Here is a 72,089-nt window from a genome sequence, read left to right as displayed (position 1 = left end):
TCAGACAGACTTAAGCATCCCTACTAGTGAGAAAATCTCATCGTAGTCAACACTTTGAACTTTTCAAAAACCTTTTGCGACAAGTCAAGCTTTGTAGATAGTAACACTACCATCAGCGCCCGCCTTCCTCTTGAAGATCCATTTATTCTCTATGGCTCGCCGATCATCGGGCAAGTTAATCAAAGTCCACACTTTGTTCTCATACATGGATCCTATCTCAGATTCATGGCCTCAAGCCATTTATCAGAATCTGGGCTCATCATAGCTTCTTCATAGTTCGTAGGTTCGTCATGGTAAAGTAACATGACTTCCAGAACAGGATTACCGTACCACTCTGGTGCGGATCGTGCTCTGGTTGACCTACGAGGCTCAGTAGTAACTTGATCAGAAGCTTCATGATCATCATCATTAGCTTCCTCTCTTATTGGTGTAGGCATCACTGGAACGGTTTTCTATAATGAGCCACTTTCCAATTCGAGAGAAGGTACAATTACCTCATGCAGTTCTACTTTCCTCCCACTCACTTCTTTCCAGAGAAACTCCTTCTCTAGAAAGTTTCCATTCTTGGCAACAAAGATCTTGCTTTTGGATCTATGGTAGCAGGCGTACCCAATTGTTTTCTTAGGGTATCCTATGAAGACGTACTTCTCCAATTTCGGTTTGATCTTATCAGGCTGAAGCCTTTTGACATAAGTGTTGCCACCCCAAACTTTAAGAAACGACAACTTAGGTCTCTTGCCAAACCATAGTTCATACGGTGTCGTCTCAATGGATTTGGATGGTGCCCTATTTAACGTGACTGCAGCTGTCTCTAATGCATAACCCCAAAACGATAGTGGTAAATCGGTAAGAGACATCATAGATTGCACCATATCTAATAAAGTACAGTTACGATGTTTGGACACACCATTACGCTATGGTGTTCTAGGTGCCGTGAGTTGTGAAACTATTCCACATTGTTTTAAATGAAGGCCAAACTTGTAACTCAAATATTCACCTCCGCGATCAGATCATAGAAACTTTATTTTCTTGTTATGATGATTCTCCACTTCACTCTAAAATTCCTTGAACTTTTCAAATGTTTCAGACTTATGTTTCATTAAGTATATATACCCATATCTGCTCAGATCATCTGTGAAGGTCAGAAAATAACGATAACCGCCACGTGCCTCAACACTCATCGGACCTCATACATCGGTATGTATTATTTCCAATAAGTCATTGGCTCGCTCCATTGTTTCGGAGAACGGAGTTTTAGTCATCTTGCCCACGAGGCATGGTTCACAAGTATCAAATGATTCCAAAAATCCATCTGTATGGAGTTTCTTCATGCGCTTTACAACAATATGACCTAAACGATAGTGCCACAAATATCTTGCACTATCATTATCAACTTTGCATCTTTTGGTATCAATATTTATGAATATGTGTATCTCTACGACCGAGATTCAATAAAACCATTTACATTGGGTGTATGACCATAGAAGGTTTTATTCATGTAAACAGAACAACAATTATTCTCTGACTTCAATGAATAGCCATATCGCAATAAACATGATCCAATCATATTCATGCTAAATGCAAACACCAAATAACATTTATTTTGGTTCAACACTAATCCCGAAGGTAGAGGGAGTGTGCGATGGTGATCTTATCAACCTTGGAATCACTTCCAACACACATCGTCACCTCGCCCTTAACTAGTCTCTGTTCATTTTGCAACTCCTGTTTTGAGTTACTAATCTTAACAACTGAACCGGTATCAAATACCCTGGGGTTACTATGAACACTAGTAAAGTACACATCAATAACATGTATATCAAATATACCTTTGTTCACTTTGCCATCCTTCTTATCCGCCAAGTATTTGGGGTAGTTCCGCTTCCAGTGACCATTCCCTTTGCAGTAGAAGCACTCAGTTTCAGGCTTAGGTCTAGCTTTGGGCTTGTTCACGGGAGTGGCAACTTGCTTGTCATTCTTCTTGAAGTTACCTTTATTTTCCTTTGCCCTTTTTCTTGAATCTAGTGGTCTTGTTAACCATCAACACTTGATGCTCTTTCTTGATTTCTACCTTTGCCAATTTCAGCATCGCGAAGAGCTCGGGAATCTTTTCCGTTATCCCTTGCACATTATCATCACAAAGTTCTAGTAGATTGGTGATAGTGACTAGAGAACTCTGTCAATCACTATCTTATCTGGAAGATTAACTCCCACTTGATTCAAGCGATTGTAGTGCTCAGACATTCTGAGCACATGCTCACTAGATGAGCTATTCTCCTCCATCTTTTAGGCAAAGTACTTGTCAGAGGTCTCATACCTCTCGACACGGGCATGAGTCTGAAATACCAAATTCAGCGCTTGGAACATCTCATATGCTCTGTGGCGTTCAAAACATTTTTGAAGTCCCGGTTCTAAGCCGTAAAGCATGGAGCACTAAACTATTAAGTAGCCATCATATCGAGCTTGCCAAACATTCATAACGTCTGCATCTGCTCCTAAAATAGGTCTGTCGCCACGCGGTGCATCAAGGACATAATTCTTCTGTGCAACAATGAGGATAATCCTCAGATCACGAACCCAGTCCGCATCATTGCTACTATCATCTTTCAACTTAGTTTTCTCTAGGAACATATCAAAAAATAGGGGAGCTACAACGCGAGCTATTGATCTACAACATAATTTGCAAATACTATCAGGACTAAGTTAATGATAAATTAAGTTCAATTAATCATATTACTTAAGAACTCCCACTTAGATAGACATCCCTCAAGTCATCTAAATGATACTTGATCCAAATCAACTAAACCATGTCCGGTCATCACGTGAGATGGAGTAGTCATCAATGGTGAACATCTCTATGTTGATCATATCTACTATTGAAGGAAATATGCCCTAGAGGCAATAATAAAGTTGTTATTTATATTTCCTTATATCATGATAAATGTTTATTATTCATGCTAGAATTGTATTAACTGGAAACTTAGTACATGTGTGAATACATAGACAAATCATAGTGTCCCTAGTATGCCTCTACTTGACTAGCTCGTTTATCAAAGATGGTTATGTTTCCTAACCATAGACATGTGTTGTCATTTGATGAATGGCATCACATCATTAGGAGAATGATGTGATGGACAAGACCCATCCGTTAGCTTAGCATTATGATCGTTACAGTTTCATTGCTACTGCTTTCTTCATGACTTATACATGTTCCTCAGACTATGAGATTATGTAACTCCCGAATACCGGAGGAACACCTTGTGTGCTATCAAACTTCACAATGTAACTAGGTGATTATAAACATGCTCTACAAGTGTCTCCGAAGGTGTTTGTTGGGTTGGCATAGATCGAGATTAGGATTTGTCACTCCGTGTTTCGGAGAGGTATCTTTGGGCCCTCTCGGTAATGCTCATCACTATAAGCCTTGCAAGCAATGTGACTAATGAGTTAGTTGCGGGATGAAGTATTATGGAACAAGTAAAGAGACTTGCCGGTAACGAGATTGAACTAGGTATGATGGTACCGACGATCGAATCTCGGGCAAGTAACATACCGATGACAAAGGGAACAACGTATGTTGTTATGCGGTTTGACCGATAAAGATCTTCGTAGAATATATATAGGAGCCAATATGAGCATCCAGGTTCCGCTATTGGTTATTGATCAGAGATGTGTCTCGATCATGTCTACATAGTTCTCGAACCCGTAGGGTCCGCATGCTTAACGTTCGATGACGATTTGTATTATTAGTTATGTGTTTTTGATGACCGAAGTTTGTTCAGAGTCCCGGATGAGATCACGGACATAATGAGGAGTCTCGAAATGGTTAAGACATAAAGATTGATATATTGGACCATGTTATTCGGACACCGGAAGAGTTCCGAGTGGTACCGGGTAAAAACGGAGTGCCGGAGGGGTTACTGGAATCCCCCCCCCCCCCGAGGGGGAAGCAATGGGCCATCATGGGCCATAGGGGAGAGAGAGGACACCCCACGTAGGGGAGGCCCCCCCATGGGGAGTCCAAATAGGACTAGGGGAAGGGGTGCGCCCCCCTTTCCCTCTCTCTCTCCCTCTCCCTTCCTTCCTTCCCCCTTCCACCAAGTGGAATCCTACTAGGACTTGGAGTCCTAGTAGGACACCCTCCTCTTGGCGCGCCCTACAGGGTCGGCCGGCCTCCCCCTCTCCTCCTTTATATACGGGGGCAGGGGCACACCAAAGCAAACAGTTATTCTCTTAGCCATCTGCGATGCCCCCCTCCACAGTTTAACACCTCGGTCATATCGTCATAGTGCTTAGGTGAAGCCCTGCGCCGGTAACACCGTCGCCACGCCGTCGTGCTGGCGGAACTCTCCCTCATCCTCAAATGGATCAAGAGGTCGAGGAATGTCATCATGCTGAACATGTGCTGAACACGGAGGTGTCGTACGTTCGGTACTTGGATCGGTTGGATCGTGAAGACGTTCGACTACATCAACCGCGTTACTAAACACTTCCGCTTTCGGTCTACGAGGGTACGTGGACAAACTCTCCCGTCTTGTTGCTATGCATCTTCTAGATAGATCTTGCGTGATCGTAGGATTTTTTTTGAATTACTCCATTCCCCAACAGTGGCATCCGAGCCAGGTCTATGCGTAGATGTTTTATGCATGAGTAGAACACAATGAGTTGTGGGAGATAGTAGTCATACTGCTTACCACCAAGTCTTACTTTGATTTGGCAGTATTGTTGGATGAAGCGGCCCGGACCGACATTACATGACCGCGTTCATGAGACTAGTTCTACCGACGTGCTTTTACACATAGGTGGCTGGCGGGTGTATGTTTCTCCAACTTTAGTTGAATCGAGTTTGACTACGGTCGGTCCTTGTTGAAGGTTAAAACAGCACACTTGACGAAAAATCGTTGTGGTTTTGATGCGTAGGTAAGAACGGTTCTTGCTAGAAGCTCGTAGCAGCCACGTAAAACTTGTAACAACAAAGTAGAGGATGTCTAACTTGTTGTTGCAGGGCTTGTTGTGATGTGATATGGTCAAGACATGATGTGATATAAATTGTTGTATGAGATGATCATGTTTTGTAACAGAGTTATCGACAACTGGCAGGAGCCATATGGTTGTCGCTTTATTGTATGAAATGCAATCGCCATGTAATTGCTTTACTTTATCACTAAGCGTTAGCGATAGTCGTAGAAGCAATAGTTGGCGAGACGAGAATGATGCTATGATGGAGATCAAGGTGTCAAGCCGGTGACGATGGAGATCATGACGATGCTTCTGTGATGGAGATCATGAGCACAAGATGATGATGGCCATATCATGTCACATATTTTGATTGCATGTGATGTTTATCTTTTTATGCATCTTATTTTGCTTAGTTCGGCGGTAGCATTATAAGATGATCTCTTACTAAATTTCAAGGCATAAGTGTTCTCCCTGAGTATGCACCGTTGCTACAGTTCGTCGTGCCGAGACACCACATGATGATCAGGTGTGATAAGCTCTACGTTCACATACAACGGGTGCAAGCCAGTTTTGCACGTGCAGAATACTCGGGTTAAACTTGACGAGCCTAGCATATGGAGATATGGCCTCGGAAGACTGAGACCGGAAGGTCGAATGTGAATCATATAGTAGATATGATCAATATAGTGATGTTCACCATTGAAAACTACTCCATCTCACGTGATAATCAGACATGGTTTAGTTGATTTGGATCACGTGATCATTTAGATGACTAGAGGTATGTCTATCTAAGTGGGAGTTCTTAAGTAATATGATTAAATTAAACTTCAATTTATCATGAACTTAGTCCTCATAGTTTTTGCATGTTTATGTTGTTGTAGATCAATGGCCCGTGCTACCGTTCCCTTGAATTTTAATGCATTCCTAGAGAAAGCTAAGTTGAAAGATGATGGTAGCAATTACACGGACTGGGTCCGTAACTTGAGGATTTTCCTCATTGCTGCACAGAAGAATTACGTCCTGGAAGCACCGCTAGGTGTACCACCTGCGCCAGCAACTGTAGACATTGTGAATGCCTGGCAGACGCGTGTTGATGACTAGTCGATAGTTCAGTGTGCCATGCTTTACGGCTTAGAATCGGGACTTCAAAGACGTTTTGAACGTCATAGAGCATATGAGATGTTCCAAGAGTTGAAGTTAATATTTCAAGCAAATGCCCGAGTTGAGAGATATGAAGTCTCCAACAAGTTCTATAGCTGCAAAATGGAGGAGAATAGTTTTGTCAGTGAACACATACTCAGAATGTCTGGGTACCATAACCACTTGACTCATCTGGGAGTTAATCTTCCTGATGATAGTGTCATTGACAGAGTTCTTCAATCACTGCCACCAAGCTATAAAGGCTTCGTGATGAACTATAATATGCAAGGGATTACGAAAACGATACCCGAGCTCTTCGCAATGCTAAAGGCTGCGGAGGTAGAAATCAAGAAGGAGCATCAAGTGTTGATGGTCAACAAGACCACTAGTTTCAAGAAAAAGGGCAAATGGAAGAAGGGGAAATTCAAGAAGAATAACAAGCAAGTTTCTACTCCCGGGAAGAAGCCCAAGTCTGGACCTAAGCCTGAAACTGAGTGCTTCTACTCAAAAGGGACTGGTCACTAGAAGCGGAACTGCCCCAAGTATTTGGCGGATAAGAAGGATGGAGAAGCGAAAGGTATATTTGATATACATGTTGTTGATGTGTACCTTACTAATGCTCATAGTAGCGCCTGGGTATTTGATACTGGTTTTGTTGCTGATATTTGGAACTTGAAACAGGGGCTACGGATTAAACGAAGATTGGCTAAGGACGAGGTGACGATGCGCGTCGGAAATGGTTCCAAGGTCGATGTGATTGCCGTCGGCACGCTACCTCTACATCTACCTTCAAGATTAGTTTTAGACCTGAATAATTGTTATTTGGTGCCAGCGTTGAGCATGAACATTACATCTGGATCTTGTTTAATGCGAGATGGTTATTCATTTAAATCAGAGAATAATGGTTGTTCTATTTATATAAGTAATATCTTTTATGGTCATGCACCCTTGTTGAGTGGTCTATTTTTGTTGAATCTCGATCGTGGTGATACACATATTCATAATATTGAAGCCAAAAGATGCAAAGTTGATAATGATAGTGCAACTTATTTGTGGCACTGCCATTTAGGTCATATTGGTGTAAAGCGCATGAAGAAACTCCATGCTGATGGGCTTTTGGAATCACCTGATTATGAATCACTTGGTGCTTGCCAACCATGCCTCATGGGAAAGATGACTAAAACTCCGTTCTCCGGAACAATGGAACGAGCTACTGACTTATTGGAAATAATACATACTGATGTATGCGGTCCAATGAATGTTGAGGCTCGTGTCGGGTATCGTTATTTTCTTACCTTCACAGATGATTTGAGCAGATATGGGTATATCTACTTAATGAAGCATAAGTCTGAAACGTTTGAAAAGTTCAAAGAATTTCAGAGTGAAGTGGAAAATCATCGTAACAAGAAAATAAAGTTTCTACCATCTGATCATGGAGGCGAATATTTGAGTTACGAGTTTGGTCTTCATTTGAAACAATGTGGAATAGTTTCGCAACTCACGCCACCTGGAACACCATAGCGTAATGGTGTGTCTGAAAATCATAACCGTACTTTATTGTATATGGTGCGATCTATGATGTCTCTTACTGATTTACCGCTATCGTTTTGGGGTTATGCTTTAGAGACGGCTGCATTCACTTTAAATAGGGCACCATCGAAATCCGTTGAGACGGCGCCTTATGAACTGTGGTTTGGCAAGAAACCAAAGTTGTCGTTTCTTAAAGTTTGGGGCTGCGATGCTTATGTGAAAAAACTTCAACCTGATAAGCTCGAACCCAAATCGGAGAAATGTGTCTTCATAGGATACCCAAAGGAAACTGTCGGGTACACCTTCTATCATAGATCCGAAGGCAAGATATTTGTTGCTAAGAATGGATCCTTTCTAGAGAAGGAGTTTCTCTCGAAAGAAGTGAGTGGGAGGAAAGTAGAACTTGATGAGGTAATTGTACCTTCTCCCGAGTTGGAAAGTAGTCCATCACATAAATCAGTTCCAGTGATTCCTACACCAATTAGTGAGGAAGCTAATGATGATGATCATGAAACTTCGGATCAAGTTACTACCAAACCTCGTAGGTCTTCCAGAGTACGGTCCGCACCAGAGTGGCACGGTAATCCTGTTCTGGAAGTCATGTTACTAGACCGTGATGAACCTACGAACCATGAGGAAGCAATGATGAGCCTAGATTCCGCGAAATGGCTTGAGACATGAAATCTGAGATGGGATCCATGTACGAGAACAAAGTGTGGACTTTGGTGGACTTGCCCGATGACCAGCAAGCCATAGAAAATAAATGGATCTTCAAGAAGAAGACCGACACTGACGGTAATGTTACTGTCTACAAAGCTCGACTTGTTGTGAAAGGTTTTCGACAAGTTCAAGGAGTTGACTACGATGAGACCTTCTCACCCGCAGCGATGCTTAAGTCTGTCCGAATAATATTAGCAATTGCCGCATTTTATGATTATGAAATTTGGCAGATGGATGTCAAATTGCATTCCTTAATGGATTTCTTGAAGAAGAATTGTATATGATACAACCAGAAGGTTTTGTCCATCCAAAGGGTGCTAACAAAGTGTGCAAGCTCCGGCGATCCATTTATGGACTGGTACAAGCCTCTCGGAGTTGGAATAAACGCTTTGATAGTGTGATCAAAGCATATGGTTTTATACAGACTTTTGGAGAAGCCTGTATTTACAAGAAAGTCAGTGGGAGCTCTGTAGCATTTCTAATATTATATGTGGATGACATATTGTTGATTGGAAATGATATAGAATTTCTTGATAGCATAGAAGGATACTTGAATAAGAGTTTTTAAATGAAAGACCTCGGTGAAGCTGCTTACATATTGGGCATCAAGATCTATAGAGATAGATCAAGACGCTTAATTAGACTTTCACAAAGCACATACCCTGATAAAGTTTTGAAGAAGTTTAAAATGGATCAATCAAAGAAAGGGTTATTTCCTGTGTTACAACGTGTGAAGTTGAGTCAGACTCAATGCCCGACCACTACAGAAGATAGAGAGAAAATGGAAGTCATTCCCTATGCTTCAGCCATAGGCTCTATCATGTATGCAATGCTGTGTACCAGACCTGATGTGTGCCTTGCTATAAGTATAGCAGGGAGGTACCAAAGTAATCCAGGAGTGGAGCACTGGACAGCGGTCAAGAACATCCTGAAATACCTGAAAAGAACTAAGGATATGTTTCTCGCTTATGGAGGTGACAAAGAGCTCGTCGTAAATGGTTACGTCGATGCAAGATTGACACTGATCCGGATGACTCTAAGTCACAATCCGGATACGTTTTTACATTGAATGGTGGAGCTGTCAGTTGGTGCAGTTCCAAGCAAAGCGTCGTGGCGGGATCTACGTGTGAAGCGGAGTACATAGCTGCTTCGGAAGCAGCAAATGAAGGAGTCTGGATGAAGGAGTTCATATCCGATCTATGTGTCATACCTAGTGCATCGGGTCCAATGAAAATCTTTTGTGACAATACTAGTGCAATTGCCTTGGCAAAGGAATCCAGATTTCACAAGAGAACCAAGCACATCAAGAGACGCTTCAATTCCATTTGTCATCAAGTGTCGGTGTAACATCCCAATTTTCAATTTGAATGTTATACATAGATCATCATATGCATATCATATTTATTTTTGCATTTTGTTGTGATCCTAGAAATCTTAAGCAACTCAAGGACCCAAGGAGAGAGTTGGAGGTTTCACAAAATTCATATTTGAATTTATTTCAAATTTGAAAAAAAAGGATCAATTTGATTTTAATATTTTTCTCTCCAATTATTTCCAATAATAAAAATAAATGAGAGAATATAATATGACTTCTTCAACAGAAGAGAAATTTTGGAGAAGAAATTTTAAAATCAAATTATTATTTTATCTGTATTTTATTTGCGATTTTATTTGAATTAGAGAAAACTTGCATTTTTGAAAATTGCATTTTAGTCCAGAAAAATGTTCATCTTGTCCTAAATATTAGGTTTGGATGGTGAAAATTGTTTCCGGAATTTTTAGAATTTTTTTATATTTTATTAGGATTTTCCTTTCACGGCAAATTATTTAAAAAAAAGGTTCCGGGCCGACTGGGCCGAAACCCAGCCGGCCCATCCGCCCCGCGCCGCCTCCCTCTCCGTGCGGACGCGAACTCCAGCAGGAGGAGTCCGGGTCGGCCACCGCTGTCGCCCCCTGCCCAAGGCACCCCCCGGGGCCCTTTATAACCCGACACACCCGCCGCCTCCTCCTCCACCTCGCCCGCACCCCGCCGCCGCCACTGAGCACCGCCGCCGCCGCAGCTCGCCTCCGCCGCCGCGCCGCCGCCTAGCGCCGCCACCGCAACTCGCCTCCGCCTAGCGCCGCCGCCTAGCGCCGCCACCGCAACTCGCCTCCGCCGCCGCGCCGCCGCCTAGAGCTGCCGCCCCACGCTGCTGCTGTTGCCGCCGCCGCCACTAACAGCGCCGCCGTCGCAGCCCCGCGTCGTCGCCCGACGCTGCCACACCCCACCGCCCGCCACCGCCGCCACCGATCCGATCCACACCGCCGCCGACCGGTGAACCGGTAAAACCGCCTGGTCCAACCGGTTTAATCTCGGGTTTTTTCGGTTTTAAGTTAGATTGGTTTTTTGTTTTAGTTTTCGTTTATTTAGTAAACGTTCACTCGTTCCTTCAGTTTAACAAACGGTTTTCGTTCGTTTAGTTCCGTTAACGAACGTTCGCGCGGTAGATTTTTCTTTTTAGTTTTATTTTCGATCAGGGATCTATCCGCGAATAGTTTTATCGCGATTTAGCTCCTTATCTTAAAACTAGCGTAACTTTTTGCTCATTTTTCCAAATTAGATGAAACTAGCGCCTAAATCTTCGTAACGATCTCTTCTTTCCGGTTAACCAACTTGAACATGATTTTGACACTTTAAAATTTGAGTTTAGTTCAGATAAGTAAACAATCTTGTTTCGTTCGTATCTTGAGTTTCGTTTCTCTATTTGAGTTGTTTCTTTTTGCAAATCGTACCTAATCACATGTACCTACTGTTAAGATCTAATCCACATGATAATAATGTTGTTAGGTTTTGTTTTCTGTTTAGTTTAGCCATTTGCTTGTTTCGTGTTTGATTTGGATCTTTTCCCGTTTTCTCGTTGTTTCGTTTGAGTAATTGCTTATGTATGCTACTGTTTGTCTACGCTAGATTACCCGGAGTGCGAAGCTTGTTACTACGAATCTCTAGAGTTTGCAGATTGTCAGCAAGGCAAGTTACACTTTGATCATACTCTTCTATACCCAGTTTTTACTATGCATTAGTATTGCTCCTCAAATATTTGCATGAGTAGGATTGGGAACATGTAGTTTGGTTGTAGTACTTGAGGTAGGAACCTAATACCTTTTGATCACCCCAGGAATATACGTTATGCTTTATTATTGCTTAGCCATGCTCGTAGACGGGGATTGGATCGTGAATCATATGGAAGTTATGAGAGTTGTTAATCTTGGATAACATTAAGGTGGCAACTTTAATACACATCTGGGTGGATTTGTTGGGGCACCTGGGGAATCCAGTGTTGTCCATTAAGGGAAATCCCAGGGTACCCGTGTAATTTTTCCTCGGTTCGCCACCCAGGCTCAAAGGGATTATATGATATTTCATGACTAGAAACTTCCGTGTGCAGCCACAAGCCATTATGGGCTCTGGCATAGTTGAGTAAGTTGTATGAGCTCTCGAAGAGGTGGACTAGCAGATGTAGAGGGAAAGTAGGTGTACCGGTCTACCCGGAGTAGAGAGTTAATGCTTCAGAAAGACTATGTCTCGATCTTCCGATCATGGATGCGGTCGAGTCTTGTGCGCAACCTCTGCAGAGTGTATAAACTAATCATGGTTAGTCGTGTCCCCGGTTATGGACATCTTAAGTATCTGGAATTGGATATTATTGTTGATATCATCACTCTTTAATTAATTGTATTGGGTTAAATGATGATACTTGTTTAATTGGGATTTTGAGTTGGGGAAACCTTCTCAAATATTGGAACAACTTGGGAGTAGTTAAATAAATGTATTCCTTTGTTGTAGGAAAAAATAGCTTTATGAAAAATCATAAACTTAGAGCCTCCACCAGTCAAATTTTGCATGTAGATATAGTTATTGCATTTCTTTGCTTTACAGTGTAACTCTGCCAGCATATTCAATGTGCTGACCTACACGGCTGCAACATCTCATGCTGCAGACTACTCAGACAACGAATAAGGTGCGATAGGTCGTTGTCTTGCACTCAGCTATGCCGTTGGAGTTGATGGACTCATTTACCTTCGAAGCTTCCGTAGTTATTTAGTTTAGATGGCCTTCAGCCATGATATTTTGTGTAATCATACTCTTCATGAAGACTCGATGTAATAAGTGTGTGATTGAACTCTGTTATAATTCCTCGAGTACTGTGTGTGTCAGCATTACCGATCCAGGGATGACACTTAAGCACAGAGACTTCGGCCCATTGGGATCATGGTCGCTACAAGATGGTATCAGAGCACACGCTTACTGTAGGACGCGACCACTAGAATAAGCCAGAGGAATTCTCTTCTTTGCTCATTTCTAATTCTCCGCTATTTCTACTGTATAGATGGCGGACCCTAGGAACAAGTTCACTCAGCCGGATGAGGACACCCCTTTTAGACGACACTTGAAGGAAGTCACTAAGTACCTGGACATTGGACTACCAAGCTTCACTGGGCCTTTCTCTGCAACTGTACCGGAAGAGGAGCGCTGGAAGATCAAAGTTTGGGTACCTGGGAGGACATTTGCGCCAACAACGGAGCCTATTGATTTCTACCTGGATGCACCAAGCTGGAGTTTGGGAAAGAGCATGGCCGCCCACATCACTTTTGCATGCATATGTGAGGTGTATCACAAGGAGCTGGAAAACACTATCTACCAAATATGTGGCCGCCGAGACGAAGAATGGGAGATGATTCGTACCAGGAAGGATGGATCAATTGCAGCTTACATTCAGGAGATGGGTGATCATATTCGCCGGCAAGAGAATCAACTATGTTTCAAAATGAAGAAGATCAAGAAGCTAATGAATAAGAATAACGAGCTAGAAGAGGAACTCAAGTTTACACGCGATGGATATGAGGAAGAAATTGTCGTACTACTAGAGAAGCATGAAGATCTGAAGAGGAAGCTAGGACTACTAGTGGAGAATCACAAGCGAGAAACAGCAAAGGAGATCCGTTCGGAGGACTACATCATCTTGGACGACACTGACACGGACAGTGATACAAATGACGACAGTGATGACGACTACGTTGACAAAGCTGGAGCAGATATCATGGAGTCTTCCTCTGATCAAAATTTCTAGACGACCACCATGTTACTAGTAGTATTCTTCCAAGTAGTTAGCATCGATCGAGTTTGTAACCATAGTTTAGATCATTTGTGTGAACCTTGTGTGTTATTGAATGAAGTGAATTGATTGTGTTTGTCTCATGAGCATATGGGTAGTGAATCTCTGTTAGACCTTATTCTATTCTGTTTTCTCACCCCTTCTAACCCATCAGATGCCTCCGAGACATGACCATGGATTCGTGTTCCCACCGGAGCTCACCCAATTGATCCAGCATCAGAATGCCTTGATGCAGATGCTAGTTCAGAACCAGAACCAAGTCAACAACAACAACAACAACAACCCACCGCCACCACCCCCTGTTGACAACCTAGCCCAGTTTCTGAGGTTGAATCCGCCGGTGTTCTCTAGTAGCATCGAGACGATTGTTGCAGATGATTGGCTCCGCAAGATTGGAAGAGAGCTGACCACTACAGGATGCACCGATGCGGAGAGTGCGCTTTGCCGCACATCAGCTTGAGGGACCCGCAACATCTTAGTGGGAGAACTTCACCACCACTTACCCCATTGATACTGTTACATGGGATCAGTTTCAATAGGCTTTCCGCACCGCCCATGTTTCAGCGGGAGCTATGAGCATGAAGAAGTGTGAGTTTTGCAACTTGCGCCAAGGAGGTCATCCAGTGGGATAGTATGTGGATGAGTTTAGCAAGTTAGCACGCTATGCCCCAGATGACGTGGCCACAGATGTCGCAAAGCAGGAGAAGTTTCTTGAGGGACTCAATGATGAGATGAGCATGTAGTTGATGGTGGCAACATTCAACAACTACCAGGAGTTGGTAGACAGGGCCCTCATGATAGAAGGCAAGCAACAGCAGATTGACAATCGCAAGAGGAAGTATGGATAGGGGAGGCATACTTCTGGAGCTCAGCAGAAGCCCCGCTATTCCCCGTACTCGGGAGGACATACCCATAACCATGGAGGTCATAACCATGGAGGACACACGCACAACGGAGCAAGTTCGCACAACCACAGTGGCCCCAGGAATGGCAATGGGGATGGAGGAAACAGCAGTCAGAACTATTCCAACCCTGCAACACCAGCCAAGAGGGATCTGAGCCACATTACTTGTTTCAAGTGCCAGAAGACCAGACATTATGCCAATGATTGTCCTAAAGCCAATAATGGAAATGGCAATGGAGGTTCTGCAAAGAAGCCCAACCCCTTCACCAAAGGTCAGGTGAACCACGTCAGTGTGTAGGAGATTGAGGATCAACCCGACGCAGTTGTCGGTAAGTTTTTGATTAATGCATTTACAACACTTGTTCTTTTCGATACTGGTGCATCACATTCATTCATATCAATCGGATTTGTGGATAAGTATAAATTGCGAACAGTAGCCCTTAAGTCACCTGTGTTAGTAAGTTCCCCGGGAGCAGAGTATATGGCTATTAGGGGATGCTATCAGTTGCCAGTAACCATAGGTAGACATGTTTTCCCTACCGACCTGATTGTTCTGGAGTCACAAGGATTGGATGCGATACTAGGCATGGATTGGCTATCCAAGTATGAGGGAAACATCGATTGCGCCAGTAAATCAATTCTTCTCACTACCCCGGAAGGAAAGAGGATCAAGTATGTATCCAGGCATGCGCCAAGGAGGACTCGGGTTAATTCCTTATCAGGAGTTGTTCAGGAGGAAGTACCAGTGGTGAAGGATTATCCCGACATATTTCCGGAAGAGTTACCAGGCATGCCACCATATCGAGACATTGAATTTTTTATTGAGATATTGCGAGGTACCGGACCAATATCCAAGAGACCGTATCGGATGCCCGCAAAGGACCTAGAGGAAATTAAGAAGCAGATAAAGGAGTTGCTTGAGAAATGTTATATCCGACCAAGTTCATCACCTTGGGGAGCCCCAGTGCTTCTTGTGGAGAAGAAGGATGGATCTTTGAGGATGGTTGTTGATTATAGTGCGCTGAATGAGGTGACGATCAAGAACAAATACCCTCTTCGATGATCAATGACTTGTTTGACCAATTGCAAGGAGCTAAAGTTTTCTCCAAGATTGATCTTCGGTCAGGTTATCACTAGTTGAAGATCCGAGAGCAAGATATACCTAAGACAACTTTTACCACGAGGTATGGGCTATATGAGTATACAGTTATGTCATTTGGTTTAACTAATGCCCCTGCTTATTTCATGAGTATGATGAACAACGTGTTCATGGAGTTTTTGGATAAGTTCGTTGTGGTGTTCATTGATGACATTTTGGTCTACTCGAAGAATGAAGAGGAACATAAGGAGCATTTGCGTTTGGGTCTTGAGAAACTCAGAGAACATCAGTTGTATGCCAAGTTCAGCAAATATGAGTTTTGGTTGAAGGAAGTTGGATTTCTTGGACATGTTATATCCAAAGAAGGAATAGCAGTAGACCCTACCAAGGTTGCTTCTGTCACTAAATGGTTGGCACCCACCTCAGTGGGAGAGATCAGAAGTTTTCTTGGACTCGCAGGTTATTACCGGAGGTTCATTGAGAATTTTTCCTAGATTACAAAGCCCATGACAAAGTTATTAAAGGACACCAAGTTCAAATGGACTGAGGATTGTGTGGCTAGTTTTCAGGAGTTGAAGAAACATTTGGTTACAGCCCCAGTGCTGATTCTCCCAGACCAACGCAAGGATTTCCAAGTGTATTGCGACGCATCACGACAAGGACTTGGAGGTGTGCTTATGCAGGAAGGAAGAGTTGCTTCATATGCCTCACGACAGATTTGACCTCATGAGTTGAATTATGCTACGCATGATTTGGAGTTAGCAGCCGTAGTGCATGCGCTAAAGACATGGAGACACTTTCTCATAGGAAACCGGTTGATGTTTACACTGATCATAAGAGTTAAGTACATCTTCATGCAGAAGGAGTTAAACCTCAGGCAAAGGAGATGGTTAGAACTAATAAAGGATTATGACATGAGATTACATTATCATCCAGGAAAGGCCAATGTCGTAGCAGGTGCGTTGAGCCGCAAGAGTTATGTTAACACGCTCATAACCGGAGGATTACCTAAGGAGTTAGCAGATGACCTTCGAGAGCTATGCTTGGAGATAGTTCCGAGAGGTTATGTTGCAGCAGTGGAAATTCAGTCCACTTTGTTGGGTAAGATTAGAGAAGCCCAGAAGATGGACAAGGAGATTGCTGAGATAAAGGAAAGCATGAGTAAAGGAAAGGCTAAGGGATTTTGTGAGGATGAGCACGACACCTTATGGCTTGAGGATCGTATTTATGTGCCAAATGACCCTGAGATTAGGAAGTTGATTCTTCAGGAGGCTCATGATTCGCCTTACTCGATTCACCCAGGCAACACTAAGATGTATCTGGATTTGAAGGAAACTTTCTGGTGGACAGGAATGAAGAAGGATATTGCCGAGTATGTAGCAGTATGTGATGTATGTCAGAGAATAAAGGCAGAGCATCAGAAGCCAGCAGGATTGCTACAACCATTGCCGATACCCGAATGGAAGTGGGGTAAACTTGGCATGGATTTTATCACTGGAGTACCCACGACTCGTTCAGGCTATGACTCTATCTGGGTTGTAGTTGATCGCTTGACGAAAGTAGCCCATTTTATCCCTGTGAAGACAACATATACAAGTGCTAAGTTGGCGAAGATATACATGACCAGGATCGTATGTCTGCATGGAGTTTCGAGGACCATTGTATCAGATAGAGGAACACAGTTTACTTCTGAGTTTTGGAATCAGTTGCATGAAACTTTGGGTACCAGGCTAGAGTTCAGTACAGCCTTTCATCCATAGACAGATGGACAGACCGAGAGAGTCAATCAGATTCTGGAGGACATGTTGAGAGCTTGTGCGCTAGATTATGGATCTAGTTGTGATGACAATTTGCCCTATGCAGAGTTCTCATATAACAACAGTTATCAAGCCAGTTTAAAGATGGCCCCTTTCGAAGCCTCGTAAGGAAGGAGGTGCAGGACACCGTTATCGTGGGATGAAGTTGGAGATCGACAGTTGTTCGGACCAGACTTAATCAGAGATTCTGAGAAGAAGGTTAAGTTGATTCGAGACAGACTCAAGGTAGCCCAGTCAAGGCAGAAGAGTTATGCGGATACAAAATGCAAGGAGATAGTCTACGAAGTCGGAGACAGAGCATATCTTCATGTGTCCCCACTTCGAGGAGTTAAACATTTTGGAGTCAAGGGAAAGCTAGCACCACGTTTTGTTGGACCATACAGAGTTTTGGAACGCATGGGAGAAGTTGCGTACAAGTTGGAATTGCCCAAAGGATTGTTAGGTGTTCATGATATGTTTCACGTTTCCCAGTTGAAGAAGTGCCACGCAGAGATGGCCGATATTCCTCTAAGAGATACAGTGCCACTGGAAGCAATTCAGTTGGATAGTGATCTGACCAATGAACAGAAGCCAGTCAAGATTCTCGAGTTTTCTAGCCGTGTTACTCGCAGCAAGGTTATCAAGTTTTGTGAAGTTCCGTGGACCCACCATACCGAGGAGGAAGCCACCTGGGAGCGAGAAGAAGATCTTCACAAGGACCACCCAAACCTTTTTGCTGACCAACCCGAATCTCGAGGGCGAGATTCATCTTAAGGGGGTAGGTTTGTAACATCCCAATTTTCAATTTGGATGTTATACATAGATCATCATATGCATTTCATATTTATTTTTGCATTTTGTTGTGATCCTAGAAATCTTAAGCAACTCAAGGACCCAAGTAGAGAGTTGGAGGTTTCACAAAATTCATATTTGAATTTATTTCAAATTTGAAAAAAAAAAGATCAACTTGATTTTAATATTTTTCTCTCCAATTATTTCCTATAATAAAAATAAATGAGAGGAGATAATATGACTTCTTCAATAGAAGCGAAATATTGGAGAAGAAATTTTAAAATCAAATTATTATTTCATCTCTATTTTATTTGCTATTTTATTTGAAATAGGGAAAACTTGCATTTTTGAAAATTGTATTTTAGTCCAGAAAAATGTTCATCCTGTCCAAAATAGTAGGTTTAGATGGTGAAAATTGTTTCTGGAATTTCTAGAATTTTTTATATATTATTAGGATTTTTCTTTCGCGGTGAAATTATTTTAAAAAAAGGTTCCGGACCGACTGGGCCTAAACCCAGCCGGCCCATCCACCCCGCGCCGCCTCCCTCTCCGTGCGGACGCCGGACTCCGGCAGGAGGAGTCCGGGTCGGCCACCGCCATCGCCCCCCTGCCCAAGGCACCCCCCGGGGCCCTTTATAACCCGACGCCCCCGCCGCCTCCTCCTCCACCTCGCCCGCACCCCGTCGCCGCCATCGAGCACCGCCGCCGCCGCAGCTCGCCTCCGCCGCCGCCTAGCTCCGCCGCCCCGCGCTGCTGCTGCCGCCGCCGCCGCCACCACCCGCGCCGCCGTCGCCTTGCGCCGCTGCCGCTGCCCCGTGCCGTCGCCCGACGCCGCCACACCCCACCGGCCGACGCGGCCGTCGCCGATCTGATCCGCGCCCCCGCCGACCAGTCAACTCCGGCGAACCGGTAAAACCGCCCGGTCCAACCGGTTTAATCTTTGTTTTTTTGGTTTTAGGTTAGATCGGTTTTTCGTTTTAGTTTTCGTTTATTTAGTAAATGTTCACTCGTTCGTTCGGTTTAACGAACGGTTGTAGTACTTGAGGTAGGAACTTAATACCTTTTGATCACCCGGGGAATATACGTTATGCTTTGTTATTTCTTAGCCATGCTCGTAGACGGGGATTGGATCGTGAATCACATGGAAGTTATGAGAGTTGTTAATCTTGGATAACATTAAGGTGGCAACTTTAATACACATCTAGGTGGATTGGTTGGGGCACCTGAGGAACCCAGTGTTGTCCATTAAGGGAAACCCGGGGTACCCGTGTGATTTTTCCTCGGTTCACCACCCAGGCTCAAAGGGATCATATGATATTTCATGACTAGAAACTTCCATATGCAGCCACAAGCCATTATGGGCTCTGGCATAGTTGACTAAGATGTATGAGCTCTCGAAGAGGTGGATTAGCAGATGGAGAGGGAAAGTAGGTGTACCGGTCTATCCGGAGTAGAGAGTTAATGCTTCAGAAAGACTATGTCTCGATCTTCCGATCATGGATGCGGTCGAGTCTTGTGCGCAACCTCTGCAGAGTGTATAAACTAATCATGGTTAGCCGTGTCCCCGGTTATGGACATCTTGAGTATCTGGAATTGGATATTATTGTTGATCGCATCACTCTTTAATTAATTGAATTGGGTTAAATGATGATACTTGTTTAATTGGGATTTTAAGTTGGGGAAACCTTCTCAAATATTGGAACAACTTGGGAGTAGTTAAATAAATTTATTCCTTTGTTGTAGGGAAAAACTAGCTTTATGCAAAATCATAAACTTAGAGCCTCCACCAGCCAAATTTTGCATGTAGATATAGTTCTTGCATTTATTTGCTTTACAGTGTAACTCTGCCAGCATATTCAATGTGCTGACCTACACGGTTGCAACGTCTCATGTTGTAGACTACTTAGACGACGAATAAGGTGCGATTGGTCATTGTCTTGCACTCAGCTATGTCATTGGAGTTGATGGACTCATTTACCTTCGAAGCTTCTATAGTTATTTAGTTTAGATGGCCTTCAGCCATGATATTTTGTGTAATCATACTCTTTATGAGGACTCGATGTAATAAGTCTGTGATTGAACTCTGTTATAATTCCTCGAGTATTGTGTGTGTTAGCATTACCGATCCAGGGATGACACTTAAGCACAGAGACTTCGGCCCATTGGTATTGTGGTCGCTACAGTCGGAGGGAGACATAGAGATTTGCAAAATACATCCGGATCTGAATGTTGCAGACCCATTGACTAAGCCTCTTCCACTAGCAAAACATGATCAGCACCAAGACTCCATGGGTGTTAGAATCATTACTTTGTAATCTAGATTATTGACTCTAGTGCAAGTGGGAGACTGAAGGAGATATTCCCTAGAGGCAATAATAAAGTTTTTATTTGTATTTCCTTATATCATGATAAATGTTTATTATTCATGCTAGAATTGTATTAACCGGAAACTTAGTACATGTGTGAATACATAGACAAAACATAGTGTCCATAGTATGCCTCTACTTGACTAGCTCGTTTATCAAAGATGGTTATGTTTCCTAACCATAGACATGTGTTGTCATTTGATGAACGGGATCACATCATTAGGAGAATGATGTGATGGACAAGACCCATCCGTTAGCTTAGCATTATGATCGTTACAGTTTCATTGTTATTGCTTTCTTCATGAGTTATACATGTTCCTCAGACTATGAGATTATGCAACTCCCGAATACCGGAGGAACATCTTGTGTGCTATCAAACATCACAACGTAACTGGGTGATTATGAAGATGCTCTACAGGTGTCTCCAAAGGTGTTTGTTGGGTTGGCATAGATTGAGATTAGGATTTGTCACTCCGTGTTTCGGAGAGGTATCTCTGGGCCCTCTCGGTAATGCTCATCACTATAAGCCTTGCAAGCAATGTGACTAATGAGTTAGTTGCGGGATGAAGTATTATGGAACGAGTAAAGAGACTTGCCAGTAACGAGATTGAACTAGGTATGATGATACCGACGATTGAATCTCATGCAAGTAACATACCAGTGACAAAGGGAACAATGTATGTTGTTATGCGGTTTGACCGATAAAGATCTTCATAGAATATGTAGGAGCCAATATGAGCATCCAGGTTCCGCTATTGGTTATTGATCAGAGATGTGTCTCGATCATGTCTACAGAGTTCTCGAACGTGTAGGGTCCGCACGCTTAACGTTCGATGACGATTTGTATTATGAGATATGTGTTTTTTATGACCGAAGTTTGTTCGGAGTCCCGGGTGAGATCACGGACGTGACGAGGAGTCTCTAAATGGTTGATACATAAAGCTTAATATATTGGACCATGTTATTCGGACACCGGAAGAGTTTCGAGTGGTACCGGGTAAAAACGGAGTGCCGGAGGGGTTACCGGAACCCCCCGGGGAAGCAATGGGTCATCAAGGGCCATAGGGGAGAGAGAGGACAGCCCACATAGGGGAGGCGCCCCCCCCCCCCCAGGGGAGTCCGAATAGGACTAGGGGAGGGGGCGCGACCCCCTTTTCCTCTCCCTCTCCCTCTCCCTTCCTTCCTTCCCCCTTCCACCAAGTGGAATACTACTAGGACTTGGAGTCCTAGTAGGACTCCCTCCTCTTGGCGCGCCCTACAGGGCCGGCCAGCCTGCCTCTCTCCTCCTTTATATACGGGGGCAGGGGCACCCCAAAGCAAACAGTTATTCTCTTAGCCGTGTGCGGTGCCCCCCTCCACAGTTTAACACGTCGGTCATATCGTCGTAGTGCCTAGGCGAAGCCCTGCGCCGGTAACATCATCAACACCGTTGCCATGCCGTCGTGCTGACGGAACTCTCCCTCATCCTCAACTGGATCAAGAGCTCGGGGATGTCATCGTGTTGAACGTGTGCTGAACACGGAGGTGCCGTACGTTCGGTACTTGGATCGTGAAGACGTTCGACTACATCAACAGCGTTACTAAATGCTTCCGCTTTCGGTCTACGAGGGTACGTGGACACACTCTCCCGTCTCGTTGCTATGCATGTTCTAGATAGATCTTGCGTGATCGTAGGAAAAAATTTGAATTACTACGTTCCCCAACAACTATATGATTCATGTTCGACCTTTCGGTCTCTAGTGTTCCGAGGCCAGGTCTGTACATGCTAGGCTCGTCAAGTTTAACCCGAGTATTCTGCATGTGCAAAACTATCTTGCACCCGTTGTATTCGAACGTAGAGTCTATCACACCCGATCACCACGTGGTGTCTCAACACGACGAACTGTCGCAACGGTGCATACTCAGGGAGAACACTTATACCTTGAAATTTTAGTTAAGGGATCATCTTATAATGCTACCGCCATACTAAGCAAAATAAGATGCATAATAGATAAACATCACATGCAATCAAAATATGTGACATGATATGGCCATCATCATCTCGTGCTTTTGATCTCCATCTCCAAAGCATCGTCATGATCTCCATCGTCACCGGCTCGACACCTTGATCTCCATCGTTGCATCGTGTTCGTCTCGCCAACTATTGCGTCTACAACTATCGCTAATGCACAGTGATAAAGTAAAACAATTACATGGTGTTTGCATTTCATACAATAAAGAGACAACCATAAGGCTACTACCGGTTGCCGGTAACTTTTACAAAACATGATCATCTCATACAATATTGTATATCACATCATGTCTTGACCATATCACATCACAACATGCCCTGCAAAAACAAGTTAGACGTCCTCTACTTTGTTGTTGCAAGTTTTATGTGGCTAATATGGGCTTCTAGCAAGAACCATTCTTACCTACGCATCAAAACCACAACGGTGTTTCATCAAGTTTGTTGTTTTAACCTTCAACAAGGACCGGCCGCAGTCAAATTTGATTCAACTAAAGTAGGAGAAACAGACACCCGCCAGCCACCTTTATGCAAAACTAGTTGCATGTGTGTCGGTGGAATCGGTCTCATGAACGTGGTCATGTAAGGTTGGTCTGGGCCGCTTCATCCAACAATACCGCCGAATCAAAATAAGACGTTGTTGGTAAGCAGTATGACTATCACTGCCCACAACTCTTTGTGTTCTACTCGTGCATATCATCTATGCATAGACCTGGCACGGATGCCACTGTTGGGGAACGTAGAATGCAATTTCAAAAATTTCCTACGCTCACGCAAGATCTATCTAGGAGATGCATAGCAACGAGAGGGGGCGAGTGTGTCTACGTACCCTCGTAGACCGAAAGCGGAAGCGTTTGACAACACAGTTGATGTAGTTGAACTTCCTCTCATTCCGACCGATCAAGTACCGAACGTACGTCACCTCCGAGTTCAGCACACGTTCAGCTCGATGACGTCCCTCGAACTCTTGATCCAGCAAAGTATCGAGGAACTAGATGAGTTTCATCAGCACGATGGCGTGGTGACAGTGATGGTGAAGTGATACGCGTAGGGCTTCGCCTAAGCATCGCGAGAATATGACCGGGGGTGTAATCTGTGGAGGGGGGCGCCGCACACGACTAACAGATGTTGTTGTGTGTTCTAGGCGCCCCCTCCCCATGTATATAGGTGGAAGAGGGAGGGGAGCAGCAAGGGGGCGCCCCAAGTAGGAGGAATCCTACTTGGGCGCCTCCCCAATTCGGCCTCCCCCTTCCATAAGTTCCGGAGGGGGAAGGAACGAGGAGGGAGGAGGGAAGGAAGGGGGAGGCCGAATCCCTCCCCTTCCTTTTCTCTTCCCCTCTTTCCTTCTCCTCTGGTTCGGACCATATGGGTGGCACAGCAGCCCCTCCTGGCTGCTGTGTTTCCCCTCTTGGCCCATTAGGCCCATATCTTTTGCCGGGGGTGCCCGAAAACCCTTCCGGTGACCCGATATGTACCCAGTACCCTCCGGAACACTTCTGGTGTCCGAATACTATAGTCCTACATATCAATCATTACCTCTCGACCATTTCGAGACTCCTCGTCATGTTTGTGATCTCATCCAGGACTCCGAACAACATTCGGTCACCAAATTACATAACTCATATAATACAAAATCGTCATCAAACATTAAGCGTGCGAACCCTACGGGTTCGAGAACTATGTAGACATGAATGAGACACCCCTCCGCTGAATAACCAATAGAGGAACCTGGATGCTCATATTGGCTCCTACATAATCTACAAAGATCTTTATCGGTCGAACCGTTATGACAACATACGTTATTCCCTTTGTCCATTGGTATGTTACTTGCCCGAGATTCGATCGTCGGTATCTTCATACCTAGTTCAATCTCGTTACTGGAAAGTCTCTTTACTCATTCTGTAATACAACATCCTGTAACTAAATCATTAGTCAATTTGCTTGCAAGGCTTCTTAAGATGTGTATTACCGAGAGGGCCCAGAGATACCTCTCTGATACTCGGAGTGACAAATCCTAATCTCGATCTATGTCAACCCAACAAACACCTTCGGAGATACCTGTAGAGCATCTTTATAATCACCCAGTTACGTTATGACGTTTGATAGCACACAAGGCATTCCTCCGGTATCCGGGAGTTGCATAATCTCATAGTCGAAGGAATATGTATTTGACATGAAGAAAGCAATAGCAATAAAATTGAACGATCAATATGCTATGCTAACGGATGGGTCTTGTCCATCACATCATTCTCCTAATCATGTGATCCCGTTCATCAAATGACAACACATGTCTATGGTTAGGAAACTTAACCATCTTTGATTAACGAGCTAGTCTAGTAGAGGCTTACTAGGGACATGGTGTTTTGTCTATGTATTCACAGATGTATTTAAGTTTTCGGACAATACAATTATAGCATGAATAATAAACCTTTATCATGAATAAGGAAATATAAAATAATAACTTTATTATTGCATATAGGGCATATTTCGTTCACTAGTATGCTAGGTTGTTGCATGCAAATTATTATTCTAGTAATGAGTTATCTACTTGAATTAATCATGATTTTTTCTAACATTCCAACAATCCAAAAAAAAGTCATGTACAACTTTTTTGTACACATTTAATATTTTTAAAATACATGATTAACATTGTATACATGACAGTTTTTTTTCTATAAAAGTTCAACTTTTTCAAATGTTTGGTTAATATTTTTGAAGTGATTGATTAACAGTATTTAAATACATGTTCAAATTCGTTCATACACATTGCATATATTTTTTGTACACATTTTTCGTACACATGAGAAACATTTTCTCTATACACATATAACACTTTTCAAATGCTTGGTTAATTTTTTTTAATGTTTCAATTATGTTTAATATATATATGGAAAATAATGCTTGGTTAATAGTATATATATGGAAAATATATCCTACCATTCAGGGGTAGTTCCCCCACATGTCTCATATACTACCCTGTGGTAGTATATATACTAATTTATCATTCTAAATTCATTCTAAGATATTTCAAAGCAAGTTATAGAAAAAATTGCATGTGAGTCCATAGTTTTTTGTATATTTTGAAAATACCTTCATATTTGTATATATAAAATAATGTCTAAAAAATAGTACATACTACCTAAAATAAGGATATATACTACTCAAATATTCTTATATACTACTTACTACACGTACATACTCTCTGTTTTGACAGATACTACATACACCATACAAAACTCAGGTGAGTGAGGGTAACTACCATCGGTTAAAGGAAATATTTGTCTATATATATTTGGAAGTATAAAAAAAGAAAAAAGAAATAAAAACAAAAACAAAAACAGAAGAAAAAAGAGAGGGCTTAAAGGCCAATGGCCTCCCGTGATGTGGGTCGGCCAACTGTCATAGGCGCTTGAGGCAAAAGGTCGTTGTGTCTCCCCTATAGTGTGAAATCACTAATTAAGAAACACTCTTTGCAAAGGTCACTCCCACCTTGCGAACAAGTGCTGCACAACATGTGCACCGGTTGTCGTAACATGAGAGTTTTTCCTTCTTTGTAGATCCATTTATAAAAAACATTTTATCTTTTAAATCGTGCTTCCAAATCTCGAACCATTTTCACCTTTGGATTCCTCGCCTGGAGATCTTCAAAACTAGATCCGGTTTTGATAGATTTTGATGAAATTTTGTCATGAAAAAACCAAGCTGGTATCACATCTTTTCCTTTCCGAAAAGAGGCACGGTCTGTGCCTCTCGTCGAATAAAAAACATGCTTTTTTCGTTTTCGTGAGGCACGACTGTACATCTCGCGGAAGCAAAACCGTGCCTCTCATAAAAAAACGTTATTTATTCCTTTCCGATCGAAAAGCAAAAAACATGTTTTCTTTCGTTTTTGAGAGGCACGGCAGTACCTCTTGCGGAAGAAAAAAATGTGTTTTTTGTTTGTGAGAAGTATGGTTGTGCCTCACGCGAAGTGATACGTCTCCATCGTATCTACTTTTCCAAACTCTTTTGCCCTTGTTTTGGACTCTAACTAGCATGATTTGAATGGAACTAACCTGGACTGGCGCTGTTTTCAGCAGAATTGCCATGGTGTTATTTTTGCGCAGAAATAGAAGTTCTCGGAATGACCTGAAACTTCACGGAGAATATTTTTGGAATTAATAAAAAATACTGGCGAAAGAATCAAGACCAGGGGGCCCACACCCTGTCCACGAGGGTGGGGGCGCGCCTCCCCACCTGGGCGCGCCCCCTGTCTCGTGGAGCCCCTGAGGCTTCACCGACCTCAACTCCAACTCATATATTCACGTTCGGGGAAAAAAATCAGAGAGAAGGATTCATTGCGTTTTACGATACGGAGCCGCCGCCAAGCCCTAAACTCTCTCGGGAGGGCTGATTTGGAGTCCGTTCGGGGCTCCGGAGAGGGGAATCCGTCGCCGTCGTCATCATCAACCATCCTCCATCACCAATTTCACGATGCTCACCGCCGTGCATGAGTAATTCCATCGTAGGCTTGTTGGACGGTGATGGGTTGGATGAGATTTACCATGTAATCGAGTTAGTTTTGTTAGAGTTTGATCCCTAGTATCCATTATGTTCTAAGATTGATGTTACTATGACTTTGCTATGCTTAATGTTTGTCACTAGGGCCCGAGTGCCATGATTTCAGATCTGAACCTATTATGTTTTCATGAATATATGTGAGTTCTTGATCCTATCTTGCAAGTCAATAGTCACCTACTATGTGTTATGATCCGGCAACCCCGAAGTGACAATAATCGGGACCACTCTCGGTGATGACCGTAGTTTGAGGAGTTCATGTATTCACCAAGTGTTAATGATTTGGTACGGTACTCTATTAAAAGGAGGCATTAATATCCCTTAGTTTCCAATAGGACCCCGCTGCCACGGGAGGGTAGGACAAAAGATGTCATGCAAGTTCTTTTCCGTAAGCATGTATGACTATATTCGGAATACATGCCTCCATTACATTGATGAACTTGAGCTAGTTCTGTGTCACCCTATGTTATAACTATTGAATGAGGAATCGCATCCAACATGATTATCCATCACTGATCCAATGCCTACGAGCTTTTCACATATTGATCTTTGCTTAGTTACTTTACCATTGTCGTTGTTACAATTACTACAAAACTGCTACTATTACTTTTGCCACTGTTACCATTACTTCCATATTACTTTGCTACTAAATACTTTGCTGCAGATATTAAGTTTTCCAAGTGTGGTTGAATTGACAACTCAACTTCTAATGCTTGAGAATATTCTTTGGCTCCCCTTGTGTCGGATCAATAAATTTGGGTTGAATACTCTACCCTCGAAAATTGTTGCGATCCCCTATACTTGTGGGTTATCAAGACTATTTTCTGGCGCCGTTGCCGGGGAGCATAGCTCTATTCTTTGAGTCACTTGGGATTTATATCTGCTGATCACTATGAGGAACTTGAAAGACGAGAAAACCAAGATTTATCCCTCAACTACGAGGGAAGGTAAGGGACTGCCATCTAGCTCTGCACTTGATTCTCCATCTGTTTTGAGTAAACTTGCGACAGCTAAACCTGCTTCTGCTATTAATTCTGATATGTCGCATGTTATTGATGATGCCACTTCTGCTATGCGTGATGCTTATGATGAAACTACTTCTATGCTTGATAATATTGTGCCATTAGGTGAATTTCTTGATGAACAACTTGCTAGGGCTAGAGAGAATGAAATTATTGAAACTGATAATACTGATGAAAGTGATGATGAAGATTCTCCCCCTAGATATGAATTGCCTGTTGTGTCTGAGGGTTATGCTATGGATGAAGAAACTGCTAGAGATTTTCTTGCTTGCAATGATAGATCTGATCTTAAGAAATTATTAGCTAAGCTGAAAGAAATGTCTCTGAATGATAGAATGAAATATGACCCTGCTTTTGCTACTTCACCTATCTGTATTACTAATAAGGATTATGATTTCTCTGTGAATCCTGAGATAATTACTTTGGTTGAATCTGATCCTTTTTATGGTTATGAATCTGAAACTGTTGTGGCACATCTTACTAAATTGAATGATATAGCCACCCTATTCACTCACGAGGAAAAAATTCGTTACTACTATATCCTTAAGTTATTTCCATTCTCATTAAAGGGTGATGCTAAAATATGGTTTAATTCTCTTGATCCTGGTTGTGTGCATAGTCCCCAGGATATGATTTATTACTTTTCTGCTAAATATTTCCCCGCTCATAAGAAACAAGCTGCTTTAAGGGAAATATATAATTTTGTGCAAATTGAAGAAGAGAGTCTCCCACAAGCATGGGGGAGGCTTCTCCAATTACTTAATGCCTTGCCTGATCATCCCCTCAAGAAAAATAAAATACTTGATATCTTTTATAATGGACTAACCGATGCTTCCAGTGACCACCTGGATAGTTGTGCTGGTTGTGTTTTCAGGGAAAGAACTGTTGATCAAGCTGAATTGTTATTGAATAATATGTTGACTAATGAAAACAATTGGACACTTCTTGAACCAACTCCTAAGCCAACTCCGAAGAAAAGGGTATTCTATTTCTCAGTCCTGAAGATATGCAAGAGGCAAAGAAATCTATGAAAGAAAAGGGTATTAAAGCTGAAGATGTTAAGAATTTACCGCCTATTGAAGAAATACATGGTCTTGATAACCTGACACATGTAGTAAAGGTACATTATCTCTATAGATTTGATGAAGGTGATATGCCTCGTTATAAGTCTGCTAGTCAATGCTTGGATGAGTTTGATAATTTTATCATTAAACAAGAAAACTTCAATGCTTATGTTGGTAGACAATTGAAACGCAATGCTTATATGATTGAACACTTGAGTGATTATATGTCTAGAGTTAAAGGTGAACTTAAACTTATTAGTAAACATGCTTCCATGGTTACCACTCAAGCAGAACAAGTGCTTAAAGCACAAAATGATTTTCTCAATGAATTAAATAATAAGAAAAATGATAATGATGTTAGATTTGTGACTAGAGGTGGTAGAATGACTCAGGAACCTTTGTATCCTGAGGGCCACCCTAAGAGAATTGAGCAAGATTCTCAGAGAAATAATGTTGTTGCACCTAGTCCTTCTAAAAAGAAGAAGAAGAAAAATGATAGGACTTTGCATGCTTCTAGTGAACCTGTTGTTGACACACCTGAGGATCCCAATGATATTTCTATTTCTGATGCTGAAACACAATCTGGTAATGAACATGAACCCAGTGATGATGTTAATGATGATGTTCATGTTGATGCTCAACCTAGCAATAATAATGATGTAGAGGTTGAACATGCTGTTGATCTTGATAACCACAATCAAAGAATCAACGTTACGATAAGAGAGACTTTGTTGCTAGGAAGCACGGTAAAGAAAGAGAACCATGGGTTCAAAAACCCATGCCTTTTCCTCCTAAACCATCCAAGAAAAAGGATGATGAGGATGAGCGCTTTGCTGAAATGATTAGACCTATCTTTTTGCATATGCGTTTGACTGATATGCTTAAAACGAATCCTTATGCTAAGTACATGAAAGATATTGTTACAAATAAAAGAAGGATAGCGAAAGCTGAAATTTCCACCATGCTTGCTAATTATACTTTTAAGGGTGGAATACCAAAGAAACTAGGAGATCCAGGAGTACCAACTATACCATGCTCCATTAAAAGAACTATGTTAAGACTGCTTTATGTGATCTTGGAGCCGGTGTTAGTGTTATGCCTCTCTCTTTATATCGTAGACTTGATTTGAATAAGTTGACACCTACTGAAATATCTTTGCAAATGGCTGATAAATCAACTGCTATACCTGTCGGTATTTGTGAGGATGTGCCTGTTGTGGTTGCAAATGATACTATTTTAACGGACTTTGTTATTCTTGATATTCCCGAGGACGATAGTATGTCAATTATCCTTGGTAGACCCTTTTTGAATACTGCAGGGGCTGTTATTGATTGCAATAAAGGCAATGTCACTTTTCATGTTAATGGTAATGAGCATATGGTACACTTTCCGAGGAAACAACCTCAAGTCCACAGTATCAATTGTATTTGAAAATTTTCAACGATTACTATTTGGAGGTTTTGAATTTGCTCTTCCTACTGTCAAGAAGAAATATGATATTCTTATTGTTGGGGACATGCATATCCCCGTTGAGGTAACTTAGTGCTATTCGAAGATTCTCCGGTTTCATGTGATTCAGAATGAGTTTGTTAACAAGACTTGATCAACCTTGTTAGTGGATTCCTTTTGATGAGAATGGGATGGATGAAGTTAGAAAGCACAACTCTCTGTACCCTCCTTTTACTTTCTGTTATTTAGATTAAATAAAGCAAAAATAGTATTTTTCTGTCTGCTTTCTGATTTATCCTTGCAATAAAAAATACCCCAAAAATAAAAGTTCTCCAAATGTCCCGTAAATGAAATATGATTTTTTTTGTAGAATATTTAAGAATATTTGGCACTAAGAACACATCAGGGGGCCACACCGCCTGGCCACGAGGGTCCAGAGCGCGCCTGCCCCCCCTGGACGCGCCCCCCTGCCTCGTGGACCCCACGTGGCCCCCCTCCACTTATTCCTGCACCCACACACTTCATCTTCCTCCAAAAAAAATCACCACACAGCTCAAACTCGTGTTCTAGCTCGTTTTGCTGCGATTTTCGATCTCCTTGCTCAAAGCTTCATTCATGAAACTGTTTTGGGGGATTGTTCTTCGGTATGTGACTCCTCCAATGGCCCAATTAGTTTTTGTTCTAGTGCTTTATTTATTGCAAATTTTTGCTGCTAAGGTGACCCTGTTCTTGAGCTTCCATGTCAATTTTATATGGTCAAAAGTAGTTTTAATGCATGATTTAGCTTCTAGGCATTTGTGGGAGCAGTTGCTATCAATCTTGTTGAGTTTGGTTCACTTTTATTTTGAGTCACTAAAAATTTCAGAGAAAGAAAAATGCATAGGAAAATATACCAAGGTGGTTCCTCAAGAAAGCAAGGACCAAGGCTCGCGATACGTGAGCCAGACGATGAACCACCAAGGGAAGCTCAAGTGCGGCCTTGTGAATGGCCATCAGAAGATTTTATGGTTCAAGCAGGCATTAAGGAGGAATTTGACGCGTATGTGCGTAATGCTGAACTTGAGGGCTTTGTGTCAAATAAGTGCCCCCAATACTACTACCTAACTGATTCCTTTGTGAGAAGGTTCAAATTCACATCCTCACGCAATTCTCACACTGTTTTGTTTGATCTTTATGATAAATCATATACCATGGACCTAGAAGATTTTAATACTGCTTGTAAACTCCCGCAGTGGGGCAATTTTAGTGAACCTCGCAAATCTGAATATAAAGACTTTCTTGCTAGTATCACTGTGGGGGAATCTAGAGAATTCACACAAGCTACCATAGGGAGCATTCATTTTTCTTCCATACATTATTTTTCTCTCTTTATAGGTAGATGCATTAATGGTAAAGATGAAGCTTGTCACATGTGCGTTCCAGATCTTTGTGTTCTCAAAAGTGCGGTATTAGGTGATAAACAATATAACTTGGGGGCGATTGTTGCATGAAGGTTGCATCATAACAGTATAAGTGGAGATTTGTTTGGTGGGATTTATGCAACTCATTTAGCTAACTATCTTGATGTACCCATACATGCAAATGATATAGAGTTGCCTCATGTTTATTTAGATTATAATGATATGGTTCGCAATCAGTTTATTGAGAGGAATGAACAGCCCCTTCAGTACCGACTAATCTTTGACAGACAGCGCGCTGTCCATATTGCTCTCCCTGCTCCTACTTTCTTTGACTTTCAGGCAAAAAGGAGATATGTTATAACCAGGGAGGACGCGAACGAGTATGAAAGGAGGACGGAGGCAGCTCGCCTCCAAGCTGCAGCTCGTCAGGCAGTAGCGGCTGCATCTCAGTATGACCCCAGTTACAACTTTGGATATCCGCGAGGCCAGCCGTGGCCATAGACCAACTTAGTCCAAAGCCTAAGCTTGGGGGAGTAAGTATTTCTCACCAACATTACATTCATGTTCACACACTCATTCTAGTTGTCGATGCTCATACTTTTTCATTATACTATCCATGGTAGTTTATTTTCTTTTCTAAGCCTTCTTCTTGTGTGTTTGAAAAACCTTAAGAAAAACCAAAAAAATTAGCTAGTCTACTTTCCATGCTTGTAGTAGTAATTAAAAGAAAACCCAAAAAGATTTTTCATTCTTCTTTTGCTTGTTGGGAGCTTTCCCGTGTAAATAGTTTTATTTCTTTCCTTTGGGGGTCGAGAGGAGAAGACCATGATGAAAATGTTGAGTGGCTCTCATTTGCATTATTGTTGATTTAACCAAGAGCCCATATTACCTTGTCTTCTCCCTTGTATTAAATGCTTGCATATTCCAGCTTAGTCCAATGCACGTGCACTATTATTATTATCCACAACGTTCGGTCGTGCGAGTGAAAGGCAATAATGACGATATATGATGGACTGATTGAGATGAGAGAAGCTGGTATGAACTCGACCTATCTTGTTTTTGTAAATATGATTAGTTCATCATTCCTGATTCAGCCTATTATGAATGAAACATGTTCGCAATGACAATTAGAGATTATAGTTGCTCATGCCATGCTTAAATTAGCTAGGAGTTTATAATGGTTTACCTTGCGTGCCAACACGCTATTACAATGGTTGTGATATGGTATGATAGGGTGGTATCCTCCTTTGAACGATTCGAGTGGCTTGACTTGGCACATGTTCACGCATGTAGTTGAAACAAAAACAACATAGCCTCCACGATATTTATGTTCATGGTGATTTATATCCTACTCATGCTTGCACTCGGTGTTGATTAATTTTAATGCATGTTCATGACTGTTGTCGCTCTCTAGTTGGTCGCTTCCCAGTCTTTTTCTAGCCTTCACTTGTACTAAGCGGGAATACTGCTTGTGCATCCACTTCCATAAACCCCAAAGTTATTCCATATGAGTCCACCATACCTTCCTATATGCGGTATTTACCTGCCGTTCCAAGTAAAATTGTATGTGCCAAACTCTAAACCTTCAAATGAAATTCTGTTTTGTATGCTCGAATAGCTCATGTATCAACTAGGGCTGTCTATATTTTCCATACTAGGTGGGTTATTCTCACGAGGAGTGGACTCCGCTCCTCACTCACGAGAAAATGGCCGGTAACCGGGATGCCCAGTCCCATGCTCAAATCAAAATAATTGCAAACAAAACTCCCCCAGGATTGTTGTTAGTTGGAGGCACCCATTGTTTCGGGCAAGCCATGGATTGATGCTTCTTTGTGGTGGGGGAGTATAAACTTTACCATTCTTTTTGGGAACCGCCTATAATGTGTGTAGCATGGAAGATATCGAGATCTCTTGGTTGTTATGTTGAAAATGAAAGTATGCCACCCAAAATATTATTTATCTCTGTTTCAAAACTCAAGCTCTGGCACCTCTGCAAATCCCTGCTTCCCTCTACAAAGGGCCTATCTATTTACTTTTATGTTGAGTCATCATCCTCTTATTAAAAAGCACCAGTTGGAGAGCACCGCTGTCATTTACATCCATTACTATTAATTTATATTGAGTATAACTATGACTAGATCTCTTTTACCATGAACTACAATGTCCAGTTAGTCCTTGATCTTCAGAGGTGCTTTGCATTTATGTTTTGCAGTCTCAGAAAGGGCTAGCGAGATACCACCTTGTTATGTCATATTATGATTGTTTTGAGAAAGTGTTGTCATCAGAGATTTATTATTATTGCTCACTAGTTGATTATGCCATTGATATGAGTAAATATGAGACCTAGATGTTATTGTGAATGTGGTTAGTTCATAATCTTTGCTGAAAACTTGAATGCTGGCTTTACATATTTGCAACAACAAGAGCAAACAGAGTTTGTAAAAGTTTTTCTTTATCACTTTCAGTTTGTCAACTGAATTACTTGAGGACAAGCAAAGGTTTAAGCTTGGGGGAGTTGATACGTCTCCATCGTATCTACTTTTCCAAACACTTCTGCCCTTGTTTTGGACTCTAACTTGCACGATTTGAATGAAACTAACCCGGACTGACGCTGTTTTCAGCGGAATTACCATGGTGTTATTTTTGTGCAGAAATAAAAGTTCTCGGAATGACCTGGAACTTCACGGAGAATATTTTTGGAATTAATAAAAAATACTGACGAAAGAATCAAGACCAGGGGCCCACACCCTGTCCACGAGGGTGGGCGTGCGCCTGCCCCCCTGGGCGCGCCCCCTGTCTCGTGGGCCCCCTGAGGCTCCATCGACCTCAACTCCAACTCCATATATTCACGTTCGGGGAGAAAAAATCAAAGAGAAGGATTCATCGCGTTTTACGATACGGAGCCGTCGCCAAGCCCTAAACTCTCTCGGGAGGGCTGATCTGGAGTCCGTTCGGGGCTCCGGAGAGGGGAATCCGTCGCTGTCGTCATCATCAACCATCCTCCATCACCAATTTCATGATGCTCACCGCCGTGCGTGAGTAATTCCATCGTAGGCTTGCTGGACGGTGATGGGTTGGATGAGAATTACAATGTAACCGAGTTAGTTTTGTTAGGGTTTGATCCCTAGTATCCATTATGTTCTAAGATTGATATTGTTATGACTTTGCTATGCTTAATGCTTGTCACTAGGGCCCGAGTGCCATGATTTCAGATCTGAACCTATTATGTTTTCATGAATATATGTGAGTTCTTGATCCTATCTTGCAAGTCAATAGTCACCTACTATGTGTTATGATCCGGCAACCCCGAAGTGACAATAATCGGGACCACTCCCGGTGATGACCGTAGTTTGAGGAGTTCATGTATTCACCAAGTGTTAATGCTTTGGTCCGGTACTCTATTAAAAGGAGGCCTTAATATCCCTTAGTTTCCAGTAGGACCCCGCTGCCACGGGAGGGTAGGACAAAAGATGCCATGCAAGTTCTTTTCCATAAGCACGTATGACTACATTCAGAATACATGCCTACATTACACTGATGAACTGGAGCTAGTTCTGTGTCATCCTATGTTATAACTATTGCATGAGGAATCGCATCCGACATAATTATCCATCACTGACCCAATGTCTACGAGCTTTTCGCATATTGATCTTTGCTTAGTTACTTTACCGTTGCCGCTGTTACAATTACTATAAAACTGCTACTGTTACTTGTGTCACTGTTACCGTTACTTCCATATTACTTTGCTACTAAATACTTTGCTGCAGATATTAAGTTTTCCAGGTGTGGTTGAATTGACAACTCAACTGCTAATACTTGAGAATATTCTTTGGCTCCCCTTGTGTCGAATCAATAAATTTGGGTTGAATACTCTACCCTCGAAAACTGTTGCAATCCCCTATACTTTTGGGTTATCATGAAGTAAAACTGTGTCACTCATGGAAGCAAAATCATGCCTCTCGCGGAAGCAAATCTGTGCCTCTAGTAGAAGCCAAAAACACTTTTTTTGCGCAAAATTGTTTTTTTTTCAAAAAACAAATGTCCAAAAGGTAAGGAAGACAGGTGGGAAACTAAAATGCCGAATAAACCAGAAAAAAACATCTAAAAAGCCAAAAACGATTGCGAAAAAAATAAAAAAAATGAAGGGAGCGCCCAAAGTGCGGCACATGGCGGCGGCTGAGAGCACTCTCAGTCCACCCCAGCTGACCCTTGTGGGACTCCCTAACAAGCACTAGTTAGTTAGTTGATCTCCGTGAAGTAAAACCACATATCCTATTTGGTGCGTGGGTCGTGGGGCTGAAATCGGTTTTTCTTTTCTTTTTCGTGTTTTTTTCTTTCTATTTTTCCTCTTCTATTTTTTTGATCTTTTTCCTTTCTCTTCTAGTTATCTTTTTTTCCTTTTTTATTTTCTTTTTTTACTTTTCTATATATATTTTTTCGGTTTTGCCAATTCACGAGCATTTTCTGAAATCTAGGAACATTTTTTTAAATTGGTGAACATTTTCTGAATTCAAATGTTTTTTTCAAATCATTGAGCAGTTTTTGAAATTCAATTTGTTCCATCGAATTCAAATGTGTTCATCGGAATCCAAAAATTCATCATATTAAGAAATGTTCATGATTTTATAAAATATTCATAGAATTCAAAATTGTTTTCAAATTCAGAATTTGTTCATCAAAATAAAAAATGTTCATGAATTTTAGAAAAATATTTATCATATTAAAAATGTTCATTGAATTCAAAAAAATGTTCTTCAATTATAGAAGAATCATTGAAATGAAAAAATATTCATCATATTAAACAATTTTCATTGAATTCGAAATATGTTCTCATATTCAAAATGTGTTCATTAAATTCAAAAAAAGTTCATTGAATTTAAATATTGTTCATTGCAATTAAAAATTTGTTAATGAAAAATAAAAAAGAATTCATCAAAATACAAAAAATATCATGAAAATTTATAAAATGTTCAGTCAAAATCCAGAAAAAGTATTTTTTTTTTTGGAAATTATGAACATTTTTGTGAATTTTTGAACACTTGTTTTGCATTAGTGACCATTTTTTAAAATTCTATTTCTTATAGAAGCAAAAATAACAGAAAAGAAAAAAAGGAAAAAAAAAGGGGGGCTCACCCCACAGCTGGGCCGGCCCAAGGTCGTGCCTGTGGAGGAGGAGCGAGGGGCTGAGCGCGCAGGTCGTCGAATAGGAGGACATAGTCGCGGCCGCCTGGAAAAACAAAAAACATAGTTGCGCTCGCCTGAAGCGCCAGGCAAGAATTCACCGCTTCGCACGGTTGGGGCTGTTTCGTGGTGAGGCTGGAGAGTTTCGATCTGAACGAATCTGATCGTGTTGGGTATGGCCACCGTGGTACCATCATCCTATATACGCCCTCATTCCTAAAATCTTGGGCGGATTAGGTTTTAGCCCGAAGATTAGCGTACTTGAGTCGTCGTACAGGTCGCAGAGAGGGAGGCGATTAATCGCCGGCCGTGCGCGGTGACATTGTCTGCTCCCATTCGCAATCCGCAGTCATGGGGATTATCCATGTAAGTAAAACAATGAACACTACCAGCTGTTACCTTTGTTATTAATTATAATCCGTGCATCGAACCTTGCGTGAAATTGACGACTATTTTTTATCCAAAAAAAAAATTAACCACTCTTCACGTTACTCAACCGTCCTTTAATCGTCCCCTTGATGATCTGTTTCCATATAATTGCCCTAATCATGATATGCTAAGCAGGGCAAGGGGGTGGGACGAGTCGATCATGACAGGTTGAGCGCGCTGCCTGACGATGTAATCCTCGCTATCGTCAATCTGCTCGACATGGGGACCGCCGTCAGGATCGGCGCCCTAGCGAGACGATGGAGGCGCGTCCCTCGTCTGCTCTCCGATCTCGTCATCGACGTCGCTGACTTGGTACCGCATGCTTCGGATCGCACGGTGGATGATATAATGACGACGTACACCAACGCCACGAGGTGGTTGCTAGCCCCCAGTGAACAGCGGAGGATCAAGAGCTTGTGCCTTACGTTTTACCTCACCGACCCTTACCTGCACTCCATCGGAAACGCAGTTGTCGAGAGCGGTGGCAGCACAGCCAATCCTCTGGAATTCACCATACGGGCGGATGTGGACACCAGGAGGGTCAACAAGGCGCAGCGCGCCATGTTTGGACGACGCTTCATGTCCTTCCTTGGTGCTTGCCCCGTTGCTTTCAGTTGGCTAACCAGCCTCACCCTGCAAAATATTTGCTTCAGCGACTCGGGTATCTCGGATCTCCTCAACACTTGCAGTCGACTAGAGCTCCTTTCCTTGAGCCGTTGTGGCTCTAGCTCCCACCCCGTCCTACAGATAGACGCGCCGACATCCTCGCTCTCGACCTTGGAAATCTGTGATTCTTTCTACCGAGGAGTTGAGCTGACCAGTGTCCCAAAACTACAACGCTTCTTTTGTGACGACGTCAATGACTTCGCTCCGATCTCCAGACTGCGGTTTGGATATGTTCCTTGCCTTCACAACATAAACCTCTCAACACTACATCTGCGTTACTACTATGATGATTCGAGACAGCTCTTCCCCGCCTTCAGTAACCTGAGAGTTCTGTATCTCTCCAACTTGGAAACTGATAAAATGGACTGGACACTTTTAGTCCTAGCCGCCGCACCTTTGCTCAAGAAATTTTCTACTAAGGTACGCCTTCTTTTCTCTTCCCTAAAATCTCCATCCCTAATAGTGCTATCCTTTTGAGCTTCATTTAATTATTATTTTACCCAGAAACCGTAGAACAATTGTTCTACAGTAATTTTCATTAATTATTATTTTAACTTTCTACCGAGGAGTATACTAGTAAAAACCAAAAACACCATCACCCAATGCCAGTTTTAGGAAACATGATCTAATAGTAACTATTCTACCCAACTTCTAATCTTCTCAGCTTTAGATGCTTGGCTCTGATCTGTCATGCCCACAGTCCTTATTTTAAATAGTAGAAGATCCAGCCAGGGAGGTGTGGTGCTGCTGATCCAAAGATCTTGTCATTCCTAATTGACCAAATACTCCAGTAACCCATGATAATAATATCCAGCGCAATCTATGATCAACATTACTTGCAAAATAAATACGTAGATGTTTAGGCATGTTCTATGTTTCTAAGCATGTTGAAGTCCTACTATCCTGGATTTGACCAAACTATAGGGAATAATATCAACATCTAGAACACGTAAATACACTATGAGTGAACACGTAGAAAAGTAGTTTACTTCCCAACTCGTACAGACCCGAAATGGCTCGTCCCCGCTCGCGCTCTCGCGAAAGCCGCCGCCCCACCACCGTAGTCCACCAGCCTTCCCCGGCGGCTGCCGCTCCGGCGCCGCTGGCCACCCAATCTGGCTCGCCTCGGCTTCCGCGCCTGGGCCTCGCCCCGCCCGCGCTGCTCTGGGGCTTCCCCTCCCCCCAGCCCGTTGGGCAACGGCCCTTCTCTGCGCTGGATCTGGATCGGGAGCTAGCCACCCCTCCTCCTCCGCCTCCTGGTCGACCGCCGCGCGACCCGCGGGGGGTGTCCGTGGTTTCAGAGACGCCTCCTGAGCTGCAAGGCGGGGAGGCCAGGCATGCTGCCCCCCTCTTCAATGCTGCCGCGGTGCCCGCTGGCCCGAGGGCGCGCATTAACTCAGGTAGCTGGGCCGATGTCGTCCAAGGCGAGAGCGGCTGTGCTCTGGAGGCGCATTCAACGCGCGCGGCGCCCGCGGGGCTCGAGGCTGCAGACGCGGGGGGGTGGGTCACCGTCGCGTCCCGTCGGCCGCGCCGGGCGGCTTTGCCAGACGCACCATTGAAGCCCCGCCATTGAAGCCCCGCCAGGCCACTCCGGAGTGGATTAAAAACCTCTGCTTCCGCTGTCTTATGCCCCGCCATCGCCAAGCCAAGTGCAGAAACCAGATTGTCTGTCGCCGCTGCTTCCATCCAGGCCACCGTGCAAAGTTCTGCTCCAACAAGCCGGCTCCGCATCTTCGACCGGGCGCCTCGCCCGCGCGTCCTCTGCATCCGACCCCTGTGCGTGCGCCGCCCATCCGCCGCCCCCTGCCTGCGGCGCCGTCCCGCCCCGACCCAGCCATGGCCTGGTCCGGCGACCACTCGCAGAGGCCTGCGGAGGTGTTCACGGTGATCCACGGGTCGCCTTCCATGCATCAGGAGGCCGCGCTACTGGGCTCGCACCCGATGGTTGCGTGGTTAGGCCGAGACCTGCGGGCAAGCACGCAGGACATCGCCGCTGCCATCGCCTTCGAGCTGGGTGCTCTGACGGACGACGTCTCTGTCGTCAAGCACTTTCCGCAGGCTTACCTCGTCAGGTTCTTCCACCAGCATCACTACATCGACGCGACAGGGCGCCGAGACCTGCCGTTCCGCGAGACGAGACTGCAGCTGCGCCCTTGGAGCATGGAGGCTCACTCCAGGAGCGTCGACCTCGTCCACCATGTTCGGATGTGCCTGGATGGTCTCCCGCTGCAGGCGTGGGACGACCACGCCGTCGCGCAGGCCATCGGGCCGGGCTGCTCCATCGACTACATCGAGCCAGCCTCGAGGCTCAAGACGGACTACGAGGTGCTGGCGGTCTGGGCGTGGACTGCTTCACCGGCCAACGTCCCGCGCGTCAACTGGGTGACCCTGCCGGCGCGTGCGGGCGACCAACCGGCGTTCGGACGGCGCGGCCGGGAGCGGCGGGTCATCATCCATCTCTCGATCCACGAGGACCCGACACAAGGCCCCAGGGTTGTGTCCAAGGGATACAACTTCCAGAAGGGTGTCGTCGACGGCGAGCGACAGGCCCGAGACCCGCGGGAGCGCATCTCCCGCCCTGACAACAACCACCGGCGTGACCGCGACGATGACCAAGACAGGCGCCGTGAAGACAGGGACCATAGGGGCGCGACGACTCGCGCAACAGGGAAGGATGGGGCGCGCGCATCAGACGCAGCCTGTCCAGGCAGCCGCGGGACTCCTCACGGGACCATGGCCGCGGTGCTGGGCGCGAGGAACGCCGGGGTGATGCTGGCCGCGACCGCGACGGTCGTCGCCGCGTCGTCGTTGCTGCGCCGCCTGCATCTGCTGTCCTGCTGGGCTCCGGCTCCTCCAGCGCGGACGCGGCCCGTGTCATGGAGATGCAGCCTCTGCTGACCTTGCCGCTGGAGGCTGAACGTGGGCGCAGCGTCGCGCGGCACCCCTCACCACGCGCTGCCCGGCGTCGGTCTCAGGAGAGCCTCACGCCACCAGTCTCGCCTCCGCTGTCGCCAACTACCGTCCTTCCGCCGTCTCCGAGGTCCATGAGGAATGAAGCCCGGTCGGCTGCGGTTGTGCCGAACATGCCAAGCCCGGCGCTGCTCGAGCTTTGCTCGCCCCAGATGCTGATGCTGCCTGTTCCGTCGCCTTCCAGGCCGCCGGGGTTTGAGGCCTCCCCAACGCCACCCCTGTTGTCCAGTGGGCTGCTGCGCCGCACTCCTTCGCCCGTGCGGCATCGTAGGGCTGTTGTGGGTGCGGTCGGCCTCCAGTGCCTTGCACCCCTGTTTGAAGATCGCCAGGAAGCCATCCTGCCCACACCCACCCCTGCTCCAACGCCACCCCGAGCTCCTGCTGCACGCAGGAAAACCATGGCTGGTGTGACCATCTCCAGGGTTGGCGGTGCCCTTTCGCTGCACAAGGCGCGGGCGGCAAGCCGCCCAGGGCCACGCCGGTGGCTACAGCGGCAGAAATTTTGGTATGTCGCTCCCTCGGCATCGTCAAGGATGGTGAGGATGTGACTGCTGCAGCTCTTGATGCCTTCGCGGAGCGCTTCAAAGAGCACCTGTCGTCGGAGGTGATCACGGTCATGAGGGGGCTTTTCAAGCTGGACGACGCGAATGCGCATGCTGTGGAGGAGGCCCTCCTGTCGCATGGTGGGGGTGGCGCGCTGGACCTGGAGAGGGCCGATGAGGAGGCCGAGCTCCAGTAGGCTGCAACCTAAGCAGTTTTGCTCAAAACTGGGGTTGATCTTGTTAAATGTTAGTACAACCAAATGCATGTCCTGGGGTGTCTATGTACTGGGTCCAAGGTATCTCTAGAGTAGAAGTTTGTGTGCGTGCTGGCTACATGCCTAGTTTCAAGTCTGTGGAGTTGCTGTTGCATCTCAGGGAGTCTACTATTGTAACCGGGTGCAAGCAGTCTGTTGCTGCTCCTGCCATTATGCCAAGTGCTATTGTGGTTGTCCCAGCTCATGATACGTGCATATGCTCCAGGGATCTCATGTTTAAATCATGTTAGCTCAACCGATCAACTTCTTGAGCTGGAATGTTAGGGGCCTTAACTGCCCGGATAGGCGGTCCACAGTTAACGCAACCATTGCTTCCTCGTCCTGCCATGTGGTATGTCTCCAGGAGACGAAGCTTGACAATATCGACCAGTTCACGGCCGCGTTTTTGGGGGGCCATAGGTTACGCAGCTTTGCGCAACGCCCGGCAAATGGCACGAGGGGAGGCATCCTCCTGCTCTGGGATGATCTCTTGCTGGAGATGTCCAACATCACCTTTACAACCTATTGCCTCTCAGCCATGGTTCGTGTCAGGGATTCGGGCGTGAGATTTAAGATCACAACCGTCTACGGCCCGACCGACCCTTCGCTCAAAGATGTGTTCTTTGCCGAGCTCATTAGCCAGAAGCCGCCTGTTGGGGTCGCTTGGATCGCCTCCGGGGATTTCAACCAGATTTATCGGGCAAGGGATAAAAACAAGCGGAATGTTAACACCAGTCGAATCAACCGGTTCCGTGCAACTCTCAATAGTTGTGAGCTTAAAGAAATCCACCTCCAGAATAGGAGGTTCACCTGGAGCAACGAGAGGGCAAACCCAACCCTGAGCAAGCTTGACTCCTTCTTTTGCAATGCGGAGTGGGACACCACCTTCAACGACCACGTGCTCCATGCACTTTCTTCATCCCTATCCGACCATTGCCCGCTCCTGCTCGCCGATGATAAGGGTCCTAGGAGGCCTAAGACTTTCAAATTCGAGAACTTTTGGACTTCTATGCCCGGCTTCAGTGAGGTGGTCCAAAAGGCCTGGGTCGAGCCCGTTGAGCACACCGAGCCACACATTATCCTTTTCCACAAGCTAAAGAAAACGGCGATGCGCCTCTCACAGTGGAGTAGGGGTCTCTTCTCTAAAGCTAAGGTCCATCTCCATGCCGCCCTCTTGGTGATCCTACGCCTCGACATTGCTCAGGAGAGAAGGCTGCTCTCCCCCGAGGAGCTCGACCTTCGGGCTAGGCTCAAGAGAAGGGTCATAAGCCTGGCTGTGCTCGAGAAAGCACGCAAGAAGCAATGTGCCAGAATTGCAAACATCAAAGAAGGTGATGCCAACACAAAGTTCTTTCATCGCCGGGTTAATGCGCGAAGGAGGAAAAACCACATTCACCGTATCATGAATGATCAAGGGTGGGTGACCGAGCACAACGCCAAGGAAAAAATAATTCACGACCATTTCTCGCATATAATGAAAAGGGGAAGGGCAAGCACAAAGGACTTCAATTGGGAGGAACTTAACCTGGAGTCGCATGACCTACAGGAGCTTGACTCTCCCTTCTCGAGGAGGAGGTCATCGAGGCAATAAATAGCATGCCTAGTGACAAGGCGCCTGGGCCGGATGGCTTCACCGGCCTCTTCTTCAAGAAGTGTTGGGGCATCATCAAGCACGACCTCATGAGGGTGATTCAATGCTTTGACTCCCTCCACACAACAAATCTTCACTGGCTCAATTCTGCGAATGTTGTGCTGCTTCCCAAGAAGGATGGGGCAGAGAGCATCGTCGATTATAGACCCATCAGTCTCATTCATGGAATCGCCAAGATCATTGCAAAAGTGCTCTCCATAAGGCTTGGACCGCATATGTCCACCCTCGTCTCCAACGCTCAAAGTGCTTTCATCAAAACACGGAGCATCCACGACAACTTCATGTATGTTCGAAACCTCGCGCGGCGCCTTCACAAGAGCAAGACCCCCTCCCTGTCAAGTTGGACATTCGCAAGGCCTTTGACTCTGTCAAATGGGAGTATTTGCTTGACCTCCTTCGGAGACGAGGTTTCCCAAGCAAATTTCGAGAGTGGATTGCGGCACTCCTATGTTCCTCATCTTCGAGGATCCTCTTGAACGGAGTACCCGGTGCTCCCATCAAGCACGGCCAGGGGCTACGCCAAGGGGACCCCGTCTCTCCACTCTTGTTTGTCATAGCTATTGACCCCCTACAGCGTATCCTCGACATAGCGACAAAAAAGGGGCTGCTTCATAAGCTCCGAGGGAGAGGTGTCATGGTGCGTACCTCCCTCTATGCGGACGACGCAGCCATGTTTGTAGCTCCGATTAAAAGTGATGTGGACAACCTTGCGACTATTCTGAGAGGCTTTGGGAATGTCACCGGTCTGTGCACCAATTTCCATAAGAGCTCGATGGTTCCGATTCGGTGCGGTAACCTTGACTTGGGGCAAATCACCCAAGGGCTGCCGGCTGTTAGGGCCTCCTTCCCACTACGATATTTGGGCCTACCACTCTCTGTGTGGAAGCTAAATATCGTTGACTTGCAGTTCCTTGTGGACAAGGTGGCAAGCAGATTGACAACATATGAGGGCCAGAACATCACCACCATTGGGCGCGCGGCTCTTGTCAAGTCGGTGCTCGCTTCCCAAGTGATCTACTTCATCACGCCGCTTGTCATACAGCCCACCATCCTCCAAAACATCGACAAGCTTGAGAGGGCCTTCCTGTGGTCTGGGTCAGATAAGACAACCGGGGCAAAATGCAAGGTCAATTGGGACATTGTTTGTCGGCCGCTTGCTTATGGTGGGCTTGGGGTCCTCAACACCAATAAGTTTGCGCGGGCCTTGAGACTGCGGTGGCCTTGGTATGAATGGAAGGAGCCAACAAAATTGTGGGTTGGGAGAGGTAACCCGTGTGATGAGGAAGATCTCAACTTCTTCTATGCTAGCACCACAATCAAGGTCGGGAATGGGGGCGAAGACACCCTTCTGGGAATCCCCTTGGCTTCTTGGGCGCAAGCCCAAGGACATTGCTCCTCTCATCTACGAGTCTTCATCGCGGAAACATTGGAAGGTACGGGAGGCCCTCAAGGAAAACGCGTAGATCCTCAAAATCAGGCCACCTGCGGTTGTTTCCACCGAACACGTAGCACAATTCTTCACCCTTTGGATGCTTCTGCATGAGGTGCATCTTGATGAGCTTGCTGAGGACGACATAGTATGGAAACACTCGGACTCTGGGCATTACTCTACGGCCTCTGCTTACAGGGCACAATTTTTGGGTTTGGTCCTCTCCCCCATGGACCAAATGGTTTGGAAGCCTTGGGCCCCACCGAAGGTCAAGTTCTTTGCTTGGCTCGCACTGCAAGATAGAATTTGGACCGCCGATAGACTGGCTAAGCGGGGTTGGCCAAATTGTGGCCCTTTCCCCTTGTGCAGGGGAGTGCAAGAATGTGGAACACATCTATTCTTCAGATGCCGCTTCACGTTGAGGCTTTGGAATTTGGTTATTCAGAAATTTCTCATACACGACATGGACACGTCGGCGTGGAGCTCCTTCGACTCAGTCAAGACATGGTGGGCGAGCATGAGCGCCGTGGGCACCACCAACCGAAAAGCGAAGGCCTCGATCACCATGCTTGTGTCGTGGGTCATTTGGAATGAGAGAAACGCAAGAGTGTTCCGGCATAAGAGCAAGCCTCCGCCAACTCTACTCAACACCATCATCGACGAGGCAAACCTTTGGATCATCGCCGGGGCAAAGAAGTTAGGGTCTTTTCTATTGCGAGAATAATTGTCATGCCGTATTCTGGGGTGTGTGTTGTAACAAACTCTCCTCTCTTTATTTAATATATGAGGCAAATCTTTTGCCTCCGTTTCAAAAAAAAAAAACACGTAGAAAAGTAGAAAGTTGATTCATTACTCCACAAAGAAAGTATTAGCGACACCAATGCATTTTCACGACTACTTTATACATAGAAGAATGTGTAACGAAAAGATACTGCTACAGTATGATCAACATTATTTTATGAAAAATTTAATGTTACCATTATCACACAGCCAATCAATAGCTTTTAGTAGTACTATTAGTTCGTAGACCAAGACAGAGAAATTTTAAATTGCACAGTTCTGATTAAGGTGCCAATGTGCCATATATTTATGATGTAACGTTCTTTTTTCTATGTACGACTTGTTTTGAGAAGCTACATCAGACGTGTTGGCTTACTCTGAGTCGCTCTGAGACCCAAGTGGTGGGGGAAACACCAAAATTTGATCACCAGAACTTGAGTATCCTCGAGATGAAAGGCTATGCTGGGCTTAGAGACCACATTGATGCGGTGAAATACATCTGGCTCATCGTGGAGCGTGCTGTGTGTTTGAAGAGAATTCACTTGTTTGAATATTGCCCGTTTACAAATTGCAATGGTGTTGGATGCGCGTGTCAGGTCAATGAGCAACAGACAGATCTATTAAGCAAGGTACTGCTTGCTGCTAGAGCACCTTCATCTACAGAGATAACCGTAGAAAGGACATTAATTTATGAGTTATGACATGAGCCTCTAGCCTCTGCAGCTGTGTTAACGGCTGATTCTTGTAAGCAACCGATTTTGATTTTGGTGTGGAGTTTGTAGTGAAACGGCATGTTTCTCTCCCTATTGGTAATGCAAGTGTGCACTTCCTAGTAGAAAGTGTAAACAACATTGGCTGGTGATACGACCACGGTATCGCCACATGTGTCCTCAGGTAGCTCTACGCAAAACTGAAGAAGTTAAAGTGGTTACGTCGGACTTATTATTATTTTCAAAAAAGGACGCATTCGTTAACCATGGTAATGTTCGCATTTTGTACCATAGAGAGGATCTTAGCCCTGTTCGTATCGGACTTTCATTCTTCATTTTTTTTCACAGAGAGCTGGAGCTCTCCCATTTTCATTGTAAGTAAGACCCAAATAGGGTTGAGCTATCCTCATGTGAACCCACCAGAGGCTCTCCTAGCCAACTTCCACAACGCAATATCGTCCGTAATACGAGAGGCGCCGGCATAACTGGGAAGTGACGATTTGGTGCTCGGGCTCGGCTGAGCCCGAAATCTTAGCCGTGAGTTCGTGCGTTGGGATGGTAGAAAATCTATCTGACGCGTCAGGGCTGGACCAGTGGAAAATTAGGTTACGGGATATATACGGCGTGCGACAGCTGGCAGCCATGGGCCATTTTCGTACCTCACGTCGTCGTTCCGTGAGTGTGTGTTCATGGGCCGTGGATCAAAACATAGAAGAGACCTGAGCGTTGGTCCAGGATGGTACAAAATGGCCCGCTGCTTGGACGGCAGTGAGATGGCAAACTGAGCCCCTCATCGTGGATTCGTGGCTATGGCGTGTGCGGCGGCTGCTGCTTCTTCCGGTGGCGCGGCGATGGAGGCTGATGGGCTGGAATTCCTGCTGGATCCAGTAGACCGGTGAGTTTCCCTACACCTTTTTGTCCAGCAATTTGTGGCCACGATTCATGGAAACCAATTTTTCCCCGCCGCCGGTGACTCCATGTTCGTTCCATGTTTTCCATTGAGGGAGGAGTTCTGATGCGGAGCATCCCGAGGTCATCTTCATGGACCTACCATCGTCTCACCAAGTAGCAAGAGGACCTATCTCGAGACCGAGGTGACTTCTTTCCTTAGTGATATCTCATATGATCCACTCGAGACATGGCTACTAAGTCCAGAATATTGTGCATGATTAGGTACCAAGAGGACCCTCCCGAGGATTCACGTGAAGGTGGACAAGTCCCCAAGTTCATGGATAAGAGGACCAAAGGAAGGAGTCAAGAACACCTCCCAGGACCCGGACATCCGGCCCCTGGAGGTGACGCCTGCAGCAAGGGACCAGCGGCCAAGTCCACAGGCACCGGACATCCGGCGCTTGGCGAACAGCCGAACGTCCGGCTCGACCCCCGGAAATCCGGCGCCCAATCGCAGAAGCTGGACCCTGCCAGCTCGGACATCCGGCCCCAGCGCCCGGACATCCGGCGTCTCGGGAAGGCCCGGACATCCGGCCCGACACCCGGACGTTCGGCCCCCCTGCCTGCGTGCAGTGCATCTGGGCCGAGGCCCATGTACCCCTTCGCCCCTTAGACTATATATACATCCACTCTACCTACGTTTTAGGGTTAGCAAAGGATTAGCTCATATTCGTGTGAGAGCCTTGCTCATCCACTTGGTTACTTCTCCATTGGAGTTCACGGCCTCTTCGGAGAAGATCCCCCAAGCGGATTCAAGACTCCCTTTTCGGGAAGACCCCCTCAAGACCTCCCCACGGAGAAGAACTACCGCCATTTGTATCATCCCTTTTTGGATTAGGATCGTGTATCTCTTTGTGTTTCGAGGATCTAGCATATGTGTGACCATATCTTGTTGGTGTTGAGTGATTTCTCTTGTGTTTCCCCTCGTGTTCCCCTCGTTTTCCCCATCGCGTTCTTCGTGTTCTTCGTAGGATCCCCTCCAATCATGAAAGATCGGGCATCTAGGGTTCTATCCTACATCATCTTGGTATCACGAGCCACGTTGATCACGTATTTGGAGCCCCTACCCCTCTTTTTCTAGCTTGATTTTGTTGTGTTCTTCCCCAATTTCGAAAATCCCCACCAAAAATAGCCTCAATTTTTTTGTGATTTGTTGGTGTGATGAGGTTTCTTTTTGGATTTGATCCATGGATTTGCTTTGCCACGAGTGGATCTAGCTTTCCCCCATCATCTCCACCTTTTCCATCCACTAGATCCCCTGAATTTTGCCCTGGGTTTGACCTCTCCCGGTGGAGTTCATCGAGTTCGTCCACGGATCCCGAGCCCGGACATCCGGCCCATGACCCTCGGACATCCGGCGACCACGGACATCCGGCCACCAAGTCCGGACATCTGGCCCCTAATTGCAACAACTCCATCCACCATCCCGTTTCCCGCCTAACTTTCGCCAAATTTTGTTCGGGTGCCCACATACACTTCCGCATATCACCACCGCTTTCCGCAAGCACCACGATCGCTTACCCGCTAACAACTCCGACAATTTTGACCCGTTTTGGTCTTTGGGAAATTGAGTTGTGGTTCCCGTGTCCTATTGTGTTTTGGCTATATAGGTACGGTGCGGCATCAACATCACCACCGCTCATCTTCGCCAAGGACTCGTCATCGCCAACAACCGTCCTTGTTTACAACCGACTACCTCGACGGTAACCTCGATGACATTTTTGTCTATTCCTTGCCATTGCATTGATAACCACCATAACCCAATTTTGTGTTGCTTTCCCATCGAGACTAGCCTTTGAGTATTGCCGGCAACGTGACTTGTGCACATTAGTGATCATACTCCCCATAGCATACATACCATATCATCGTGGTGCATATCTTAGTACCATCTTTTGTGCCACAAAGTTGTCATCACATATACACAATTGCTATCTTGGTTCGTGAAGTTTTGCATGAGAAAAGATCTCAAAAGAGAAAGAGCCAAACAAGCTTTTAAGCAAAAGGGAAAGTGATGTCTACTACGCAACTTTATTCTTGTAGATACGTGTTGGGCCTCCAAGCGCAGAGTTTTGTAGGACAGTAGCATTTTTCTCTCAAGTGGATGACCTAAGGTTTATCAATCCGTGAGAGGTGTAGGATGAAGATGGTCTCTCTCAAACGACCCTGCAACCAAATACAAGAAAATCTTTTGTGTCCCCAACACACCCAATACAATGGCAAATTGTATAGGTGCACTAGTTCGGCGAAGAGATGGTGATAAAAGTGTAATATGGATGGTAGAAATATATTTTTATAATCTGAATAAATAAAAACAGCAAGGTAGCAAATAGTAAACAGGCACAAAAACGGTGTTGTAATGCTTAAAAATGAGGCCTAGGGTCCGTACTTTCGCTAGTGCAACCTCTCAACAATGCTAACATAGTTGGATCATATGGTTATCCCTCAAAGTGCAATAAAGAATCACTCCCGAGTTCCGATTAGCGGAGAACAAAAGATATGAATTGTTTGTAGGGCACGAAACCAACTCAAAGCTATTCTTTTCGTTCGATCTATTTAACAGTTCGTACTAAAATAACACAAAGCTATTTTTTCCGTTCGATCTATCCTAGAGTTCGTACTAGAATAACACCAAAGCAAATTCATATTCATAATACTCAATCCACACAAAAAACTATAAAGAGACCCCAAAGTTTCCTTCGGAAAAAAACGTGCATCAATCCCTATGCATAGATTACCCCAATATCACCACGGGAATCCGCGAGTTGATTGCCATAACACATATCAAGTGAATCAATAAGATACCTCATTGTCACCTCAAGTATTTATATTGCAAGACATATATCATGTGTTCTCGTCTCCGAATATTGAATCCGACAAGACAAAACTTTGAAGGGTAAAGATTCAATTCATCATAACAAGAGTATAGAGGGGAGAAACATCATATGATCCGACTATATTAACAAAGCCCATGATATAGATAAAGAGAGATCAAACACATAGCTACTGGTACAAACCCTCAGCCCCGAGGGTGGACTACTCCCTCCTCATCGTGGTGGCTGCCGGGATGATGAAGATGGCCACCGGAGATGTCCCCCCCCCCCCCGGCAGGGTGTCGGAACGGGGTCTAGATTGGTTTTCGCGGATACAGAGACCTTGCGGCGGCGGAACTTCTGATCTAGGGCTACCCCCATGGGTTTCGGAATATTTGTGAATTTATAGGGTAAAGAGGGGGTGCGGGAGGCCACCGAGGTGGGCACAACCCACCTGGGCGTGCCAGGGGCCCCTAGCGCGCCTTGGTGGGTTGTGCGCCCCTCGGGGCACCCCCCAGGTGCAGCTCGGGCCCATTGGGTTCCTTCTGGTCCATAAAAAATGTCTGTGGAGTTTCGTTGCGTTTGGACTCCGTCTGGTATTGATTTCCTGCGATGTAAAAAACAAGCAAAAAACAGCAACTGGCACTGGGCACTGGGTCAATAGGTTAGTGCCAAAAAATAATATAAAGTTGCTATAAAATGATTGTAAAACATCCAAGAATGATAAAATAACAGCATGAATACTTCATAAATTATAGATTCGTTGGTGACGTATCAGCATCCCCAAGCTTAATTCCTACTCGTCCTCGAGTAGATGAATGATAAAAGAAATAATTTATGAAGTGTGAATGCTAGCAAAGTGCATAAGTTTGATCAATGATAATTTCAATAACTTTTTCTAGCATCATAACAGCAATTCTTTCTTATAAAACTTTTCATGTTATAGTAGCAACCAGTTCACATATTAAGGTTCAAACAATGAACTCTCTTGAAACTCAACAACCTATGTTCTCAGTCACCAAGCAATTGCAATTCAACTTATTCAACAGAGTTTAAGTAAGAGCTCCACATACTCAACCATCTTATTGTCTTCTATGATTGCTAACACTCACCGCATACACATGAGCATAACGTTTCAACTGGACACATAGAAAGATAGGGGCTTATAATTTTGCCTCCCAACGTATTCACCTTTGGGTGATGTCAACAATAATAACTCATGCTACCCATATTTAACTGGACATATGTGCCTAGATCTTTTCTCACCACATGATACTTGCCAAAGGAGAAAAATAAAAAGGAATAAAGAGAAAAACTTTGACCCTTTGCATAAAAGTAAATACATAAAAGTAAAGGATAAGCCCTTCGCAGAGGGAAGCAGAGGTTGCCATGCGATTATTTGTTTGAATGCCCAATCCCTTAGTGCAAAAGAATGTCACGTTGTATTGCCCCTTAAGATGGCAACCTTTATTATGCAGTCTGTCGCTTTTATTCTTTGCCATTCAAGTTCGTACAACGCTCAATTTTCTCTTACACTAAATGATCTCACACTTTTAGAAGCAATTTTTATTGCCTTATTGCACCGATGACAACTTACTTGAAGGATCTTGCTCAACCCTTAGGTAAGTATGGTGGACTCTTAAAAAAAAGATTTGGATTTAAGGGTTTTTGGATGCACAAGTAGTATCTCTACTTCGTGGTGGTGCGGAATTTTTGGCTAGCAAAGATGGGGGGCAAGCGCCACATGTTAAAGGATCTATGACAATATGACTTCTATATGAATATGAGCAAACATAAATTATTGCGTTGTCTTCCTTGTCCAAGGTCAACAATTTTGCATATAATATTTTTATGGGGCCTCACAATCACAAAAGATTTTCATGATAGTGTAATTGCATGTGAAATTTCTCTTCCTTATACTAATTATTCGTGAATTGCTTGTATGACCAATATTGTGATTGTCAAGCCTAAAAAAATTTCACTTTCTAAACCCAATGTGAAGCTACCATTAGGAATGATATGATTTTAGCTTCATGACATTCCATTCATTCAACAATTTACTCATAGGATATAAGTGAAGCATAAGAGTAGATGACAAGCTATTCCAAAAAGATATAAATGAAGATCAAGCGAGTAGTTATGTAAATGGATAGCCATTTGAGGACTCTCTTTTATTTAAAACTTTCAGATCTGAGTATTTTATTAAAACAGCAAGCAAAACAAAACAAAACCACATTTCAAGCATAGCACAACTCATGTGAAGCGCTCCGAGCTCGCGCACCGGGCCGTGGACACGCTCCTCGCGACCATCGCCAAGCGCTCCGACAGCGGCGGCGTCGTGTGGCTCGCGGGGCGCTGGAGGTGGGGCGGACCATGATGGCGGAGCAAGGCCACAGCCTCCCGACCTTCCTCTTCAACCCGTCGCACGTGTCGCCGATTCCGGCGATCAACATGGTGCTCCCCGTCCCGTCCGAGGGGGCGAGGAGGGAGCTGTTCGCCAAGAGCAACCTCGTCAAGGCCGGGCTCGGGCTGGTCCTCAGCCCCCACCGGAAGCGCATGGAATGGCCGTTTGAGCGGCTGTCACCGTGGGCGCCAAACCTGTACGTGCACGAGAGGGACGTCATCTGCCAAGGCTTCATCGGCTACTTCGAGCAGCGGCAGCAGCTGGAGGAGCGCTCCTTAGCGCCAAGTCGGCCACCACGCTGTCGTACCGTGACATGCTCTTCTCCGTGCTCGGCAAGGAGAAAGAGCGGCCGCACCTCCTGCCATCCGCGAGGCTGTGGAAGAACTCGGGCATGGACAGAGACGCCAACCTTGTCCAGCAGTCGTTGGCCGCGCACGAGCTCCAGTAGTGGTGGAAACCGGACGGCGACCTCAGGTTGAGCCACAGACGTTATAGCTTCGCTTGACCATGTAAGTATATAATTATACTATATCAACTTCCGGCTACCGTGGCTGTTGCCTGTATCTCAAATTACAGTGTATCTTCGTCCTAGATTATTTTTCATTTCTCAACGAGCTCCACCCGCCGTGTTGACAAAAAAAATCAAGTTGCACATTTCACATATCGGAGTGAATTGCAAGAAACCACCACATTTAGGGCTTATCTTGCAGAAAACCACCTGGTCGCTAATCGTTTGCAAAAATCACCGCGCATTCAGTAAACATTTTGTAAAAAGCACTGAACAGGTGATTTAGCCCGTTTAACCATTTTCTGACTAGTGGGGCCGGACTGTAAGGAGCTGATTTGGCAACAAATTGACATATACCTCCCTGGATCTTATAAAAGAAAAGCAATCAAGCCCCCCCTCCCCCACGGAGGGCATCTCCTTCCTCTCGCCGGGAAGAAGCAGGACGGCGGCAGCTGGGCGGAGCTGCAGGCGAGGATCGGCAGCTGGGCGGAGCTGCAGGCGAGGATCGGCAGCGCGGCGGCGGGATCCGGCCAGGAAGGGCCTGCAGGCAGCGGATCCGGCGGAACTGGAGGCGGCGCGACGAACTGAGAGGGGGCGACGGCCTCGGCTCCTGCAGCAAAACGACGGCGAGACGGAGAAGTCAGCAGCGGTGCGACACAGCCTCGCGTCCGTGCACCAGCCGCCGTCGGGGCTCGCGGGGTTCGGCCGCGGCGCGCCGTCCGTGCCTGCGCAGCTCGGGGTCACCAAGTTCTCCTACTGCCTCCTCTCCCGCCGCTTCGACGACGACGACGCCGTCAGCGGCGAGCTCGTCCTCGGCGCCTCCTCTGCCGGCAAGATGCAGTACGAGCTGCACCTCTCCCCGCGGAGGGCCGCCAGCCGCAACTTCGCCGTGGGATGCAGCCTCGCGTCCGTGCACCAGTCGCCGTCGCGGTGGGCGGGAAGAGCCTGGCGCTCCCGGCGCGGGCCTTCGCGCCCGTGTCCGGCGGCGGCGGGGGCGGCGCCATCATCGACTCCGGCACGACCTTTAGCTATCTGGACCCGACGGTGTTCAAGCCGGTGGCGGCGGCGATGGTGGCGGCGGTGGGGGGCAGGTACAACCGGTCCAAGGCCGTGGAGGACGCCCTGGGGCTGCGCCCTTGCTTCGCGCTCCCGGCGGGCGCCAAGACCATGGACCTCCCCGAGCTGTCCCTCCGCTTCAGCGGCGGCGCCGAGATGCGGCTCCCGATCGAGAACTACTTCCTGGCGGCGGGCATGGTCCAGGGGGCTGATTGATTTTTTTTTTAAATCTACTAGGGGTCTGTGTGTGATTATTTTGGGCCCCACCTACTGGAAACGCCCTCTACCACGCCAAATTACATGTTCAGTGCAATCTGCAACACTTTTACTGAATGCGCGGTGATTTTTGCAAATGATTAGCGACCAGGTGGTTTTCTGCAAGATAAGCCCCAAATGTGGTGGTTTCTTGCAATTCACTCCACATATCGGCTGTGGCGCATGCGCTATCGCAGGCGAGCAAATGGGAGCTCCAAATTGACGCGTTTTGCGTCGCACCGTCGCTGGCATGGGACGGCCCACGAGCGCGGGCTCTTGCTCGGAAAAACAAAAACCAAACGGTCACTACTAACGAACGACTGCTTGCTCGCCCGAAAAAAAATCAGGAGATCCAAAAGAACATAACAAATTCAAAAAACATTTGCGAATTCAAAAAAGGTCATGCATTTGAATTTTTTAAGTTCATGAATTCAAAAAAAGTTCATTATTTTGAAAGAAGAGGTTTCACACAGATTGAAAAAAGTTTGTGAATTTGAATAATATCATCAACTTTGAAAAAAGTACATCGATTTTAAAAAATGTTCACCAATTTTTAGAAAGTTCATTGATTGAAAAAGTTCGCAAGTTTTAAAAACAGTTCATCAATTTTGAAAAAACATTCAAAAGTTTTAAGAATACTTCATAGATTTTAAAAAAGAAGTTCATCAATATTGAAAAAAACATGAACTTGAAAAAAAGTTCATCAACTTCGAAAAAGAGTTCTTCGATTTAAAAATATGTATATTCATCTAATTTGAAAAAAAATCATGCATTTTGAAAAGGAAAATAGAAAAAGAAAAATGTAGAAGGAAAAAAAGAAAAAGAAAACAAGACCGGTCCAGAAAAACAAAAATAGAAATGTTTTGGCTGGGAAACTTCTGGAAGCTTCCCAAAACCAGGAAAAGGTCTCTCCCGTTGCACCCTAGATTGACCGGCCAAGGTAAGAGGGCCTTCAGCGCAGTTAACGTTCACGGGCGCTGAAGGCGCCGAATAGGAAATGCCCGCGCGCTTTGGGCTGGGTCTATGCATGGCAGGGCCTCTGGTTTTTCTTTTCTTTTCTTTTTTTCTTTTTGTTTCTTTTCTATTTTCTCATTTTACATTTTGTTTTACCTTTTTGTCTTTTTAATGGAATTGAAAATATGTTTATTTTTCCTAAATGTTTAAAATTAAAAAAAAAGTGTGGACACATTTTCATAAAGTTTAGAAAATGTTCTCAATTTTTTTCAAGTATTCCTTAATTCAACAAAATGTTTGTGAATTAAAAATTGTTAGTGATTTTCAAAATGTGAATTCATATAATCTTCCAAATTTATAAAATTATGAATTTGAAAAATACTTTTCTTGGCAGTGGAAACGAAGAGCGGTCAAGAAGAGTGTGGATTTTGAGTAGGGTTTGGTCCGAGTGGATATTGTGGGGGCACGTGGGAATTGGATGGGCCAGTGTGAGCCGGATCCGACGCGTCCTGACGACCCCATATATGGGCTGAATCCAACGCATCTGAGTGCGTCCGGACCGCCCCACATATGGGTTGGATCCGACACATCCAACTATGTCGGGACCAACCCACATATGCGTTCGATCTACGGGATGCCAGACAACCTGGCTGGTTTGAGAGAGCCGATTGGGTAGCAATTTCGTAACTGGTTATTGACCGGATTGTTCGCTTGGATGTATATAGGAGGATTTGAGGTTTTGGTTGTAGATGCTCTTACAAGAATGGAAGCGAAATACGTTGTGGATTAGATGGCATGCGTGCTTACGGCAGTAGTTAGTTTCACGGACTAGTACTTCTGCCCTAGATGTTCTACTCCGTTAGAGTTGTGTCAAATATTGTGTACAAACTAGGTTACAGTTAGACTCTGAGTAGTATTGTGTTTAGATAGGATATGAAGTTGTGTTCTACACTTGTATCCTATGACTCTTATATATAGTGAGGGTAGACACATGATGTAATATATGCCAACATAATAGCTGACAAGCTCTGTGTGGAAGGTCTGCGATGCATTTGCCTTAAAAAAAAAAAGTCTGCGATGCATGTTCGATTCATGCTCCACGAGATTTGTTCGTTGAAAAAAAAGGACCGAGTCCTCATGTATACGTCCTCGTGTATACGACGCAAGGTAGCGGATCGTTCTGAGCGAAAAGGAAAATCCATTAAGTGATACGTATCCATTGAAGCTAGCAGGGACATTGACAAAGCAACAAACATCATTGGAGGTTGAGCTAGAGCTACTACACGTGAAGATCAAAAGCGTTTTGATTGGATTGCTACTAGTACTGGGAGGTGACCACGTTAGGTTTGCTTGTGTACTTTGGCACCGTGGAAAGAAGCTCAGTTATTTTTCACAAGGTCGATTGTACGAAGAATCACGATGGCATCGGGCATCGGGTTTAAGGTGGAGAAGTTCAACGGAACTGAAAACCTTGGGTTATGGCAGACATGGATGAAAGATTATTGGCGCGACAGGATGCTTAAAGGTGTTGTGGAAAGTCATGACAACTATGATGGAATTATTATGTGATGGATGGAAATTTAGAGAAAATGATTTGGGAGCCTCGAGCGTGTCATGCAGTCGGAGAAGGTTTGGTTTGGTCGGACTGGACAGACTAACGGGATCGACGCAAATCGGTTGGTACATAAGACGGTGGTGGGATCGGCGAAGACGATGGCGGGATCGGCGTGGAAACATGTGGCACATGCCCAATGGCTTGTGTGGCTTCGACAAGACTATGACGTGGGGTTGATTCAAGGTGGTGTGCACACGGAGCTTGAAGTCGACGGGACACGAGGGTGAACTGATCATCTACCATGAAGTCATGTTGAAGGTGGACCTGGATTGAGGGGCTGCGGTGTAAGGATCCAGATAATTGAAGCCTATTTCAGCTGAAGAAAAAAGAGTGACACGTAATTCGGACTGGAGCCCGGTGGTTTGATGGAATCGTGAAACTCGTCATCGGTCAGCGATGATCGATGATACTCTGTAGTGGGGTTGAGCGGTGTGGGTTCGCGACCCTTGAGACTCGACCGGGACATCAGAGGCTCGGCGCGGTAATAGCGGCGAGGCGTGCGGTATGCACGGGGCATGGAGACGGGCCAGGGCTCTGGTGGTCATACATGTGTTGAGACAACTGTGAATTTGACTCAAGATGACTACACGCAACGCTGAAATTCTTTCAAGTTTCAGACAGACGGTCAAGGAAGAGCGGTGATGTTGAGTTCAGATAACTCTTATGTGTGCCACCCAATATGTGAGTTGTTCACTTTCACGTAGGTCAGCAATCGGTGGGCGTTGAACGGATACTCAAGAAGTTGGGAGCGCAAACTAGAGTAATGTGGAACTTAATTTCGCTCGAGCGTTGATTGTGTTCAAGAAAATGAGGAACTACAAGTTGCAGTCGGAGTCCCATGCACTCTTTGGAGTAGCAGCGGTACTCATGTGATAAGCTCAAGTCCAATGTACATGGAAGTTTGACATATGGACGAATTCAGTGTAATGGAGAATATTCGTCAAGGTGAAGTTTGTTAGAATTGTGTCGAATATTGTATATAAGGTAGCCTACAGTTGGACTCTGAGTAGTATTGTGTTTAGATAGGATATGGAGTCATGTCCTAGTAGGACACTTGTATCCTAGGCTTTTTATATATAGTGGGGCTAAGCACACGATGTAACCTATGCCAACATAATAGCACATGTACGCAGGGGCAGCCGACGGCGTGTGCCGGCGCCTGGGTTGTCGGTGTGCGGTATTGTGACAGTGTCACGGGGAGAAGCGTTTGTAGTCAGACCCCGGGATGTAGTCATACCGATGAATCACGTTAACAAATGTCGGTGTCGTGCTCCATGTAATTGTTTAGTCCTTGAATAATCGACGGTTGCCTCGAATTAATTCTAACATACTCTAACCGAGAAAGAGGCGTAGCTGTGTCGTCTGATTATCCTAAGCGTATATGCTAGCTAGGGTTCTTATAAGTATTTTCCTTTGATGACGCTTTCGATGCTAGCCGTCCCGAGGTCTTTCTTTTCTCATTTGTGTTGCTTGCTCTTGTTCTACAGGGCCACCAAAGCGAACTAGGCATGGCATACGGCGAAGATGATCACCGCGGGGTGCACACAACTCAGGAGGTTTGCATCATGCATCATCATTTTCCTCCTGAGATAATTCTGAGCTCGATCGATCGATCGATGCCTTGAATCACCTCGAGCATCTATATGATATGCATGCGTTGATCAGGGCAAGAGTTTGGGCGTTTTCATCTGCTGGCTTCTGGGCAACGGATGCCTCTTCGGGTACAACAGCATGCTCACCATCGAAGATTACTTCGTCCACCTCTTCCCGGTATAACAAACTTCTACTAGTATATGAATGTTTTTCTTCTTCCACATCGAGTATGCCACACACACACGCGCACACAGAACTAACTTTTGACACTTGTAAATTCAGAACTACCATCCGGTCAGAGTCATCACTCTCACCTATCAGCCGTTTGTGCTCGTGGTAGCTGCGGTGTTCGCGTACCATGAGGCGAAAGTAAACACCAGGGTGCGCAACTTGGTGGGGTACTCACTCTTCTTCCTCGGCTCGCTCGCTCTCATCATCGTAAGCACATTTTCAGAAACTCAGTGTTCTGAACCATTAAACATTGACTGCTCGATTCCTCTCCCCTGCGCCGTAGCTGGATCTTGCGACGTCGGGAAGAGGTGGAATCGCAACCTTCATCGGCGTGTGTACGGTTGTGGCGGTGTTTGGCGTCGCGGAAGGCCACGTCGAAGGCGCCATGACCGGCGACCTATCCTTGATGTGCCCGGAGTTCATACAGGTGCCATTTCTTGTGCCAGAACATACAGTAAATTGAGAAATACTTAGGAGACAGTAAATTGATATGACTTGTTTGGATCCAGTCATTTTCTGCTGGCATGGCTGCATCGGGCGCAATAACGTCGGCCCTGAGGCTCATTACGAAAGCGGCTTTCGAGAAATCCAGAGACGGCCTTCGCAGGGGAGCTAGTATGTCGCACCAAATCAAACCTCCAATTCATTCCGAGTTTCTGCTTATTCATGCTCATATCTATATATTGCAGTGTTGTTCTTCTCCGCATCATGCTTCTTCGAGCTGCTGTGCGTCGTGCTGTACGCCCACGTCTTCCCCAAGCTGCCAATAGTGAAGTTCTACCGTGCAAAGGCGGCTTCCGAGGGATCTCTGACGGTCGCCGCCGACCTTGCTGCCGCCGGCCTCCAAAGACACACAAAACCATCGGTAGCCCCCTCAACGCCAGTTGTAAACTGTAATCTAGTTCCCGGCAGACGGCAAATGAAAGATCCATACATACGTTTCAGGCTGAAGACGACCCAGCCATCCCTGAACGTTTGAGCAACAAGCAGCTGCTTATGCAGAACATGGACTACGCCTTGGACATGTTCCTCATCTACCTGCTGACGCTGTCCATCTTCCCGGGATTTCTCGCCGAAGACCTCGGATCGCACAGCCTGGGCTCCTGGTAATTAAGCCACCATCCCATTTTGGCATGCATCCAGATTTTGGTTACTACTCCTACACTACGAAGGATGGAATGAAAACGCGCGCAGGTACGCGCTGGTGCTGATCGCGAGCTACAACGGCTCGGACTTGATCGGGAGATACGCGCCTCTGGTGGAGAGCATCAAGGTGACGTCCCGGAGGGGGCTGCTGGCCGCGGTGCTCGCCCGGTACCTGCTCCTCCCGGCATTCTACTACGCCGCCAGGTACGGAGGGGAGGCCTGGATGATCGTCCTCGTATCGGCTCTGGGACTCAGCAACGGGTACCTGACGGTCTGCGTCCTGACCGAGGCACCCAGACCCTACAAGGTTAGCTTAGCTCGTATTGCACAATCATTCCACACTGGACACGTTAGCTTAACTACTGAGTTACCCTCGTGTCTTTGTCCAGGGGCCAGAACAGAATGCTCTCGGAAACCTGCTCGTGTTCTGCCTCTTGGCGGGCATATGTTTAGGGGCTGTTCTTGACTGGCTGTGGCTCATAGGCAAAGGATGGTGATCAAACCCATGGCCCCCATGTCATCCAGACTTGTTCCAGATTGAAAAGCACTTTTCATATTTCCTCTTTTTTTTCTTATTTCGTTTTGGTGTTGGTGCGCTTTCCTGCAAGGCGGCTGCAACTAGTTGGAGCACCTGCAGGCAAATAGATGATCACGGTTTTTCTGCGTCGTAATTGTTGTTCCACTTTCCATGTGTGTTCACGCTGCTTTTTTATTTAGGTTCAATCTTATTGCATTTTGGTTGTCATAGCTTTGTACATTATAGACGTATGACTATATCCGGAATTTAAAACTCCGCAATGAAAGATACCGAATGTATTCATCGATGCAAAGGCAAGGCATTCTCTTCTTTTCACAAAATGCCTCCATGTTCTATTTCATTCTCAGTTAAAAGAACAAATCAACATGAATGAACCTTCATTTATATATTTGGGTGGATCATCAATATTTGGGCGCCAAAACTTCATATCACGGACATAAAAACTGGAGTAGGGTAAATTTTTCTCATGTTTCGGCCATATCTTTTTTTTTTTTCTCGAATATGCACGAGTGTGCATATCATATATTAAAGAAGGAGGGCAAAGCATGCCTCCACAGTTACATTACAAGCCTGTACGGCCTTACAACCCGTACCCGCTCCACTTAACGCACACATATCCTACTCCTCCCTAATCATCCACCTATGTAGCCCACCCAGGAACCCCTCCACCTATGTTTCGGTCATATTCATCATCAAACTGTGGCATGCAATAATAATCAGTTCATCACCATCAATAACAAACGATTAACATGCAACTCCACCTCTCACATAAAGACCCTCTTCAGGGCCAACAAGTGACCACTCTATCTACCATCATTTCCATCAGAGGTTTCGTTGTTGCCGTCATTTCTAATCACTATCTTGTGCCAATAAGAAGAGGAGACCAGTCATGATTTCCCTAGGGTTTCTATTTTCGACATCATCATTGCGAAAGGTGAAGAAGGCAACATCGCTACATATGTTTTTCATAGGCAAAATGCATAAATGCTTGGCTTCAAATTAACAAAGTCCCAAACAGATGAGTAGGTACATGGTGCTGATAAAACAACTACAAACATCAATTAAAAAACAAGCACATATCAGTAAGAGAAAGAACAAGCCCACCTTGTAGACAAAGAATCCCTACAGAGCAGAAGTTGGGTCCTAGGGAGAAGAAACAATCAGCAAGCGAGTGCTAGAATTGTATTACCTAGGTGTTAGAATCATTACAATGTAATCTAGATTACTGACTCTAGTGCAAGTGGTAGACTGAAGGAAATATGCCCTAGAGGCAATAATAAAGTTGGTATTTTGTATTTCCTTATATCATGATAAATGTTTATTATTCATGTTATAATTGTATTAACCGGAAACTTGATACATGTGTGGATACATAGACAAAACACCGTGTCCCTAGTAAGCCTCTACTAGACTAGCTCATTAATCAAAGATGGTTAAGTTTCCTAACCATAGACATGTGTTGTCATTTGATGAACGGGATCACATCATTAGGAGAATGATTTGATGGACAAGACCCATCCGTTAGCTTAGCATATTGATCGTTCAGTTTTATTGCTATTGCTTTCGTCATGGCATATACATATTCCTTTGACTATGAGGTTATGCAACTTCCGGATACCGGAGGAATACCTTGTGTGCTATCAAACGTCACAACGTAATTGGGTGATTATAAAGATTCTCTACAGGTATCTCCGTAGGTGTTTGTTGGGTTGGCATAGATCAAGATTAGGATTTGTCACTCCGAGTGTCGGAGAGGTATCTCTGGGCCCTCTCGATAATACACATCATAAGAAGCCTTGCCAGCAATGTGACTAATGAGTTAGTTGCGGGATGATGTATTACGGAACGAGTAAAGAGACTTGCCGGAGTCTCTTTACCTACAAGATGTACTTTGCCTACAAGAGACTTGTCAGGTACTTTGCCTACAAGATGTAGGAGAATAGCTCAGCTAGTGAGCATGTGCTCAGAATGTCTGGGTACTACAATCGCTTGAATCAAGTGGGAGTTAATCTTTCAGATACGATAGTGATTGACAGGGTTCTCTAGTCACTATCACCAAGTTACTAGAACTTCGTGATGAACTATAATATGCAAGGGATGGCGAAAACGATTCCCAAGCTCTTCGCGATGCTGAAATCGGCGAAGGTAGAAATCAAGAAATAGCATCAAGTGTTGATGGTTAACAAGACCACTAGTTTCAAGAAAAAGGGCAAAGGAAAAGAAAGGGAACTTCAAAACGAATGACAAGCAAGTTGCCACTCCCGTGAAGATTCCCAAAGCTAGACCTAAGCCTGAAACTGGGTGCTTCTACTGCAAAGGAAATGGTCACTGGAAGCGGAACTACCCCAAATACTTGGCGGATAAGAAGGATGGCAAAGTGAACAAAGGTATATTTGATATACATGTTATTAATGTGTACTTTACTAGTGTTCATAGTAACCCCAAGGTATAAGATACCGGTTCAGTTGCTAAGATTAGTAACTCAAAACAGGAATTGCAAAATGAACAGAGACTAGTTAAGGGTGAGGTAACGATGTGTGTTGGAAGTGATTCCAAGGTTGATAAGATCACCATCGCACACTCACTGTACCTTCGGTATTAGTGATGGACCTAAATAAATGTTATTTGGTGTTTGCGTTGAACATGAATATGATTGATCATGTTTATTGCGATACGGTTATTCATTTAAATCAGAGAATAATTGTTGTTCTGTTTACATGAATAAAACCTTCTATGGTCATACATCCAATATAAATGGTTTCTTGAATCTCGATCGTAGTAATACACATATTTATAATATTGATGCCAAAAGATGCAAAGTTGATAATCATAGTGCAACATATTTGTGGCACTGCCGTTTAGGTCATATTGGTGTAAAGCGCATGAAGAAACTCCATGCTGATGGGCTTTTGGAATCACTTGATTATGAATCATTTGATACTTGCGAACCATGCCTCATGGGCAAGATGACTAAAACTCTGTTCTCCGGAACAATGGAGCAAGCTAATGACTTATTGGAAATAATACATACCGATGTATGCGGTCTGATGAGTGTTGAGGCTCGCGGCAAGTATCGTTATTTTCTAACCTTCACAGATGATTTGAGTAGATATGGGTATATCTAATTAATGAAACACAAGTCTGGAACATTTGAAAAGTTCAAAGAATTTCAGAGTGAAGTGGAGAATCATCGTAACAAGAAAAGAAAGTTTCTACGATCTGATCCCGGAGGCGAATATTTGAGTTACGAGTTTGGCCATCATTTAAAACAATGTGGAATAGTTTCACAACTCACGCCACCTGGAACACCACAGCGTAATGGTGTGTCTGAACGGCGTAACCGTACTTTATTAGATATGGTGCGATCTATGATGTCTCTTACCGATTTACCACTATCATTTTGGGGTTATGCATTAGAGACAGCTGCATTCACGTAAATAGGGCACCGTCTAAATCCGTTCAGATGACACTGTATGAACTGTGGTTTGGCAAGAAACCTAAGCTGTCATTTCTTAAAATTTGGGGTTGTGATGCTTATATGAAAAAGCTTCAGCCTGATAAGCTCGAACCCAAATCGAGAAGTGCGTCTTCATAGGATACCCAAAAGAAACTATTGGGCACACCTTCTATCACATATCCAAAGGCAAGATCTTTGTTGCTAAGAATGGATCCTTTCTAGAGAAGGAGTTTCTCTCGAAAGAAGTGAGTGGGAGGAAAGTAGAACTTGATGAGGTAATTGTACCTTCTCTCGAATTGGAAAGTAGCTCATCACAGAAAACCGTTCCCGTGATGCCTACACCAACTAGAGAGGAAGCTAATGATAATGATCATGAAACTTCAGATAAAGTTACTACCGAACCTCGTAGGTCAATGATGCGGCTTGAAGCTACGTCGGTATTTCCCCAAAGAGGAAGGGATGATCCAGCACAGCAGCTGTAGGTATTTCCCTCAGATATGAAACCAAGATTATCGAACCAGTAGGAGAACCAAGCAACACAACGTAAACAACCCCTGCACACAGATAACAAATCCTCGCAACCCGACGTGTTAAAGGGGTTGTCAATCCCTTCCGGGTAACGGCGCCTCAAGATAGGCAAACGGACATGAATAAAATTGTAGTAGATTGATAGATCGAACGCCAAATAAAATAAATAAGAATAAAATGCAGCGAGGTATTTTTGTATTTTTGGTTTAATAGATATGAAAATAAAAGCAAAGGAAAAGTAGATCGCAAAGGCAAATATATGAGAAAGAGACCCGGGGGCCGTAGGTTTCACTAGTGGCTTCTCTCGAGAAAAATAGCAAACGGTGGGTAAACAAATTACTGTTGGGCAATTGATAGAACTTCAAATAATCATGACGATATCCAGGCAATGATCATTATATAGGCATCACGTCCAAGATTAGTAGACCGACTCCTGCCTGCATCTACTACTATTACTCCACACATCGACCGGTAGCCAACATGCATCTAGTGTATTAAGTTCATGGAGAAACGGAGTAGTGCAATAAGAACGATGACATGATGTAGACAAGATCTATCTATGTAGAGATAGACCCCATCGTTTTATCCTTAGTAGCAACGATACATACGTGTCGGTTCCCCTTCTGTCACTGGGATCAAGCACTGTAAGATCGAACCCACTACAAAGCACCTCTTCCCATTGTAAGATAAATAGATCAGGTTGGCCAACAAAACCCAAATATTGGAGAATAAATACGAGGCTATAAGCAATCATGCATAAAAGAGATCAAAGAAACTCAAATACTTTCATGGATATAAAAAGATAGATCTGATCATAAACTCAAAGTCCATCCGATCCCAACAAACACATCGCAAAAAGAGTTACATCATATGGATCTTCAAGAGACCATTGTATTGAGAATTCAGCGAGAGAGAGGAAGCCATCTAGCTACTAACTACGGACCCGAAGGTCTACAAAGAACTACTCACGCATCATGGAAGAGGCACCAATGGAGGTGGTGAACCCTATCCGTGATGGTGTCTAGATTGGATCTAGTGGTTCTGCACTCTGCGGCGGCTGGAATTGATTTTCGTTGACTCCCCTGGAATATTGGGGTATTTATAGAGCAAAGAGGTGGTCCGGGGGGCACCCGAGGTGGGCACAAACCACCAGGGCACGCATGGGCCTCCTGGCGCGCCCTGGTGGGTTGTGCTCTCCTCAGAGCACCCCCCAGGTGCAGCCTTGGCCCATTAGGTGTCTTCTGGTCCAAAAAAATTCTCCATGAAGTTTTGTTGCATTTGGACTCTGTTTGGGCACCTGGGTGGGCACAACCCACCAGGGCGCGCCCCCCTCTCCTGGCGCGCCCAGGTGGGTTGTCCCCACCTGGTGGCCCCGCAGACCCTGAAACTGACGCTATAAAATCCTATTTTTCCAGAAAAAAATCAGGGAGAAAGAAATATCACGATCCATGAGACGGAGCCGCCGTCACCTCCTGTTATTCATCGGGAGGCCAGATCTGGAGTCCGTTTGGGGCTCCGGAGAGGGGGATCTTCGTTCCTCATGATCACCAACCCTTCTCCATCACCAATTCCATGATGCTCCTCATCGGGAGTGAGTAATTCCTTCGTAGGCTCGCTGGTCGGTGAGGAGTTGGATGAGATTCATCATGTAATCGAGTTAGTTTTGTTAGGGCTTGATCCCTAGTATCCACTATGTTCTTAGATTGATGTTGCTGTGACTTTGCTATGCTTAATGCTTGTCACTTTGGGCCCGGGTGCCATGAACTCAGATCTGAACCGTTTATGTTATCATCATTATATCCATGTTTTAGATCCGATCTTAGAAGTTATAGTCACCTACTACGTGTTATGATCCGGCAACCCTAGAGTGACAATAGTCGGGACCACTCCCGGTCATGACCGTAGTTTGAGGAGTTCATGTATTCACTATGTGTTAATGCTTTGTTCCGGTTCTCTATTAAAAGGAGGCCTTAATATCCCTTAGTTTCCAATATGGACCCCGCTGCCATGGGAGGGTAGGACAAAAGATGTCATGCAAGTTCTTTCCATAAGCACGTATGACTATTTACGGAATGCATGCCTACATTATATCGACGAACTGGAGCTAGTGCTGTATCGCCCTAGGTTATAACTATCTCATGATGAATATCATCCAACGAGTCACCGATCCAATGCCTATGAATTTATCCTATATTGTACTTGCTAAGTTACTACTGCTATCATCACTATTACAATTGCTACAAAATTACTGCTATCACTGTTACCGTTACCGTTGCTACTGTCACTACCACTACAAAAAAAGTACACTTCCGTGATTATACGTGTTTGTCACAGTAGGTCACGTTTTCTGTCATGCATGTACATCCATGACGATTTTCAGAATCAAGATAGTCATACCTGTGCTGTCGTAGAAGTGTTCCATGACATTACCAAAAGTATCATCACGGAAGTGTCCACTTCCATGACGATAAATCGCGCGTCATAGAAGTGATTTCGTCAAGGGTGATCGACACGTGGCATCGACCGTAACGGGTCACCGTTAAGCTATTGGGTCTGGTTTTGGATCCGATAACCCGTTAACAGCTCGAACAAATGGGGATTTTCCACATGTAAAATTCTCATTGGCCGGAGGAAACACGTGTTTGCTCACCGTTGGGACAGATGTCATCCACTCATTGGACAGGAGGCGCCTATGATACATCAACATGTGGCATGGCCTAACAGAGGCCCATTCCGGTGAAAAGGCCGGCCCGTTTGACTTGGTTAAAAGGTAACGGGCCGGCCCACGGAAAGCCTGTTAACGGCGTGTTCGTATATAGCCCATTTACGGCCCGCTAACTCCCGACCCGTAATGGCCTATCAGAATTAAGCCCGGTAGCTTCATTTGGGCCATCCAATATGATTCCAGCCCGTTGCAACTTCCGGCCCATGTATGGCCCATGATGTATTTCGGCCCATATGAGGCCCTTTGTAACTCTGGGCCCATTAAAGGCCAGAGATGAAACTGGCCCATAATGAACAGTGTACCGCTTTATACCCATTAACGGCCCATTATTCCGTTGGCTGTTTCCAGCCCGTGTTACCTTTCGGCCTTCTAAGGGCCCATTTATTCTTGGGCTCATTTCTAGAATTCGGTTAGTTACGGTCCGTTACTGGCCTGTTCCGTTTGTGGGCCAAATTCAGCCCGTGGTTACATTCGGCCCGTTTATGTCCCGTTAACCCATTGGCCTGTTTTCATAGCGTTATCAAATATAGCCTATTAACGGACCGTTATGGTCCATGAATAGTACGGCCCATGTTTGGCGAAATGATTATACGCCCGCAGAAGGCCCATGGATCCTACGGCCCGTAGAAGGCCCATGGATCATACGGCCCGTAGAAGGCCCATGGATCATAAGGCCCATAGAAAGTCCATGGATCCTACGGCCCGTAGAAAGCCCATGGATCCTATGGCCCGCAGGAGGCCCATGGTTACAACAGTCCATGTGTTGCCATGATGATTATTGTGGCCTAGTTACCAAAAATAGGTTATTGTGGCCACTAGAAAAATGCGGAAAAAGAAGTGCAGTGACTACAAGCAAACAACTAAACAAGACAATAAGGAAATAAATAAGCAAGCAATTAACGCTAGCCTAATACAGCTATTACATATATTACATCCACTGGGCATCAAAGTTCGCCACCAGTGCAAATATAGGGAACAAAGCAGCATATTACATACACTGGCGGTCAAAATTGGCCACCAGTGCAAATAAACGCGAGAGCAAAACAAGTCCATAACTAAAACAACTTCAGAAGAGCTCAAGAAACGCTATCCTGGGTATCCACCATGCTGGCAATAAGCTTAGCAAGCTTATTAGCTTTGTCCTGTTTGGCACTAAAATCCTCCAACGCTTGCTGTTGCACCAGAAAGTATGCATCTGAATGCTCCAGGGACTTCCGCAGTCCTTCCGCTTCTTGTCGCAGCACAGCTAATCGATGTCTTTAAGCTTGTAGTTGAGACTCAAGAAACCGAACTGATTCAGACAGTGAGTTTGAATAGCTTGTGCAAGCGGTAGTGGCCAGTAATTCGAACAGTAAACCAAGACAGGACTTTGGGGTTGTCTCACTGTCTTCAAGATAGTTTTCCTTAGTTGTTTTATCAGCTTTGTTGGAGACCAACAAGGATGTCTCTCAATCCTGAACCTTATCTGCATTACTTCCTTTACCATTGCTTAATAAGGCACTCTTCCCCAATATTATGTCAGCATTCTAAAAGAAGAAACAAGCAGACACATAACAGGTTTAGCATGTACTAGTATATGAAACTCATTTCGGTGAACCAGTTCATTAGTAAGGTGGACAAGATTAAACTACCGAGTCTTCTATTGCCAAGTAGTAAATTATAAAAGCGTCAAACAAACATATATCTATGTCCTATGGTCACTGCATTGTCTTGCCAAATCAAAATAGAGACACGGTTCAAATCATATCAGTTCAAGAGAAAGCAGCACTGAAAGAATACAAAGCGTGGGAAACTACACGGCACAACAAGATTTCAGATGGGTGCCACGAGTCTACATGTACAACAACACTATTGGCCCTGTTGTGATGCTAGTAATGTGCATGATATGAGAAGTCAACTGTATACACAATTGAAATTGAAATCAACAGAGCTATTTATAAGAGCAAACCTGTTAAAGAAACATGCGTAAACATACATGTTGTGCCATTGGAGTTTCCATTGGATCGTTCAATTTAAAAATAAGTTTGTATGAGTAAATACAGTGATACAAGAGGAAAGCAGTATGCACGATAGCGATGGAATCTTAAATGAGAACAGTTGTTCTTCAGGTTTAAGCACTTGTTCTACATGAACAGAGTATAGTAAGACGCACGCATATAATACTTAAAATAAAATGAGCTCATAGACCTTACCACATTCTTGGTTCGGGACCAGTACAGAACAAGGCGTTCTCAGTCATCATCCAGTAAATGTGTCTCAGGAGAACGTAAGGGAATTTGATGAGTTTCTTTGCCAGTGAAGTACGTTTTCTTCAGGTAATTCCGATACTGCCACCAAGCATTCTTGAAGATAGCAGAGGTATTAGCACAGGTTACCTCATCCTGAGTTTCCAAATTGGTCCTTCTCTATAGAGAAAAATGGGAAAATTTGTTGTATTATAACCATCATGGAGGTAGAATGTATGGGACAAAGCAAAGTAATTGCCACTCCGGGACAAACACCTGCAACTGGCATTTTCCTTCATCTTCAGTATAATATTTCCATGATGGGAAGATACGCACATAGGATTTAACAACATCAAATGCGACAGATGCTAAACTATGAATGGCTGGTTGTGCTTCCTCCACAGGAATAGGTGTACTAACTGGTGGAGTTGGGGTTCGTCGTGGTAGTACTGGCGCTTTGGGCACTGGAGCTGCCTTACTAACTGCTCTTGTTTGGGATCTCTGTGATGGAGATGGTGCCGTGTCAACAGGAACTCGGTTACTATCTGCTTGGTTTGGGGTTAGATTAGGTGAAGTTGGTTCTCTTTCCATCGCAGTAGGGGTAAAATCTGCGAGAGTCTGGGTTATGTGTGGTAGGGCTGGTTTTCGTGCATGTACAACCGGGGTGCTATCTCCACCAAGAGGTAGCACTGTTTTATTTGAAGACCGTGTTTTTACTCCGCTAGATACTACCATCACCCGCTCCAATTCAAATGGCTGATAAACAGGAGACATAGTTGAATGTACAGACATTGTATGAGAGACAGATGTAATAGATAGTGTGGAAAAAAGAGTGCGTGAAATAGTTGACATGTATATTGTTTAACTAAAACGGATAGCTTGACATAATTTCACATATATGATGTCTATCTAAACTAGATAGCATAGCATAACATAATTCAAAGATATGATGACTAACTAAACAGGATCGCATGACATAATTCACATACATATTATCTAAGTAATCAGGATCGCATGATTTAATTCACATGTGATTTATATGCTAAGCAGAGGGCATTCACATATATGATGTCTGAACTAAGAACATGGTGTTGAATATTGTGTATATGATGTCTAAACTATGCAATGCAAGACACCATATGCATGATATGAGCAGTATAACTATGCCAAGTTAGAGCATACACCTCGGTGGGGGAATAGGACTGGTCATCTGTCTCTGAATCCATCTCTGAGGAGCTATCGGGACCCAGCAAGAGATCTGCTTCGACAGGTAGCACTGTCTGCTCTGAAGGCCTTGTTTTCACTCCAGATTTTTTTCCATCACCCACTCAAATGGCTAATTCACAGGAAGAGTAGTTTAATGTACAAACATTGTCGACAAATGGAAATGTAATGAAGAAAAGGATGGGCAAGATATCATTCAAGTATATGATGCCTGGTTAAACAGGATGGCATTGCACATTTCACATATATTATGGCTGCCTAAAAGACATGAGACTGCATAATTCCCATATATAATATTGAAACTAAACAGGTGGCATTACAGAACATGTCTAAACTAAGAAGATGACATATATGATGTCGAAAGTAGGCACTGCAAGGAAACATATGCATGATATGACTAACATCATCATGCCAAGTTAGAGCAAACACCTTGGGGGGTAAATAGGAGTGGTCAGCTGCATCGGAATCCGCCTCAGAACAGATATCTTCCTCTGGATTACAATCTGGAGAGGGGGGTTTGCCATTGAACCCACCATGGAGCGATGCCTGCATAACATTGTATTGTCACGCAAAACTCTTCTCTTTTTCTCTACATGTTCAGCATGACTGTGTACAATATCTGACATGCATACAAAAAAATATAGTGATATTACGTAAGGAGAGCATGCAGAAATCTAGAGTAATGGTGACAACTAGTGGATGGATCCAAAAATAATGATAGCAGGCTGATGATTGCTTTAATTTAATAAAAACAGATGATGATTGCTTTACTATTTGTTTCCCACCCAAGATGAACATAGGCATACCCTAGGTGAACTAGATATTAGACAGAGATACTATTCATTGCTGCCTCGATATGTGCCCCACAACTAATTTAAAACTCAAGTTTGAACATCAATTTGGACCTGACTTGGAGTCTAAGAGGTGAACAGGACAATAATGTAGCAGGTAATATTAAGCAATGCATAACATAAGCAGAAACAAAAGAGTGCGACCTCTCTTGTGGACACGTGTACTCCTCAGGTTCATATGCTGAGTCGATGATGGTGATGCCGTTGCGGTGGATGCCGGCGGCAGGGAAGGAGATCTGAGGCAGCGAAAGACGGTCAGGAGTCGTGATGTCTGGTTTGGTGGATGCTTCTATCGATGGAGCAGCTCAGGTGAGGTGGACGACGTCGCGGCAGGAGCAGGACAAACCACACAAAGTTTTCTTCGACACCTACCTGTAACTGAAGTAATTCTGTAAGGGCTCATTTGGCTTGCATGATTCTAAAAACGCAGGATAGGAGGAAAAACAC

The 72,089-nt window shown here is 44.8% G+C and overlaps 4 protein-coding genes across 4 annotated transcripts; all 4 read left to right on the top strand.

The window, feature by feature from the left end:
- Positions 1 to 37,788: 37,788 nt before the first annotated feature.
- Positions 37,789 to 38,905, top strand: LOC109758038 (uncharacterized). The gene is made up of 2 exons (XM_020316881.1): positions 37,789 to 38,655; positions 38,900 to 38,905. Exons 1-2 carry the CDS (start codon positions 37,789 to 37,791, stop codon positions 38,903 to 38,905), a joined length of 873 nt encoding a protein of 290 aa, XP_020172470.1.
- A 3,634-nt stretch (positions 38,906 to 42,539) lies between these two features.
- On the top strand, positions 42,540 to 52,709 carry LOC141040867 (uncharacterized). The gene is made up of 5 exons (XM_073506982.1): positions 42,540 to 43,364; positions 43,571 to 44,059; positions 44,560 to 44,793; positions 45,527 to 45,777; positions 52,544 to 52,709. Exons 1-5 carry the CDS (start codon positions 42,540 to 42,542, stop codon positions 52,707 to 52,709), a joined length of 1,965 nt encoding a protein of 654 aa, XP_073363083.1.
- A 674-nt stretch (positions 52,710 to 53,383) lies between these two features.
- LOC141041987 (aspartic proteinase nepenthesin-2-like) lies at positions 53,384 to 54,653 on the top strand. The gene is made up of 2 exons (XM_073509562.1): positions 53,384 to 53,712; positions 53,743 to 54,653. The coding sequence occupies exon 2, from the start codon at positions 54,139 to 54,141 to the stop codon at positions 54,514 to 54,516; it is 378 nt and encodes a 125-aa protein (XP_073365663.1). The 5' UTR covers positions 53,384 to 53,712; positions 53,743 to 54,138; the 3' UTR covers positions 54,517 to 54,653.
- Positions 54,654 to 58,632: 3,979 nt separating this feature from the next.
- Positions 58,633 to 62,101, top strand: LOC109758047 (equilibrative nucleotide transporter 3-like). Its single transcript, XM_020316887.3, has 9 exons — positions 58,633 to 58,680; positions 58,790 to 58,894; positions 59,000 to 59,155; positions 59,232 to 59,375; positions 59,458 to 59,563; positions 59,638 to 59,813; positions 59,894 to 60,054; positions 60,143 to 60,401; positions 60,484 to 62,101. Exons 1-9 carry the CDS (start codon positions 58,633 to 58,635, stop codon positions 60,589 to 60,591), a joined length of 1,263 nt encoding a protein of 420 aa, XP_020172476.1. The 3' UTR covers positions 60,592 to 62,101.
- The last annotated feature ends 9,988 nt before the right edge of the window (positions 62,102 to 72,089 follow it).

This window comes from Aegilops tauschii, chromosome 2 (genome assembly GCF_002575655.3).
Source record: "Aegilops tauschii subsp. strangulata cultivar AL8/78 chromosome 2, Aet v6.0, whole genome shotgun sequence".
Classification (NCBI taxonomy): Eukaryota; Viridiplantae; Streptophyta; class Magnoliopsida; order Poales; family Poaceae; genus Aegilops; species Aegilops tauschii.
This window is presented reverse-complemented; position numbering and strand designations above follow the sequence as displayed.

Bases quoted from the DNA above. Each gene is read 5' to 3' on its own strand.
- LOC141041987 (XM_073509562.1), top strand. From the start codon at position 54,139: ATGCAGCCTCGCGTCCGTGCACCAGTCGCCGTCGCGGTGGGCGGGAAG.
- LOC109758038 (XM_020316881.1), top strand. From the start codon at position 37,789: ATGGGGACCGCCGTCAGGATCGGCGCCCTAGCGAGACGATGGAGGCGC.
- LOC109758047 (XM_020316887.3), top strand. From the start codon at position 58,633: ATGGCATACGGCGAAGATGATCACCGCGGGGTGCACACAACTCAGGAG. The intron at 59,814-59,893 runs GTAGCCCCCTCA...CATACGTTTCAG, and splicing joins AAAGACACACAAAACCATCG to GCTGAAGACGACCCAGCCAT. The intron at 60,402-60,483 runs GTTAGCTTAGCT...GTCTTTGTCCAG, and splicing joins AGGCACCCAGACCCTACAAG to GGGCCAGAACAGAATGCTCT.
- LOC141040867 (XM_073506982.1), top strand. From the start codon at position 42,540: ATGGTTCGTGTCAGGGATTCGGGCGTGAGATTTAAGATCACAACCGTC. The intron at 43,365-43,570 runs GTTAATGCGCGA...TCCCTTCTCGAG, and splicing joins CAAAGTTCTTTCATCGCCGG to GAGGAGGTCATCGAGGCAAT. The intron at 45,778-52,543 runs GTTAGGGTCTTT...TTATTAAAACAG, and splicing joins ATCATCGCCGGGGCAAAGAA to CAAGCAAAACAAAACAAAAC.